General features: G+C 46.1%; 2 protein-coding genes, 1 long non-coding RNA gene and 1 pseudogene across 10 annotated transcripts; 2 read left to right on the forward strand and 2 right to left on the reverse strand.

Annotated features, from left to right (window-relative positions):
• Window positions 1–23,875: 23,875 nt before the first annotated feature.
• Window positions 23,876–24,513, forward strand: LOC124659149 (importin subunit beta-1-like). The gene is made up of 2 exons (XM_047197081.1): window positions 23,876–24,016; window positions 24,105–24,513. Exons 1-2 carry the CDS (start codon window positions 23,955–23,957, stop codon window positions 24,298–24,300), a joined length of 258 nt encoding a protein of 85 aa, XP_047053037.1. The 5' UTR covers window positions 23,876–23,954; the 3' UTR covers window positions 24,301–24,513.
• Window positions 24,514–24,903: 390 nt separating this feature from the next.
• LOC124662259 lies at window positions 24,904–25,948 on the reverse strand (annotated as a pseudogene).
• A 10,302-nt stretch (window positions 25,949–36,250) lies between these two features.
• On the reverse strand, window positions 36,251–45,232 carry LOC124659501. Of its 7 annotated transcripts, none has more exons than XR_006989600.1 (4): window positions 44,765–45,232; window positions 41,017–41,323; window positions 37,635–40,897; window positions 36,251–36,801 (listed from the first exon to the last, which is right to left on the reverse strand). XR_006989600.1 is itself a non-coding variant. In XM_047197373.1 (3 exons), exon 3 carries the CDS (start codon window positions 39,905–39,907, stop codon window positions 38,444–38,446), a length of 1,464 nt encoding a protein of 487 aa, XP_047053329.1. In that variant the 5' UTR covers window positions 39,908–40,892; window positions 41,017–41,323; window positions 44,765–45,232; the 3' UTR covers window positions 37,402–38,443. The 7 variants fall into 7 exon arrangements, 3 of the variants coding, with proteins under 3 accessions (XP_047053329.1, XP_047053327.1, XP_047053328.1); XR_006989603.1 differs by lacking the exon at window positions 36,251–36,801 and having other exon boundaries at window positions 37,402–37,848; window positions 38,001–40,897; XR_006989602.1 differs by lacking the exon at window positions 36,251–36,801 and having other exon boundaries at window positions 37,402–37,863; window positions 38,001–40,897.
• LOC124659502 lies at window positions 40,158–44,398 on the forward strand. Of its 2 annotated transcripts, none has more exons than XR_006989605.1 (3): window positions 40,158–41,405; window positions 41,854–41,963; window positions 42,040–44,398. It is a non-coding gene; the product is annotated as an uncharacterized LOC124659502 (long non-coding RNA). The 2 variants fall into 2 exon arrangements; XR_006989604.1 differs by having other exon boundaries at window positions 40,159–41,405; window positions 41,848–41,963.
• Window positions 45,233–72,089: the final 26,857 nt, after the last annotated feature.

Raw genomic sequence — 72,089 nt, forward strand, 5'->3', positions numbered from 1 at the left:
TAGATGTGTACCATTGTTGTTGTGACACTATGATCCCTTGAAAAATATAGCCATTAAAATAAGATTATCTTTTGCAGTATAACCTTGCTATAAGGATGGCAGGGGTACGGTGAAGAGAGTTGTGCAAAAGAGCAACACTCAAGTTATGTTCCTTTTTTATTTCCATATAGAGCCCTAGAAACAGTTATAGGAGTTGTAGAATATATGACACAAAGTATATTGGGCCGCACATGGCCTTCACCACGTCATTTGATCGATGATTCATCTTCTTGGACTTCCTTCTAAGCTAGATTATCCTCCATTGTTTCCTTGAAACATGGAAAACCAATAAGTTGAAGTTATAATTACTTTTAATACTAACAAATGGGTATACGTTTCCATGTTTTTTTTGTCTACCAAATGCCGAAGAAGAAACATTCTAGAATGTAGCGAAGAAGGTTTAGTTTCAAAAGGGTATGCGCCTGGTGCACGTACAAGAAAAGTGTTCGAAGGCTAAGGATGTGCTCATCATGTTTTCATGATTTATAGTCTACTAAGTGTAATAGAGGAAGGGAAGCAGAACAGAAGAACTTCCAGTACGTAATGATTGGTTTATCTTGTTTCATTGGTTGATTTCGGTATCCACCCTTTGTGATCCATGATTTGAGAAACTTAATATTCGCTACTTGGTACTGAATTCCATGCAATAAAGTAAATCCATGTGCATCGATTTGATGCAGAGGCTAGGCTCTCTATTTCGAAAAAAAAAGTATGTACTGATTTCTGTAGATGGCTACATCAATTCCAAATGGTACGCATGTGGAGCACATGCGGTATAAGTGTTCGAAGAAATCGGATATACTCGCCCCTTACCTCCTCTGGGCCAGGTTAGTGGTCTTGTGCTACACTACCTTTACTCGTGAAAGTGTGATATAACAATCCCTTACCTACTCTGGACCAGGTTAATGGTCTGGTGCTACACTGCCTTTATCCATCAAGAAAGCGTAAGATAGCAATAACAACCATCTTCTAAATCAAGCTGAGAGAACACTGAAATCTACAAAAAAGGAGTGTGGTACAGCAAAGAAACTTCATTATTTTTTGATCCACACACATATGGTAAGACACAGATCATACAGACACCATTTCGAAAAAGAAAACAGATCATACAGACACATAGACTACAAAACAAGGAAACAAACAGTGGAACATGGATTCTTTTGGGATTTAATAAGAACCCTATGATACAAATCCATGTATTATTTTATTCAGCCACAAGAACAACTTCATGTGCTAAATCTTGTCGCAGATACCCCTTATGGGTTTGCTAGCACAAACTTTGAATGGTTCACAGGATGGCAGTATCACATGTATAGCCCTGCATACAAAAAAGAAAAGAAAAGCGTAAGATAGAAGTGAAAATAATATCGCAATAAAATTAAACGATGAATTGTTCACTCCACCAAATGCTTTGAAGTGAACGGATAGGTTAGGGTTTCAATTTTCCACACACGTGTCCGTCACTTTAATGGAATTGCTATTAATAAATACAGTATGGGGCAAGATTAGTTCAGGACTAAATTATCCAAGCCCCCATCCCGTGTTTCGATGGAAACTAGCCAGAAGTAGCAAGGGAGTAGGCACAAGCTGGGTTTTAATTTGGTTCTTCTTTTTACTAAACATTAAAAACAATATGTTCTTACTGGCGTATCTTACAAAATTAAAATGATGAATTGTTCACTCCAACATGAATGGAAAATAGTGCTCCAGTACTCTTAAGCATATCAAAAGGACTCGAGTAAATAGGCCGTTGAAAGTGTTTCAAGCATGCATGCGAATAGTAGGGGTTCACAACTATCAACGTAATTATCACATTCACTACTCGATCGAGTCAGTTTTTCACCATGCTAATGTTATCACGTGCAAACACAGTATGTGCTGAACTCATGTATGAATGCTAGGAACAAAACAAGTGCGAAGTACTAACACTTGTTGCAGGGTAGGATGCACTGATATTGAACTCTCTGTAACTCTCCACATTGGGAATGCCCTGGACTTTTTTATACTTGATGACGCCATGTGCTGAAACAAATTCTCCGGTACCGCCCACAACTGCCATCTGGCCATCATTTTTATCATCATAAAAGTTCCCCATCACTTCAAGTGTGGACTCACTGAACCTATATATGTAAGTTTGCACAGTGGTAAGACATACTGAGTAGTACTAAAAATCAGATAGTACATAGTATAAGTTTTTGCAGTACTATCAGAGAATCGGAGTGCTATTTGATTAAAATCAATACGACGCTATATATGTTACCTGCCATTCTGGAACACGACGCTGAAATAGTTAACATATCTGGCTGGAAAGCCTACAGAAGCCCGCACTAGCTGGCCTTTTGCATGGGCAATGACTGTTGCGTTGGGTTGAATTGCATCAACCACAGCCCAATCAACAATAACATGCATACCAAACCCGCCTGGCTCGTTTGTCTCAGTTGTTACTACCTGGTTGTGTGTTGGTTGACCTTGAACAATCTGGTGCAAGTACAACTGCAGGCTAAGCTCACATTCGCAAGAAGTAGCTGGGCATGAGAGGGAAAGGGAAGAGTAGGGCATGGCTACGAAGAGCAAAAGCAGGGACAGATCAAAGTTAGGAAAGGCCATGGCTCTCGAGTTTATTGGTCTGTAACTTGTGAGGAATATCTTTGTCCTTGTCTCTACTGCGTGGGAGAGATGTGGAGACGAGGGGTCGTATTTATAGTACTCAAAGTATGTATTTTGTTGTTGTTTTGTTTGGGATAGCGGGTCTATATCTGAAGCTGGGATAGTACTGCAATTTTAAAGAGCTCCAGCCGGCGTTTCGAGCTTGCATAGTACTACCAAATATTTCCAGTGATAAAGTTTTGTACTACCTCTGTCCATTTTTTGATGTTAAAAGTTTGTCTAAATTTCGAATCTATCTAGATATTTTTTAGTACATAGATGCATCCAAATTTAGATGAACATTCCGACATCTACAGTGTACCATATGGAGGAGTAGAACAAATACGGGTACACCAATCAATCGTAGCTAGGATACCAGCAACATCATATGTCATTTTGTAATATTTTCTGGCTTTATCATTCTTCTTGACGAAAGTTTGGGAGTAACTGCAGTATGTCATTAATTAGTGCATGCATCGATTAGTCCGAACTATAGACATGATGCATGCATGAATATAAGCATCAATTTTTTTTTTGCGTAAAGATAAGCAACGATTTGGAGTCCTGCCATAATTCGTGTATTTCACCAATATGTGTCAAACCATACGTAGGCAATGCTGGTGTATTTTATCAAATCATCTTTGAGCCCCTTATTCTACTGACCCACGGTGTTATCCGTTCATATATATTTTCGGAGTAGGTGGTTATCCGATCCTAATCTGTATTTCTCTACAGTTCCTGATTACGGATATACTATATGATAATGGCATCTAAAACAGCATCTCAGCATAACTTGTGTGCTGTGCTTGGCTTCATTAAGCCAAGTTCTCCATGTACGTCATGTGGTACCCACTGTACCCGAATTAAAAATACATGAAGACTAACATATGCTGGGATGGTCGTCATTTTTGTTTCTTTTGATTTGCCCAACTAAACTATCGAACAGAAGACTAGCATGGTCTTTGGTATTTGTTTCCTTTATTTGCCAACTAAACTTGGGAACATAAGACTAGCTAGCATAGTAGCATGGTCTTTGCTATTCCTTTCCTTTCATTTGCCCAACTAATCTTCCGAGCAAAAGACTAACAAGGTCGTGGTCATTTTTTTATTCCCAAAATATATCTTTCAAGAAAAATAAACTAATGGATTTGCTAGTTCTTAGCTAGCTGAGAACTTGGTTAATGCTTAGTTAACTGTAAAACCGTTGGATTTTACTTAGTGATTCGTGCAATTTTGTTTTTTTCTACCATGGTGGTGCTCGCGGGCTGCTAACAACATTTTGGGCTGGCCCAGCTAGATAAAAGAGAGGCAGATAAAAATATTAGGACCGGCAAGAATCGAACCATTGAACTCCATACGTGTACAAACCAAAGAGCATCTCCACCAGCAACCCCTAAATAAGCGCCGGCAGGGGCGCCGACACCTTCATTTGGGGAATGCCGGCACTGCATCCTCTATTTGGGGGAGCTGTTCCCACACCGGCGCTCCCAAAACGGCCCCGATAAATGTTTTGATTTAAAAATCATAAATGTATGCATAGAAAATTAAATAAGAAGACTAGTATATCGGTAACTAGGAACTTGGGCCGTCGCCGGAGGCTTGGGCCTAATCTGTATTTCTCTACAGTTCCTAGTTACCGATATACTATATGAAGATGGTATCTAAAACAGCATCTCAGCATAATTTGTGTGTTGTGCAGGCAAGCCAAGTTCACCACGTACGTCATGGCACCCACTATATATACACGAATTCAAAAATACATGAAAACTAGCATATGCTTGTAGTCATTTGTTTCTTTTGATTTGCCCAACTAAACAATCCAACAGAAGACTACCATTGTCTTTGCTATTTGTTCCCTTTATTTGTCCAACTAATCTTGCGAGAGGGTTTTTACGGTATCCTATACTGCAGATAGCAGTATACAACTTCTCACCGATGGGCTAAGATCTCAGCCCATTTGCAACCGAGGTTGCCAACAGACGCCAGCCCTGTGCCTCAGCGATCGTTGTGTGCATCTTGCCGCCACCACCGACATAGCCGGCCCTGCCCTAGCTACAACATCTTTGTTCCTGCTCCCGGCACACTCCGACAATCACCCGCTTGCCACTAGGCAGTCGTCTGCCCGGCTACCTAGCTGTAGCGTACTCATCCGGAAAACCTCATCATAAGTAAATACATACTCTATCTTCAACAAAAAAAAAACTCTGAGATCGACTAAGATTATATTAGCAAGCTGCCTAGTTAAGATTAGCAAGTTCGTTCTATCTATGTGCCGGTTAAGATTAGCAAGTTCATTCTGTCATATCACGCGGAAATGCTTGATTGGCAATTACAACCAAACAAAAAGTCCGCTCTGTCTACTTCACTGCAAATTTCACCCACAACAATCCCCTATGCAGATTCCATTGCCAGTTTCACCAGTGGCAAACCCTGTAATTTGTTTTCTATATGACTCTCAACACCTCTCAACAGAGAGCCCGGTTCCATTACCAGAGAATAACAAAACAAGTAGTCTTACAACTAGAAAGAAAAGGGAAAGAACATAAAAGGTTTTCCTGTGCTGCAACCAGTACGGCAACACAACATCACGAGACCAGACTAGGATCTGAAGACAACCTGGTAACATATGACTAGAGATAGACATCTACTGGAAACCATAAAGGGCAATGACGCAGCAGCAATCTGGCTGGGGAAGGAAGGCCAGCAACATATGTTCGCAGCTTCAGGATACCACTATTCCTCTTTTTCATCATTCAGTACACATCTTCATCACTATCAACTCCTCTGAATCGCAGACTACCCCCCTTCTCGCCATCTCGTGCATCCTGACAACAGCTTGCTCTAATCCGTCAGCTCCGTCAACCACATTGCTTCTGGTTACTGCCTCCTGCCGACCTGCCAAATAACAAAGGAAGACACACATCGGCCCTGGATGGCGATGGTGGTGACGGCGCCGACCTGGTGGCAGGTGGCGGGCGTCAGGTGCCGCTGATCGTGGCACCGCTGTGGTGGTCTTCTCTCTCGCCGGAGGAGATCAGCTAGTTGTGTGGCTAGCCGTGGCGGATCTTGCGATCCGTCGACTAGCTCCCGATGGCGAGGCGCAGCTGCCGGTGAAAGCCGGCCCGAACTTCGGTCATGGCGGATGATGGCGGCGCCTTTCGTCGTTACCTTGTTGAAGGCATTGTCTCTGCAGTCTGCGTTCTTCGCCTGGACTGCTCCAGGGGAAACCCTAGACTCGGGTCTCCCGGATCGGACGATGGCAGCGCGCAACGCCGTTCTCCCTGTTGGGGGTATCGTTTTCGGAGCAGACAACGGATGGCGGTGGTGCTGAGGTGGAGCGGTGTGCTTTTGCTGTGTCGGTCTCGGGACGGATGCAGTGTGATGGACATGCGCAGGATGGTGGAGTCGTCTGGCGCCGTGGCGGCATCGATGGCAGGCCTGGCATGGTCAATGCGATGATCTCTCTTGAAGATGGAGTCGAGGAAGACGGCGGTAGCAACTTCTATGGCGTGTGCGTTGGCGTATGCTGAGAGTCTGCTTGACTGGATCTGCTATTGGGCGGCCTGGGAAGGCATTTGGTTTTTGGATGATATGAGTTGGTGAATTGTCACCCCCTTCATCCCCTCTGTAGGTTTAGCGAGGTGGCTTCGACTTTGATCTTTTGTATTGCTCATGTAATGTGTTGTGAATAATCTAATAAAAAAAGCCGTGTGCATCCCTTGGATGCAGAAGCTGGGGCGATATTCCTCCATTTCGAAAAAAATGTAACATATCAACTCAACATGAGACAATCTGAGCTTCCCTTCAAAGCAACCTCGATTTCGAGTTTCTCACAAAGCCCAGCAAACCCCCGTAATAGTTTTATTTTTGTGTGTTGCCTAGAAGCTGATAGCAGAACTATAAACTGAATGTACAAGTTGATTGAACCCTTGTGCAGATACATTATGAGTTTTCCGTGTGGCAAACACTGTGAATAGTTTTATTTTTTCGTTTTGCCTGATGTTGATAGCAGAACTAGAAACTGAAAAGTGCTAATACAAAGTTCAGGTACATAATATCAATGCTAGTGCTAGCCCTGTTGTCAACATAGATTCAGCAAATAGATGGTTGAAAAATTGGTAGTTGCTTGTTATTTTTTAGCATTTGCATAATGCTGAAGGTTCTTGGTCAGGGATCTGTTCTTGGTTCATATATATAATTAACTCTGAACAAATACAGAGCCGACCAGTATACCAAAAGAGCACACAGAATGGGAACCAAGTCAACTAACCAGCATAGTAGGTACCTTACACTCACAATTGACTGAGCAATGCGATTCAGAAATTGAATTACAGTTCATGATGGTTTCATTTCATCTCCACATATCTACGGATTGAGGCAGAAGCATTACCTTAGTCATATACTCAGATTTCAGCGGCCCGGCCTCATAGCTGCATCACTGACGACATTGGAAACTCTGTGGGGGCACCAGTCTGTCATCCACCAGACCTTTACGCCGCGACAAGACAGACGACCATGAGGCATGGGCAAGCAGTCTGCTCTTTCTCTTCAGGGATGGCGTCCCAAGGCCACTCAACCCAACTTGCGGCGAAGAGGCCATGCTTGAGGTGTGCGTGCAGCTTTTGGGCGACGGAGCATTCCACAACGTCAACATCTCTTCGAGATTCTGGGCGCCTCTACGGCCGCTCCAACGCCGCCGCCACCCCTAGGCAGCCTTGTCGGCCAGGCACGCCGCCTGAGAGGCACTCTTTATCCAACACGTCGCGCTGACGTCTGGTCGCCCAGCCACACACATCTTCATCGCCGTGCTTGCCGTCTACCGTCGGCTCCGCCGCTGCCTCGGCCCGGTGCTCGACCAGCTAGGCCGTGCAGCCACCTGCACCTTCATGGCCGCGCATGGCAGCTACCGCCAGCTCCGCTTCGAATCACCGTCGTCGCTGCTGAAGCCGGACGAAGAGAAAGGCCTATGCGGGCGCGCGGCGGCGGCCGGAACCCTAGCTGGTAGAGGATTTTTCTTTTTTGGTGGTGAAACTTCGAGAACGGTCTGGTAGACCGAGCCCGGTTGGCTACAAGTTTTTGATTATGACCCGGTACACTGGTGGCTCAACTTTCAGCAGTGCAGCCCTATAGAGCCAGGGAGCCCAAGTCCAGCGGTTTTGTTCGATCTGCACGGTTCGATCTAGCCATGGGAGGGTTCTTATTCATTGCAGGGTACGGTAAAAGAGCTCACTTGCGAACAGAAGACTAGCATGGTCTTTGCTATTCCTTTCATTTTATTTGCCCAACTAATCTCCCTAGCAAAAAACTAGCAAGGTTGTGGTCATTTGTTTTCTTTTGATTCACGTAACATATCTTTCAACTAAATAAACAAACGGCAGCTGCCGCCATATTCTTGCGCATGAGCCAGGCCCGACGCTGAGCTGGTGCAACCGGAGCGGCCGCACGGCCCCGGTTGCTAGGGGCCTCACCCAGGTATATTATGTGATAGCTCACGTTCGGAAAGAAAAAAAATCCAATCAAAATCAGCCTACATTTGGAGGCATTATTGCCTTGCCTGTATTTAAGGGCACGTTTGGATGCTGCCTGCACTCACCATACCAAAATTGGCAAGCAGCCTATGAATGCCTTGTTGCCATCGCATCCACATATTATGTGCACTTATCTCCTTATATGCAAACTATATTCAAACTGACTGCTAATGCTGTAAAAGGAGATGAGGAACCAGTTGCACTTCAAGCTGTTGAGTTCTGGAGCACTATTTGTGAGGAAGAGATAGAACTCCAAGAGGAATATGAGGGATCTGATGATGCCAACTCAACTGTAAATTATCGCTTCATTGAAAAGGCTCTCCCTTCACTTGTTCCAATGCTGCTAGAAACTCTGTTAAAGCAAGAGGAAGATCAAGAGCAAGATGATAATGCTTGGAACATTTCCATGAGTGGTGGAACGTGCCTTGGACTTATTGCTAGAACTGTTGGCGATGCAATTGTCTCTCTTGTGATGCCGTTTGTGGAAGCTAACATCACAAAGCCGGATTGGCGTTGTCGTGAGGCGGCCACTTTTGCATTTGGTTCTATCCTTGATGGCCCCTCCCTTGAGAAACTTGCTCCCCTGGTACAAGCTGGACTTGATTTTTTGCTCAACACAATGAATGATCCAAACAGCCAGGTAAAGGACACTACTGCATGGACTCTTGGGCGAGTATTTGAGCTTTTGCATTCTCCATGCAGTACTAATCCAATCATATCAAATGCGAACCTTCCTCGTATCATGACTGTGTTGCTAGAGAGTAGCAAGGATGTTCCAAATGTGGCCGAGAAAGTCTGTGGAGCCATATATTTCCTTGCCCAAGGTTATGAAGATGCAGAGGCGGTCTCATCTTTGCTTACACCTTATCTTCCTAATATTCTAGCTGCTCTCCTTACTGCTGCGGATCGTGGTGATATGACCCATATCAGGCTTCGTTCATCTGCTTATGAAGCACTGAGTGAGATTGTTAGAGTCAGCAACATACCTGAAACTGCAAGCATCATAGGGCAGTTATTACAGGAGATCATGAGGAGATTGAACCTTAGAGCATGTCTAACAGACCCCTTAAAACGCCCAACCCCGTAAAATAACCGCCGATATACGGGGTAGAGCTCTACCCGGCCGTCTAACAGACCCCTTAAAACGCCCAACCCCGTAAATTTTTTACAGTTTTGGCTACGAGGCGGCTCCTCGCCCCTTACAAGTATAGGGTGGGAGGCTGAATACAGGGCGAACCCCTCACCTGTGGCGCGCTGAATTTTCACCAAATTGCAACTGCTTCCGCCATGGAGCCCCGCTGGAGAAACGTGCGACCACCTCCGCCGCGCCGCCGAGCATCCGTGGCTGCCGCGCTGCAGTGCCTGCAGGTCTTCTCGCGGGCGGGGGCGGGTGGGGGCGGCCGTGGCGGGCGAGGGCGGACGTGCAGGCGAGGGCGGTCGTGGCCAAGGCAGTGGCGGGCGGAGGCGGGGGGCGGCGGCCGGCCGGCCGATGGCGGCGGGCGGGGCGGCGGGCGGCGGGCGGCGGCGGGCTGGTGGCGGCGGGCAGGGGCGGCCGTGGTGGGCGGTGGAGACGGTGCCGTGGTGGGCGGTGGAGACGGTGCCGTGGTGGGCGGGGCGGCCTGCCCACGGCCGGTGGCTGGCGGAGGCTGTGGTGGGCGGGGGCGACGGGGGCCGTGGCGGGCGTGCGCGCCGGCGGGCGGCGGCGGGCAGGGGCGGCAGCAGGCCGGTGGCGGCAGGCAGGGGCGGCGGCGGGGGGCAACGGCCGGCCGGTCGGGCGGGGCAGGGGCAGGGGCAGTGCGGCTGGAGGAGGAAGAAGGAGAGGAGGAAGAAGGGGGAAAAAGAAAAAAAAATGATTTGGCATATTCTAGGAATATGCTCTTTTTCAGTTTAGGGATACGGGTTCTGCTAGCTCGTCTGAGTTTTCAGCCGGCGAAAAGTGAATACAGGGCCCTTTACTCGTGTTTTAAGGGGCGAAAATATACGGGGTCTGTTAGACATGCTCTTACATTTGATCGCCAAATATATACATCAGGTGACAAGGAGAAGCAAAGCGATCTGCAGGCTTTGCTGTGTGGGGTATTGCAGGTCATTATCCAGAAACTGAGCAGCTCAGATGCAAAGTCCATAATTGCCCAGACTGCTGATCAGTTGATGTTGCTGTTCCTCCGCGTCTTTGCTTGCCACAGTGCTACTGTACATGAAGAAGCAATGCTTGCCATTGGTGCTCTTGCTTATGCCACTGGTCCAGATTTTGTGAAATACATGCCTGAGTTTTTCAAGTACCTTGAAGCAGGCTTGCAGAATTATGAAGAATACCAAGTATGCTCCATCTCTGTCGGGGTGGTTGGTGATATTTGCCGTGCCCTGGAAGATAAGATTTTGCCCTTCTGCGATGGAATTATGACCGTTCTCCTCAAGGATCTGTCAAACTCACAGCTAAACAGGTCTGTGAAACCTCCAATTTTCTCATGCTTTGGAGACATTGCTCTTGCCATTGGTGAAAATTTTGAGAAATACCTGCCGTATGCTATGCCAATGCTTCAAGGAGCGGCTGAGCTTCTTGTTGTTTTGGATCAAAGTGATGAGGATATGGTTGATTTGTTGGATAATTAGGCACAATTTCCATGATTAATTCCAGAATATAAAACATGATGACAACAACTACTAACATGTGAAACTCGAACATACTAGATGCATTAATCAACATGAGTAGCAGCAGCACAAACAGTAAACCATCCATCGCTAAACAGATCGAGATATGTCGCACGTACCGATCTGGTGGTGGTGGCGGTGGAGGTGTAGCAGATGATGTCGCAGCAGTAACGTTGTTGATGACAACGTTGTTGACGACAGGGACGACGAGTCGAAGTAGACGGCGTTGAAGACGATGGTAGGCAGCACCGCCCGACTTGGACGGAAGGTGACCCGTGATGAAGAGCTTGAGCAGTCGCGCAGAGCGCTTCCCAAAAACCTAATTCGCCCTCTCCCGTACAGGATCGCAAGGACGAGCGGTTCCGGAGACCTGCTCTCCCGTTCGCCGATGCACGTCGGCTCACGGGATGGAGTAGGCTACGATGGCGGCACAAGCAGAGAGAGGTGGAAACCCTAACTCGTGTATTAGATGTATTTCTGCGGTAGCCGGGCAGGAGATTATATAGGCTCGGGAAACCCTAGGCAACGTGGGCCACACCCACGTCGCACGAACGTTTCGAGTCGGTTACAGATGGCCCACGATCCGGGAGCGACCCGAACCGACTAACTGCGACGCGTCCGTCTAGGACTCTGTTCGTTTTCCTGAGCTGCAAAAAGTAAGGAAAGTCTCGGAGAGGCTCAATCCACTCACCACGAGCGCGGCGCGGCGCGTCGTGACGTGACGTGACGTGTCGTGTCGTGTCGAGTCGAGACGAGCCGAGCGAGCGAGGAGGAGGAGGAGCGCGCGTGTAACACTCCTATTCTCACTCACTTACTAGTGGTGGAACAACCCACCTTATAAGGTGGTCTAACTTCCTCCCAACTTTCCATGTGGGACTAAACTTCCCACCTCTTGCCACTCCCTAGTGAGCTGCCACCAACTTGGGCTCAAACTCACAAGGCTGCCACTATGTGGGCTTTGAGATTTATAGGAAAAACTGAAATCTAATTTGGGCCACTAAGTGCAGGCCCAATATTTCAACAATCCCCCACCAGATCTCAAATCCCCATTTAGAGATTTACCAATACTCACTGCTTGTTTATATACCAGTGTTTCAGCGGAGACTGTTAAGTTGAACTTCCGCCTAGAACCTTAAGCTACATCCATTCACACTTGAACAATGGACTAAGCCTTGAATTGCAAGTTTTGCGTGAACAGGGTTTCACTCAAAGTCATGACCAGTACATGGCTGCCAGTAGCCTACCCCTCGGGTGAAGCATATGCGTCATACTTCGTGGTCTCTTCATGAGTTTACTAGAGATCACCCAAATCTCATAGATTGCGACGTTTAACAATCGGACTCATATAGGTGTGTTATTTCAAGAATGCTCTGTAGGACAGCACCTTTGCTAAAATAGCCAACATAAACACATTAAGGCTTGTTGCCAACCTGCCTTACAGCCATTGAGAGTTGTGCATCTTCACATAGAGAGGGTTACATAATACTCTCCTCAATTAAACCACTAGTTTGTTCTTCCCAGGTCCTAATTCACGGGATCTCCGATCACAAAGGTTGGGTTACCACTATGGCGTAACATCAACGGGTCTCAAACCCATCTCCCTCGATGCACTTTCTATCACATTACGTGATAGTCCCTTTGTAAAGGGATCTGCCAGGTTTTTGTCCGTTTGAATATATGTAACAGTTATTACTCCGGAGTTTCGCAATTTCCTGACAGACTTCAAACGTCTCTTGACGTGTCTTGATGACTTCGCATTATCCTTAGAATTGTTCACTTTGACAATTACAGTTTGATTGTGTTATCACCAAGATTTAACCGAGTCAGAGGTGGGCCGCAGTCAAGATGGGCTTAAGGAAATATACGTGGAGAATTATATGAATCGGCCTGTTGGGCTTAATTGCCCGTGTATCTGTAACATATTAGATCGTATTTTAGTTTAGAGATAGAGTCTTATTCGTGCACGGTTTGGTGCACGCCCGCATTAGAGAGTCCGCTGGACTATAAATATGTACCTAGGGTTTATGGAATAAACAACAACTCACGTTCAACCCCAAAAACAAACCAATCTCGGCACATCGCCAACTCCTTCATCTCGAGGGTTTCTATCGGGTAGCGACATGCTGCCTAGATCGCATCTTGCGATCTAGGCAGCACTAAGCCACGTTGTTCATGCGTTGCTCGTACCGAAGCGCTTTTGATGGCGAGCAACGTAGTTATCATTAGATGTGTTAGGGTTAGCATTGTTCTTCGTTTAAGCATGCTTACGTAGTGCAACCCTTGCATATCTAGCCGTCCTCACGCCTATCTCAGGTGTGGGGGCGGCACCCGCTTGATCATTATTTAGTAGATCTGATCCGTTACGATTGCTCCTTGTTCTACAAGGATTAGTTTAATATCTGCAATAGTTTGGCCTTACAATGGGGGGAGGATCCGGTGGCACGTAGGGTGGCGTTCGCAAGTCCTAAACGGGATGTTCCTAGGATCAACTTCGTGTTGGTTTTTGGCCTTGTTTAGGATCGGCTTACGAGCACCGTGCGTGGCCGCAAGGCCCAACCTGGAGTAGGATGATCCGGTTATGCGGTGAAAACCCTAAATCGTCGTAGATCTCATTAGCTTCATCTTGATCAAGCAGGACCACCAAGTATTCGTGCACCCCGTACGGATCATGGGTGGATCGGCTCTTTGAGCCGATTCACGAGATAACTCGAGAGCCGATCGAGGCTCGTATTTAATGTTTACATGTATGCCCTGCAGGAAACTAAGCGAGGCAACTCTCATCACCTTCCCGACCGGGTATAGGTCAGGTGGCACGCCCTGCACTTCGCAACGCCGCGTGTGACCGGAAGAGCATTGCGGGCCGTCGCTCGGAGGGGTCTCGGCCAGCCGCAGCTCTAGGCTCCCCCCGGCTCTACGAGTGTTGACAAGGCCGCTGCCCGCCGGTGGGTTTTGGCGATCAACACATTCCGGCACGCCCGGTGGGACAATCGTCTGCATCAACCACATCGCCATCTACATCCGAGATGGCGGACGGCACGCCGATCACCTACGAGGATCTGCCCGATGACCTCAAGAAGCAATACAACGAGATCAAGGCTACCCTCGAAGCCGACCTCATCGGCTCTTTTCGGAGAACCCGTTCCGGTGGCATCGGATGGAAGGGGTTCTCACCGAAGGTGCACTCGATGGGGTAGATCTCTCCGCCCCGTCGGAGGAACGCACCGGGGTGCTGCGGCGAGGAGATCAACTACTCGGTGGCTCACTCGCTACACCGTCACTCTGAGAACTTGGTCAACGTGCTGGAGCGTGTCGCTCTGCGCGTGATCCAAGAGATCATGAGCCACCAGTACTCGCCGTCAGGACCAGCTCTCGGGACGCATCAAGGAGAGTTGCCATTCCAGTCCCGTCCGCCGCTGCCATTTGCGTTGGCAGCACTCGCTGAAGTGCCGACTACACCGGCATTCCTCGTCTACAGGATCGGTGGCGACCCCGGTGACTACCGGTTCTTAATGGAGGCGCCTAAGGAGATCCCTCATGGATACGCGTGCATGTATGTGCCGGATTGTGGTGACCGGGCACTCACGAACCAGGCCACAACATCGGGGACTCCGGCGAAGACAGGAGGAACGTCGGCGACGAGAGCGGACGTGGCTAACTAAATACGCCACACCGACGAAACTCCCGAGCCCGGCTCCTGCAGGCTGGCTCGGAGCCGGAAAAGCAAACGTGGCAGGCCAAGTACGCCACCCCGGCGAATCTTCGAGTGCAACTCCTACGGCCAGCACGGCGGATCGGATCGGTACCATACCGAGAGACCAGTTCGGCATGATGCCGAAAAGAAGGGCGGTCGGCTATTCCAAGCCGTACCCCGACGATTACGAGATGATCCCGCTGCCACCAAAATATCGGCTCCACGACTTCTCCAAATTCGGTGGATCGGATGGCTCCAGCTCCATCGAGCACGTCGGCCGATATTTGGCTCAACTAGGACCGGCTTCGGTGTCGGATCAGCTACGCGTGAGGCTCTTTTCACAGTCCCTCACGGGATCGGCTTTTGGATGGTACACCTCTCTACCAGCGAACTCCATCCGGTCTTGGAAGCAATTGGAAGAACGAGTTCCATATGCAATACCATTCGAAGCTTCCGAGTCCGGCATTGCCGATCTAGCACAACTACGTCGAAGCGCGGGGAAACGGTGACGGAATACATCCAGGCGCTTCGAGAATCTTAGGAACCGATGTTATTCGGTTCGTATAACCGAAAAGGAAGCGATCGAGTTGGCGGTAGCTGGGCCTTGCAACACAGCTCAAGGACATGGCCTCCCAAGCAGATTATCCCTCGGCCGGCGCACATGGTTCGGAAACTATCGGCATATGAACAACGCCACCCCGACCTCGTACCAAGACAAGTTCAAGCGTGCGGTAGTCATGGTCGATACGGAGGAGGATGAAGTGCCTGCGGGAGGCCAAGAGATAGCAGTGGCCGAGTGGACTCGGGGAGGAACCCCGTGGCCTGCAAATGGGTAAAGCCACCGGGGCCGCCCGGGGGATTTGATTTTGACGTGACCAAGACCGAACAAATCTTCGACCTCCTGCTCAAGGAGAAACAGGTTGACGGTTCCCGAAGGTCTCAAGTTCCCCACGGCGAAAGAGCTAAACGGAAAGCCGTACTGCAAATTCCACAACTCGCTTTCCCATGCCACCAACGACTGCCGGGTGTGGCGTCAGCACATCCAAGCGGCGATAGAGAAGGGGCGGCTAATTTTCAACCAGTACGCCATGAAAGTCGACACCCAACCCTTCCCCGCCGTTAACATGGTAGAAATCACCTACCCTGAAGGTTGCCAGCCGAGTCCCTCGTTCAGCATCAACATGGTAGGACACCGGAAACCACTCGGCAAAGATGGAGATGAGGGCAGCTGCTCTCACAGCAAGGATACGGAAGAGGCCGCTCCACGCGATCGGCTCCGTCATGATGGCAAGCGCTATGTCACAGAGGGAGAGGTGAAGAATATAAGATATCAGCGACCCCTCTCTGATCACCTCCTCAACAAATATGTTAGCCAGTATGACCAACGCCGGCGACCCAATTACGATGATAGGGGAGATCGTTTGGCTAGAGAAGCCAGAAGATATCGTCGGCAGGATCACGATAAGGAGGAGCACGAGCGCTATGCCACGGAAGCATCAAGGGAGCAAGACAACAACGCCAGGCATTGGGACTGCCCCTTCTTCAGACACTGCTGGGATTCAGGAATGAGCCGATTGCCCACAATCGGCAATTGCCCAGAATGCAATCGGAAAAAGAAGGAGGCAGCCAACGTGTCTGTGTTCGAGCGCCTAGGGCCTCTCCCGTCACAAGGCGAACGCGCTGAGTCACCTCGTTGGGCAGACCTTGAAGATTCAGAAGACGAGGGAGAAGTGGAAGAAGACAGGTACCACCGGCCAAGGTGGTGCCCTGACGGACTCAGCCGTTCCCAGAAGCGCGGGGTTCAGCGATTGCGCGGCCCGGAGGAAGCCGAAAGGTTGTACCGGCATACGCTAAGAAAGGCACGACCTGATCTGGCTGCAAAGGTTCAGCGAACCCTGGATGAAGAGGGTCGTCCACGGAAAATGGAGTGGTGCCCTAAACAGAGGAAAGCCGATGATGAGACATCGGCTGGCACAAACATGGTACTCGTCTTGCCGACAGAGCGTAGCGCTCCACGACTCTAAGGAGCACACAAGGTGGACGACAGACAGGCGCATCAAGTCGGAGGTTGGGTTGGTTTCATCCAGCTTGACCAAGTAGCAAGATCAAACCAATGGGCAAACCAGGAGAGGCTGATCCTTGTGATCGGCCCCAAAAAATTTACGAAGGGAACTTACAAAACCTTCAACGAGCAAGCAACGTGGAGGCCGATTCCAGCAATCGGCCAAAATTATCCTCACCTACCTTTCTGCCTGGGTTTAACATGTTATCCAACAGAGCCGATACCATCAATTTTCTTGACAGAATCGGCTCGGGGGGGCACCCAGGTATATGAAAATACGAGGATATGCAACAGAAGCGTCTCATCTTTTGTTGATGGGTATTGGAATATGGGGGCCGATGCACAGGTCGGCCGTAAAAAAAAAAAACACAGCCGATGCAGCAGGCATCGACTTAAGGACATGAAAGCCGATGCATGGCCATCGACTCAAGGGAGATTTCTTCAAGGACAATGTCAGGAGCAGCATGGGCGCGCGGATCAGATCAATGGTCAGATCAATGTCAGGGAGCCTATCTGGCCGGCAGGAACTGAAGAAACTCGGGGGGCAGCTCACCTTGAGGGCTCTCCGTTTTTTGGGAAGCCGATGTGTATTTAAATCGGCTAGCTCGGCATAAGGAGCTCCCTCAGACATGATCGAGCCTAGGTCCATGCAGCTCTTCTTTACCTTGGCTGAGACTCGGGGGCAACGAGCCTCGGTAGATTGCTCGTTGAAGGACCGATGCGTTGTTATCGGCTCATTACGCATTGGCGAAGGGGACGAATCGGCAAGGTCAGTAGAAGGGAGAATCGGCTCAATTAAAAGGAATCGGCAAAATCAAGATTGGGGAAAAGTTCTTCATTGATTAAGAGGAGATTTCTTACATAAGGAGCTAATTGCTCTCAAAAGGGAATACTAGGGGATCCATTGCCCCATCTACTACTACCGGCCCTATTCTAGAGGTCCTATCTATGGGTCATCACCGCCTTCGTCGTCGCCGGCATCGCCACTATCGGCGCTGCTCCCGGCGGGCTCGTCGTCGCTCCAATGGCCGCCGACCGGGCCCTCGTTGTCTTCATCTTCTTCGTCGTCGTCGTCCTCATCGCCTGTCGAAGTCGCTCGATTGCCCGGCCAAGGGCAGAACCGCTTGGCCGGCGGCTCGTCGGAGGAGCCCTCGTCGTCGTCCTCCTCCTCCTCTTCCTCGCTCCTCCTCCTCCCCGGGGGAGGTGTCGCGAGAGAAGCCGTCGTCGTCACTCCCTTCTTCCGTTTCCCCAACAGCGAGGAAGCGGAGGTCGCTCTCCCCGTCCGTCAAGGACTGGTCGTCCTCGGACCGGATGGAGAAGTCATGGTCCGATTCCTCCCCGCCGCAATGGCGCGGCGGGTGTTGGCTGCGTGGACCGCCGCCGCGTCGTACTCCGGCGTCGGCTCACGGGACGTGGAGGATTGGCTAGCAAGATCCGATGGAGCGAGAGGAGGAGGAAGACATGGTGGCTGGGAGGGTTTTTTGGAGTGCTAATGCGGAGGAGATACAAAGGAGGACTGTTCGTAGCGGTTAAATCAAAGGAGGATATAGTGGAAATTCAATGCCACGAGCGAGTTTCCGAGGTAGTGGTGCCTAAAAGAAAAAAAAAACTGCCGGGTCACGCGGAGAAGTTGAGAAGGCAAGGCATCATCATGAGGGATACCGCGACGGTTCCGCCACGACATGACCCGACGAAGGAAAGCAGAGTGATTTTGGAATTACCAATTCCAAAACCAGGGGGGCATGTGTTATCACCAAAATTTAACCGAGTCAGAGGTGGGCCGCAGTCAAGATGGGCTTAAGGAAATATACGTGGAGAATTATATGAATCGGCCTGTTGGGCTTAATTGCCCGTGTATCTGTAACATATTAGATCGTATTTTAGTTTAGAGATAGAGTCTTATTCGTGCACGGTTTGGTGCACGCCCGCATTAGAGAGTCCGCTGGACTATAAATATGTACCTAGGGTTTATGGAATAAACAACAACTCACGTTCAACCCCAAAAACAAACCAATCTCGGCGCATCGCCAACTCCTTCATCTCGAGGGTTTCTATCAGGTAAGCGACATGCTGCCTTGCGATCTAGGCAGCACAAGCCCCACGTTGTTCATGCGTTGCTCGTACTGAAGCGCTTTTGATGGCGAGCAACGTAGTTATCATTAGATGTGTTAGGGTTAGCATTGTTCTTCGTTTAAGCATGCTTACGTAGTGCAACCCTTGCATATCTAGCCGTCCTCACGCCTATCTCAGGTGTGGGGGCGGCACCCGCTTGATCATTATTTAGTAGATCTGATCCGTTACGATTGCTCCTTGTTCTACAAGGATTAGTTTAATATCCGCAATAGTTTGGCCTTACAATGGGGGGAGGATCCGGTGGCACGTAGGGTGGCGTTCGCAAGTCCTAAACGGGATGTTCCTAGGATCAACTTCGTGTTGGTTTTTTGGCCTTGTTTAGGATCGGCTTACGAGCACCGTGCGTGGCCGCAAGGCCCAACCTGGAGTAGGATGATCCGGTTATGCGGTGAAAACCCTAAATCGTCGTAGATCTCATTAGCTTCATCTTGATCAAGCAGGACCACCAAGTATTCGTGCACCCCGTACGGATCATGGGTGGATCGGCTCTTTGAGCCGATTCACGAGATAACCCGAGAGCCGATCGAGGCTCGTATTTAATGTTTACATGTATGCCCTGCAGGAAACTAAGCGAGGCAACTCTCATCACCTTCCTGACCAGGTATAGGTCAGGTGGCACGCCCTTGCACTTCGCAACGCCGCGTGTGACCAGAAGAGCATTGCGGGCCGTCGCTCGGAGGGGTCTCAGCCAGCCGCAGCTCTAGGCTCCCCCCGGCTCTACAGTGTTGACAAGGCCGCTGCCCGCCGGTGGGTTTTGGCAGTCAACAGATTGTCACAATTCAAAAGGATTGCCGGAACAGGTTTTTCAACCACAGGCAAGTCCATCAAGAGCTCACGCAACCATTCTGATTCAACAGTGGTTGTGTCTAAAGCAGTAAGTTCTGCTTCCATAGTTGACCTCGTCAATATGGTTTGCTTGCAAGATCTCCATGATACTCGCGCCACCTCCAAAGGTAAATACATACCCACTTGTGGCGTACAGATCAGCTACATCTGAGATCCAATTCGAATCACTATATCCTTCAAGCACAGCTGGGTGCCCTGAATAGTGAATCTCATAACTCATTGTACCACATAGTTAGCGCATGACCCTATCAAGTGCATGCCAATGATTAGTACCCGGGTTTGACATGAGCCTACTCAACTTGCTAACAGCAAAAGAGATGTCGGGTCTAGTCGCGCTCGCTAAGTACATGAGTGAGCCAACGATCTGAGAATATCTCAATTGATCTATGGCAATCCTTCGGTTCTTGCGTAGTGTCACACTGGGATCATAAGGTGTTGAAGAAGGATTGCTATCAATATAGCCGAACCGGCTCAAGATCTTCTCAACATAATGGGATTGCGTTAGAGTAATCCCACTCTCGTTCTTAATTAGCTTGATGTTCAGAATCACATCAGCTTCTCCCGCATCTTTCATATCAAAGCTCTTTGACAAGAAAGACTTGACCTCGTGTATTACTTTCATGTTTGTACCAAAGATCAGAATATCATCCACATACAAACATAGTATAACACCTTCGCCCCCACCATGGCGATAGTAAACGCACTTGTCAGCCTCATTGACAACAAAGCCTACAGAAGTTAAAGTTCTGTCAAACTTCTCATGCCATTGCTTAGGTGCTTGTTTCAGGCCATATAAAGATTTCAGCAATTTGCACACCTTTCTCTCTGCACCTTTTACTACAAACCCATCAGGCTGATCCATATAGATTTCCTCTTCCAACTCTCCATTAAGGAAAGCTGTCTTTACGTCCATTTGATGAACGATAAGACCATAGGAGGCAGCCATTGATAGTAGTACTCGAATGGTGGTAAGTCTAGCGATAGGTGAATAGGTGTCGAAGTAATCTTCGCCTTCTCTCTCGTGTGTAGCCTTTCGCTACAAGCCGCGCCTTGTACTTTTCAATAGTACCATCAGGTCTTAGCTTCTTCTTGAACACCCATTTGCAGCCTACAGGCTTGCATCCATGGGGTCGTTCTGACAACTCCCAAGTTCCATTAGAAAGAATCGAGTCCATCTCATTATGGACAGCTTCTTTCCAGTCATCTGCATCTGGAGATGCATATGCCTCTCGCAATGGACGTGGGAGTATCATCCACAAGGTACACAATGAAATCATCACCAAAGGATTTTTCAATCCTTCGTCTCTTGCTCCGTTTAGGAGCTTCATTGTCATCCTTCTCAGTAACATTCTCATGTGATTGTTCAAAATACTCATTAGATGTACTAGACTCAAGAATTATCTCAGTAGAAATTCTAGCAATGCTATGCATATCTTTCATAGGAAACATATTCTCAAAAAATGTTGCATCACGAGATTCCATAATAGTATCAACATGCATATCAGGTACCTCGGATTGAACTACTAAAAATCTATATCCTACACTCCGAGGAGCATAACCTAGAAAGATACAATCCACTGTCTTTGGTCCGAGTTTGCGCTTCTTAGTAATTGGAATATTGACTTTCGCCAAACATCCCCATGTGCGCAAATACGAAAGTGATGGTTTTCTCCCAGCACCACTCCTCGTAAGGGGTTTTATCTTTATTCTTGTTAGGAACTCTATTCAGGATATGACATGAAGTCAACAAAGCCTCCCCCCACCATGCCTTTGATAAACCAGCAGTGGCTAACATGGAATTCACCAAGTCAGTCAGCGTGCGGTTTTTCCTCTCGGCAATCCCGTTTGATTGGGGCGAATAGGGAGGCGTCCTCTCATGAATGATACCATGTTCCTCACAGAATTCATCAAAGATTTTAGGAAAATACTCGCCACCACGATCCGACCTAAGACGCTTGATCTTTCTCTCTAGTTGATTTTCAACTTCGGCCTTATAAATTTTAAAGTAGTCTAAAGCTTCATCTTTAGTTCGCAACAAATAAACATAGCAAAATCTAGTCGCATCATCAATCAATGTCATGAAATATCTCTTTCCACCTTTTGTCAACACACCATTCATCTCGCATAGATCAGAATGTATGAGTTCTAGAGGTGCCAAGTTTCTCTCCTCGGCCGCCTTGTGAGGCTTCCGAGGTTGCTTTGATTGCACACAACTATGGCACTTAGAACCTTTGGCAATGGTGAAATTCGGAATTAAACTTAAACTCGGATAGCCGAGACATTAAACCAAAATTAATGTGACATAAACGAGAATGCCAAACACTGGTATCATCACTAACATTGCCACAAATATGGTTCACAGACTTATTGCTGAAATCAGAAAGCGAAAAGCGGAACAACCCTCCGCACTCATAGCCTTTACCAATAAATTGTCCAAACTTGGAAACAACTACTTTATTCGACTCTAAAACAACCTTAAACCCATCTCTGCATAGAAGGGAGCCGCTAACGAGATTCTTGTTCATAGTAGGGACATGCTGCACGATCTTCCCCGAAGTGAACTTCAGATCTACCGTGCCAACACCACGAACGAAGCATGTGATCCATTCCCCATCAAGACGGAAGAATCCCGGGCGACCTGGTAAGAAGTGAACATGGATATGTCAAGCACACACATGAACATTAGCACCTGTATCAATCCACCAACATGGAGATTGAAATACCGAAAGAACAAGTAAAGAGATTACCGTACCCATCGAGCATTGCTAGCGGTCACCGTGTTGACTTGCCTCGCCTTTTTCTTGCGGTCCGCCCTCTCTGGACAGTCCTTAGAAAAGTGGCCAGCCTCTCCACAGCTAAAGCAGCTCAGATCTGCTTTGTTTATCATCTTCTTCTTCTTGAAGGTTGTAGTCTTCATAGGCTTATTGAAGGAGGGCTTGTTATTCCCTTTGTTCTTGCTGTAGGGTTTCTTCCGCACCATGTTGGCGCTAGACCGACCCTCTCCTTTCTCGCAGTTATCCTTAGCCCGAGCTTTCTCCTCAACATCAAGAGATGCTATCAGATTTTCAACTGATATCTCCTGTCTCTTGTGTTTGAGAGTTGTGGCAAAGTCCCTCCATGAAGGGGGCAACTTAGCGATGATGCATCCAGCCACAAACTTGTCAGGTAAGGCACACTTAAGGAGTTCAAGCTCTTTCGCAATGCACTGTATCTCATGAGCTTGTTCGACTACGTAACGGTTGTTTACCATCCTGATGTCATGGAAGCTCTCCATGATGTACAGTTCACTGCTTGCATCGGTTGCACCGAATTTAGCATTCAGTGCATCCCAGAGCTCTTTACCATCTGTTATGTGCATGTACACATCACACAGACGATCAGCAAGAATACTCAGAATGCATCCGACGAAGAGAGTATTGTTTTCCTTGAACTTGTTCTGATCTTGGTCAGATATAGTTCCTTCAGGTAAACCATCAGTAACATCGAATATTTTCATATGAGTAAGCCAGAGCATGGCCTTAACTTGCCACCTCTTAAAGTGCACACCGGTAAACTTATCCGGCCTCAGTGCATCGGAAAAACCAGCCATTGTTAACTCAGGAAATTGCCTACAATTAGGTTTTTGGATTGTTGGATAATTAGGCACAATTTCCATGATTAATTCCAGAATATAAAACATGATGACAACAACTACTAACATGTGAAACTCGAACATACTAGATGCATTAATCAACATGAGTAGCAGCAGCACAAACAGTAAAGCATCCATCGCTAAACAGATCGAGATATATCGCACGTACCGATCTGGTGGTGGTGGCGATGGAGGTGTAGCAGATGATGTCGCAGCAGTAACGTTGTTGATGACAGGGACGACGGGTCAAAGTAGACGGCGTTGAAGACGACAGTAGGCAGCACCGCCCGACTTGGACGGAAGGCGACCCGTGATGAAGAGCTTGAGCAGTCGCGCAGAGCGCTTCCCAAAAACCTAATTCGCCCTCTCCCGTACAAGGCGAGCGAGGAGGAGGAGGAGCGCGCGTGTAACACTTCTATTCTCACTCACTTACTAGTGGTGGAACAACCCACCTTATAAGGTGGTCTAACTTCCTCCCAACTTTCCATGTGGGACTAAACTTCCCACCTCTTGCCACTCCCTAGTGAGCTATCACCAACTTGGGCTCAAACTCACAAGGCTGCCACTATGTGGGCTTTGAGATTTATAGGAAAAACTGAAATCTAATTTGGGCCACTAAGTGCAGGCCCAATATTTCAACATGATTATGGTAACCAGCTCAGACGTGGCATATTCGAGGCATACTCTGGCATACTACAGGGTATCAAGGGCGCAAAGGCTCAGCTGATGATACCATATGCAGGCCATCTATTGCAGTTCACCGAAGCTGTCTACAAAGATAGTAGCAGGTGCATGTCATTTCTGTTCCCTTGTTTATTACATGCATGGGCGATTGGTCCTGTTCCTTAACATCATATGTATGTGCTTCTCTTTCAGGGACGAGAGCGTGACAAAGGCTGCGGTTGCTGTCCTGGGGGATCTTGCAGACACACTTGGCCCCATCTCCAAGGATCTGTTCAAGAGCCACCTCTTCCATGTTGAGTTCTTGAGGGAGTGCCAAGATATGGACGACGAAGTCAGGGATACGGCGTCGTGGACCCAGGGAATGATAAACCAGGCAATAGTTTCTTAGTATGAGAAATTATCTTGCTTTGTCTGGTGTGGGGGATGTTCTGTTTTGTTGCTGCGCCAATGCCCGTTTGGCGCAGATGAACGGAAGGATACCAAAGTATATGTAGTGTCAGTGGTAGGAACCTTGTTGTAGGAGTCTCCTGTGTTGTTTATCTTGAGTCTGTCAAGTCGTTATGCGTCACATTTTCAGTGTGTCAAGTCGGTATGCGTCACATTTGATGGCAATGGGTTATGGGGGTTATGGCATCGGACGTCTTGAACAGCTAAATTTGTTGATGTATTCTTCTACTCTGTGTTCATCCATGCTATCCTGCTTGATGTTACTGTTTTTGCATTATAATGTTCTTATCATGGTTTTGTGGATTGAACTATCTCCGAGCTCTGTTTAATGAAATTTCTGCAGTTTATGAGTTGCACTAATGCAGCAGCAGCTGCACTCAGGTAAACACGTCGTTACAAAATCTGGAGATTTATTTAGTCATCTTTGCAACAAGTAGTAGCACTCTGCTAGAGCAAAGTACGCAATATTTCGAACTGTTTGTATATACATGTGGAGAAGGAACACTTGTGGCAAACAAGCAGCAAGGCAACTGAAGCAAACTCTTCAGACGGCCTCTGTGGAGATGATCTCCAGCTCCGCCCACCACAGCGGCGACACCTTGGGGGTGGCCGCGTCTGGTGGCATGGTGGTGATCTCGCTCAGCTGCCTCGCGACCTGTGTCATCACCGGCCGCCGCCTCGCCTCCCGGTCGGTGCAGGACCGTATCACGCTGTCCAGCCTGCTTCTCCCCTCTGAGGAAGCTCGCCGCCCAGCCCTCGAGCAGGCCGCCGTCCGACGCCGTGAACCTGCCGGACATGATCTCCAGCAGCACCATGCTGTAGCTGTACACCACGTTCTGCAGCCTCGCCATCTCCTTGGTGGTCGACGAGGCCTCGTCGGAGCAGCAGAAGACGTCGGCGATCTCGGCCGCGAAGTCGTCGGTGAGGTAGACGGTGGACGTGTCGAGCATCCCGAGGATCTCCGGCGGGCTCAGCTGGTGCATGTGCTCCAGGCAGTAGGCGATCCCCATCGCCACTCGCAGCGCGTCGGCCAGTCCAGGTGACCGTCTTCCCTCACTGCAGCAAACCACACCATTTGTTAATTAGTTAACCTGCTACGTACAGCTAATGAATGTCTGATGGACGAAACTCCATTTGTTGATCACCATGGAGATGCTCGAAGAGCGTGCCGTTCGGAGCATACTTGAACACCATGCATCATCCTCGTGAATGTACGGCTGCTCTTCCTGGCAGTAGCCGAGCAGGTTCACCAAGTTCTTGTGGTTTACTCTGGACATGCTTGTTATCTGAAAACACATTGGTTATTTCTTGCCACACATACTACGTATATCTTTAGAGTAGATCTCAATTTGTCAGTTTCATTCTAGCTTTGCATCCACCTTTTTCCCGAACCGTGTTTCGCAGTGCTTGGACCACTCCTTGGGGGAGCTCTTGGTCGTGGACACCATCGGGATCTCGATGCCGCTGGACAGCGTCCCCTTGTACATCATGTACTCCGACAGGGAGCCGATGACTGACGTTGCTGAAATCTTCACCGGCACGCCTGCAACCAGCTCCCGGTCACTCCCAAGAAACACAAGGAAAACCATGTGAAAACTTGGCACGGTTTTCAGTGAGGAGTCCAACCTGTGACGAACGCCTTCTGCAGCTGCCCGCAATATTACTAATATATTTGGGAATTCGGTAAATGGAATTGATAAGAAAACTAAGGCTACATTAAACATTCATTTTCAGCTATGTAGATCTATTTGGTTGTTTAGAAATAATATTATTTTTAACAAGATTAGAAGCATTCTTTTTGCAGGTTATCCTTTTGGCTAGACCTATGGTCGTTCCTTCTGCCGACGGATTAGCGGGAGGCTATGAGTAGTGGATGCAACTGGTTGCTGATGGTTGCTTAGGACATCTACAGCTAGGCTGGTAAGCGGCTTACTTTTTTCTTTTTTTTGGTAATGGGCGCTTTATTACTCGTAATAAGCAATTACACCCGACCTCTGCATAGCTAGGAAGGTAAGCAGCTTACTAGTAGATATGTTTCATATGCCATGTTTTATTTTGTCTCATTTCAATGGTTAATATATGTATCGACTCTCTGTGATTGTTCATTTGTAAATTGATTGCTATTTAAACCTTGTAATAAATCTGGATGTGTGCATCGACTGATGCAGAGGGCAGGATACTTATCCTCCATTTCGAAAATAATCATCGTAAGTTCAATTTCAAATTCTAAGACCATATTTATATAATTCTGATGCCATGTTCCCTGTTTGTATAGTTGAAATATATATCTGAAATCGAAATGAGCACTCTCAAATTTTACCATACATCGCTAACCAACAACATACTTTGACATCCTTTGTGGCAAAGCAGATACGTGGGTTTCTCTGAAAGTGATACCTCTAGCAGTGAAGTTGATGCTTTCTCTGAAACATGGACGTCATCAAAAGACTGTTCAACATTACATGGTGTGATCTCTTGGGTTCTTGAAGATAAAGTGGTAGTGACATTTGTCATTCACCAATCAGCACAACGTGCCGATAAACTAGTCGTGACGTGGATAAAACTTTGTAGCTCACACTTCTACGCAGGTGTTAAAACAACCAATGATAACTTGCGAAAGTGTCCCAATCAAACTAACAAAAAGCAACATATAGTATTACATGAAAAAACCAAGCAAAATTTCCTTTCTAATTCTAACTGAAATGAAAAGCATAGGGCAACTACCACCGACAAGCTACCTAGGTGACCATGAAGGAGAGTATATATAAATATAAGATCCGTGTTTAGTCTTAAAGAAAGAACGTTTCAAACGCTATATATAATGGAACCCTCTCCCCTTTCTAAGATTGTCCGTCTGGTAGCACGTCCGCGTAGCAAGGTCGGTAGGTGAAGGAACCGGTGATAGAACGAGCGTGTTGAATGGGACATCCATCGAGCTGTTTTTCGTCGCCGAGATATTGCATCCTTGACGTGTCGAGATGGTACACTACCACCGCAGAGTGAATTATGAGGATGAGTGCATTCTTGTGAGGATGGAATCCCACGATCTCGCAGTAGTCACGCCACGATGGCGGGCCTAGGAGTTCGGCGCCTTCGTCTATGTCGATGAAGTTGTCCTTGTCCTCGTCCCATGAATCTGCATCACCATCACCATCTTCATCCTCATCGCTGTAGAAGGAGTTCCAGGAATATCCACAACCATCTCCGTCCTCCTCCTCATTATCATCGTCATCAACATCACTATGATCATAATAGTCATCATCCTTGGTCAACTTGGTTGGTCCTCCCCTGTTGCCAACAATACCCCATGGTCCCCATTTCACGATCCCCTGTACTGTGAGAGTCTTAATCATATGGCAATGTGGATTGAGGCTAACGTCATATGCCAATGTCCACCATAGCTGACCATATGTGGATTCAGTTAGTATCCATACACGGAGCTGCAACTTGTCTATTATTTCCACGTAGTGTATCCCTCTCTCATAGCTTGCTAGTAAAGATTTCCGAGGTAGCGAGAACATGCTTAATGCAGTGCCAGCTGGTTTTCCAGGTAGCTGCACCATATCATAAGTCCCACACGAGGGGCGTAGAACCATTAGGGTGTCTTTGCGGCAGTGCATGTAGATCGACCCACGCCAATAGACTGATGACCACACCGTTCGATTGTATGTGTTGCCAGGGGTCGCCACGGCATCGTAGAGGTGCCCAGGGGTACATCGTCCAGGCACGAATTCTCGGTTCTCCCACTGCTCGGTGCTCGATGAGTACACAAACGACCGCACGACCTGTGGTTTCTTGAGCTGCTGCGGAACCTCGCCTTGGTTTGGCCTTGCTAGTTCCTCAACGAGGAAGACATCGTAGTGCAGCGACACGGCCGGGTCGAAGGCGAGTGACTCAGCAACGACGTGCGGCCATGGTGCTAGACTTGGTAGGCGAGAGCACCGCCCTGTCGCCGGATTGAGCACACACGTACCATCCCGATGAAGGAGGAGGAGGCCGTTGCATAACTGGTCCACCTCCTCCTCGTCTGGAAAGAAGAGGCGTCGGGAGCCAGGCGGGGCGAAGAAGCAAGTGCTGGACGCGTACCCGAGCTTGCAGAAGAAGATGCCTCCGAGAGGACGCCTTGGGAAGTAGGGCGGGAGTGGGAACGGGAGCAGCGGGGGGTTGAGGTTATGGGCGCTGATGAGGGCGCGCCATGTGCGGCACACGCAGCAGGACCTGGCGAGGGCGCGTCTAGGGAGGCGGCCGAAGATGTCGACGAGGATGTCGGAGGGGAAGCAGATGCCGTTGCCGCTGCTGTCGCCGCTGCCGTCGATGGTGTTCATCGTGATGCAGCTAGCAGCGGCGACGGACGCGACGAGCACCCGTACGTAGGAGGCGACAGATGAAGTCCGGGGGGGAAAGATCGATTTGGAGTTTGCCTTTTCTACGTACGGGGACAACTTAACAGCCACGGCATCTCTAAGTCCGTCAAAAACTCTTCGTCCGTGAGGAAAACCGGTTGTTTGATCGCAATAGGTTTTGCGTCTTACGTGAGAGAAAACGGAGCAGCCTAAAAAAATCGGATGTTGGAGCACCTTCGTACGCAAAGATATAGTCCAGATTGAATCCGTTAGCTCAACTTGTCGTAGCTATTTCAATCTCCGCCGATCCGATCGGCGCAGGGTACGGTTACCTGTATATATACACGTTCGTGAGGTTAATCACGGACATGAGATCGAGGTGACGAGATCGATCAGGACAACAAAATACACGGTTGCCTCATGTATACCTAGTTTATTGGCTCCTCTTCAGATACCTTCACATGGCATGGTAGCACTACTGCTTGACTGAGAAATATGTCTGGCTACTTTTTCTGGGCTACCGTTTAACTAGCTTATGAATCTTCTGTTCCACTAGTGCTAGATGTTTTACATTTTATAACTACTATATTCTCCAAAACACTTCTCTTAGCTAATATTGTAACTGTCTTTATGTGCAAAAAGCCTTCTCATAGTACGTACAACGAGTTGATCATCCAATTTTTTCGCAAAACAAGACTCAGATCCAAATTCCAAACTGACTAAAAGTAATAAAATTCGTACGGAGAAATTTCAGTACGCTCCCTCTCTTCCATCCTCAGAGGGTAGATTTGACTATAAGTTTGACGAAATATTTTTTCAAAGATAATTTGGTGACCCCTCTTTTCGATGGTTGCACATAATAAAGGTTACCAGGGTTGAGGGCCTCGCTGCTAGATAAAGGTGGAAGGCTTGAGTTGGTCCGGGCAACCCTCTCTGCAATGCCAATTTTCGCCATGATGTCCCTCAACCTCCTGGTTAAGACTTTGGTAGCAATCGAAAAGATTATCAGGGGATTCCTTTGGAAGGGAAGAAATGACGTCAAGGGTGGCCACTGCTTAGTGGCGTGGAATAAAGTGTGCACCCCCAAGGAGTGGGGTGGCCTTGGCATCCCCAACCTCAGGATGTCGAACATGGCACTGAGAGCTAGGTGGTTGTGGCTTCAGCGAGTTGATGACGCCAGGCCGTGCAGCGAGTTCAACATTCAGGTACCCACTATGGTGCGACAGATTTTTGAGGGGGCGACCTACTCCGTGATTGGAGACGGAAAGTCCACCTTCTTTTGGACTGATAAGTGGCCGCCAGATGGACGATTGCGTGATATTGCGCCGAATCTGTTTGCGGCGGTGCCAAAGCGCGCCCTTAGGCTGCGGAGGGTGCATGACGGAGTGATGGGAGGGTGGTTAGACGACATCTCCCCGGATCTAGAGACGCCGGCGATCAGGGAGTTGTTCCAAGTGGCAGACCGACTGGCAGATGTTACCCTCTCGGAGGGTGTGGAGGACAACTTTCGTTGGGGCTGGGACAACAACTACTCTTATTATGAACAATATTGTTATCGTGCGATGTTCGGCGCCAGGATAGACATGGCTGGAGCGCTGCAGATCTGTCGTTCTCGAGCCCCACCAAACTGCAGGGTCTTCCTCTGGTTAGCGGCAAGGAACAGACGCTGGACTGCTGACAGGCTGAGTAGACGGGGCCTCCCGCATCCGGCGGCATGCCCATTCTGTGATCAGGTAGAGGAGTCTCTGGACCATCTGCTGATCGGTTGTGTTTTGGCACGAGAGGTTTGGTCCACTTGCCTGCGTTGGTGGGGAAAACTCGGCTGGATGCCGCAAGCAAACACATGCTTTGTTCGCTGGTTACAAGAGAAGTGGGGAGGCCCGGGAAAGGACCGAGATCTCTGGACAGGGATCACGCTTGTCTGCTGGTGTCTGTGGCTCCACCGGAACGATGTGGTTTTCGAGGGCGTGTCCCCCTCGAAAGTTGCGGTGTAGCACGGATCTCCGATGAAGCTGAGCTCTGGAGAGCTGCTAGGTTGTTCAAGGATGCCCTCGCAGTAGTGGATAGGTGGAGATGCCGCGAGTAGCCCCTAGCGTGTGTGTGCTGCCTAGCCGCAGCGTTGGGTTGCACTCCGTGGCACATGTGCCTAGAGTGTGTTGTAACGCTGGCCTTCTGACCTTTTTTTCTATGAAACCGATACGTCTCCCATGACGTATCCTTGAAAAAAAGACAAGCAGCCTAAGTTTTTCTTTTTTCTGAGGGGAGACAGGCAGCTTAATTTACTCCAGTTGGAACCATATCACGTTGATTAAACTTGTCATATTTGCATCTTGATCTGATCTTCAAACATGCAGCTTAAGCTACTACCAACCAACTATTCAGCATCTAAAAATTATGCCCACAATACATAAAAATCATGCCCACAAATATTTCCTACAATGAGTATTATAAATGCAAATTCATTTCAAAACCATTATGTCTTTACAACAATGCCGTTTCTTGATCGAGTTTCCAGCAACATATAGCATGCTCTCACAAGCAAAGCTTACCGTGTCAGAAAACCAGGCAACATAAACTACCAGCAACCAACGGGCAGGGAACGTCACACTTGGGGCTTCAGATACATGCCAACACTGTAAACCTCCTCTCCTATTCTGTCGCTAGGACCGATTCCATCAGCAGCCATGTGCCTGCGTGCGTCTCTGACGCCACTACTGCTGCTTCTCATTGTACTTATGTCATCGACCACACTCAACTCAACACGACAACTATTCTACTCGTCTTCATGGTATCAGAGCGATAGTGCTCTCCCAAACCCTAACCATGACCGAAACTCAACCCTCCTCAGCCGCGGCAACCTCATATTCCTCCCCACACTTCATCAATCCCATTGATACATATCCTAGGACTCCTCTTCAACAACAAACCCGAACAATGCCTCGTGCACCACCAACCCCCAGAACCTCAGATCCTCTCAACTTTGACGGTTTTCTGAATCTCTTCCTGTGATGGCTAACGGCGGCGCGCCGCCGGCCCTTTTTGCTTACCCACCACCTCCCCCACCACGCACCTCTCCTCCATGTCCACATCATTGACTACATCAAATTCCAGATCAACACCACCGGTGTCAATTTCTCCAAATGGCGGCAGACGATTCTTCTCCTCCTCACGATGCACGACGCCCTCGACCACATCACCCCGGGTGCCGCACCTGCTGTGCCCTCCGCGGAGTGGCGTGCCTTCGACATCCATCAGTCATTGTGGTTCATGGCGACACTCAGCGACGAACTGTACCGCCTCGTGCAGAGCTCCACCGGCAACGCCTGCGCCACCTGGACGCGCCTCAACAACTTCTTCCTCAACAACCGTACATCGCGCTACGCCTTCCTGAGCAAGGCCCTCCGCAACACACCCTGCGGCGATCTCTCCGTCTCCGACTACACCAGCAAGATGCAGGCCATTGCGGATGATCTCGCCGCCATCGGCCGTCCTGTTGACGATGCCGATCTCACCATGCATTTCATCGATGGCATCGGAAAAAAGTTCAAGCTGCAGGCGCAGATCCTCAAGAGTGGAGATCTTCCCTCCTTCGGCGATGCCTACTCTCGCTTCCAACTCGTCGAGATCGATGAAGACACGGAGGAGGTGACTGAGAGCGCCCACGCCCTAGCCGTTCACGGCGGCGGCCGTGGGCATCACCACGGCGGTGGCGCAAGCGGCAGTAGCTCCAGCGCTCCCCCGCGCCCTCCAGGTGTCAGCCCCAACTACAAAGGGAAGAATCACATTCCGGGGTTTATCCATCCCAACCAAGCCGCTGGAATCGGTGGATCTCCGCATGCCGGAAGCGGCCGTGGCCGTGGCGATGGGGACTCCTTCGGCGGCCGTGGCAGCAGGGACCAACCATGGCTCGGGTACTTTGCCCCCATGGGCATGCCGTTCCCCGCTCGCTTGCCCTGGATCCCGCCCAACGCCGGCAGTGTCTACGGACCTCGCCCCGGCAACCCTAACCAGGCGTACCAGCTCATGACTGCACCAACACCACAACCTGCCGTGTATCCGCCTGCACCATACGCTCCTCCGTACCGGCTCCAACAACCTGCACCTGCGTACCAGCCTCCATCTTGGGATCAATCTGCGCTCCACCAGGCCCCCAGCTACGGCGCGACGTTTCCAACTCACGATGACTAGATCATGGACTCCGGAGCTACATCACATGTCACCGGCGAGCAAGGTACTCTCACCACCTCTTAGTCCCCATTAGCGCATAATTCTCGACATATTATTGTTGGCAACGAGTGTCGTCTCCCAGTTACTGCCACCGGTTCAGCCCAACTCACTTCCCGCCCCTTTCATCTCCATAATGTCTTGTACTCACCACACCTAGTATCTAACCTCATTAGCACACGTTCTTTTGTTCGTGACAATTCATGTTCCGTTGAATTTGACCCGTTTGGCTTCTCTGTGAAGGATCTCGCCACTCGAACCCCCTAATGAGGTCCAATAGCTCCGGTGAACTCTACCCATTCTTCCACGACAATGGCAGCTCACCGGCGCAAGCTCTCTCCGTCACCACCGACCTCTGGCATAAAAGGCTTGGCCATCCATGCTCCACGACCATGTCCCACCTTCGGCTCGATTTTCTTTCTCATTGTACTCCAAATAAAAACACTGCTGCCTTGTGTGACGCTTGTCAATTAGAAAAACTTTCTCATTCACGCACGACTAGGACTTTTGATTTGATTCACTGTGATTTGCGGACCTCGCCTATAATAAGTTGTTCTGGTTATAAATACTATCTCATCATTTTGGACGATTTTTCACATTACCCCTGGTCCTTTCCCCTACGTGCTAAGTCTGACACATGTGACACTTTGCTTCGCTTTTTTACATATGTTTCGACCCAATATAACACGCCCATCCGCTGCCTCCAAAGTGGCAATGGTGGTGAATTTGTCACCACCTCTCTATGGACATACTTCTCCTCCCATGGTGTCGCCATGCAACTCTCTTGCCCATACACATCTCCAAAGAACGGCCGTGCGGAGCGGATGATCCGTACCACTAACAACGTTGTTCGTACACTTATCTTCCAAGCCACACTACCACCCCAATTTTGGGTCGAAGCTCTCCATAATGCCACTCACTTACTGAACATTCCTTCCTCCCGTGTCATTCACCACATCACCCCTCATTACCTCCTTCACGGCACACACCCCACCTATGACCATCTTCGCGTGTTTGGCTGCTTGTGCTACCCCAATTTGTCCTCCACCATCTCTCACAAATTGTCACCACGCACCACTCGCTGTATTCTCCTCGGCTACCATCGTGAACAGAAGGGCTACAGGTGTTTCGACCTGCAACGGCGCAAAGTCATCACTTCCCGTCACATCGTTTTTGACGAAACTTCTTTTCCATACACATCCGCCACACCTAGCACCCCACTGCCCGTCTCCACACTAGATCCCACCCCTGCCACGGAAATCTCCATCGGATCGCGCTCCCACTCACTAGCCCAGGGGCCACCTACCTCGTACGCACCTGCCTCCACTCCCCTACTGCCACCTCGCCTCCTGGTCCCACCACTACCGCCGCGCCAGCTCCTCCTGCCCGGATCTTTCTCCCCTGCCGCGCCACGGTCCCCATGCACTATCTTCCCCCACCTTCCCCACGTGGCCCCGCCGCATCTCCCTCGAACCCCTCGCCCCCATGCGCTTTCTGCCCACCAGCCAACCCCACCAAATCTCGATCGCCCACTCCCGTTCCGCCACCTTAGCGACCGCCCCCACCTCGCTCCATCCCGGTAGAGCCACCCCAGAATGTTGTAACCGGAAAGTGGATCTACCGCCACAAGCTACATCCCGATGGTTCCCTTGCCAGGTACAAAGCTCGCTGGGTTCTCCGTGGTTTCACTCAGCAAGCAGGTGTGGATTATGGCGAGACTTCCACAATCCGAGTAGTGCTCAGCATTGCCACTTCCAAGTCTTGGCCAATCCATCAACTTGACGTGAAAAATGTGTTCCTCCACGATGAGCTTGCTGAGACAGTCTACTGCACCCAACCATCCGGCTTTGATGATCCAAACCACCCCACTCATGTGTGTCACCTCAACAAATCACTACGGCCTGAAACAAGCGCCTCAGACCGGGTTCCTTCGATTCACCAACTTCCTACATTCCCTTTGCTTTGTTTCCTCCAAAAGCGACACCTCTCTGTTCATCCTTCACACCACCACCGCCACCTCCTATCTCCTTCTGTACGTAGATGATATCATTCTCACCGCGAGCTCCACCACCACCCTTGACCACATCATCACCTCCCTCAATGCTGAATTCGCCATGACCGATCTTGGCGATGTTCACCACTTTCTCGGTGTCAATGTGCTTCGCACAACCCGCGGTCTCTTTCTGTCTCAACAACAGTACGCTCTTGAGCTTATGGAACGCGCCAACATGGTACACTGCAACCCAATTCCCACTCATGTTGACACCAAGTCGAAGCTCTCCGGACAAGACGGTCGCCCAGTCTCGGATCCTTTCTGAATATCGCAGTCTCGCTGGGGCCCACCAGTACCTCACTCTCACCCGGCCCGACCTGTCCTATGCAGTTCAACAGGTTTGCTTGTTTATGCATGATCCCAGGGAGTCCCACCTCCAACTTGTCAAGCGAATACGGAACGTCACACTTAGGGCTTCAGATACATGCTAACACCACTCGCGGGCTCGTTGCTTATTCAGACGCCGATTGGGCAGGGTGTCCGGACACACGGAAGTATACCTACGGTTTCTGCATTTTCCTCGGGAACAACTTGGTGTCTTGGTCCTCCAAGCGACATCATACCGTGTCCAGATCCAGCGCCGAAGCAGAGTACATGGCTGTTGCCAGCTGTGTTGCTGAATCAATTTGGCTGCGTCAGTTGCTGAACGAGATCCATCACCCCATTGCCTCTGTGGTCGTTTACTGCGACAATATCTGTGCTACATACTTGTCCAGCAACCCCGTCCATCACCAGCGCACGAACACATTGAGATCGATCTGCACTTCGTCCGTGACAGAGTGGCGCTCGGCGAGGCTCGGGTTCTCCATGTGCCCACCAACCAGCAGTACGGCCGACATCTTCGCCAAAGGGCTGCCAACAGCGGTGTTTCAAGACTTCAGGTCCAGCCTCAACGTGCTCTCGAGCCCGGTTTAGACTGAAGGGGGGGGGGGGGGTGAACGATATTTTGTAACACTGTAAACCGCCTCTCCTATTCTGTCGCTAGGACCGATTCCATCGGCAGCCATGCGCCTGAGTGCGTCTCTGACGCCACTACTGCTGCTTCTCATTGTACTTATATCATCGACCACACTCAACTCAACACGACAACTATTCTACTCGTCTTCATAAACTACCAGCAACCAACGGGCAGATATACTTACTTACTTTTTTTTTGCGGGGAGGCAGATATACTTACTTCACACAGCGTAATATCAGAAAAGTAACAAGGATTATTCCCGGTTTTCATTGAGCAACAGATGCAACACCTCCCCCAGTGAGCAAATCTTAGAAGTCAGAATGCATAAGAGACAGCTACAAGAATAAAATAAATTAACTAAAAGGGACTCACCACTACAGGACTGAAATTCAACTTATACCTATACAAGGTATGGGACCAAGGTTGTTTCACAAATCAAACCAACGCTAGCACAGATTCGGGCCCAAGGGCACTACATGGTTAATCACAATATATACACATCCGTCAGTGACCTCGCCCGCTCGCACAGCGCTCGCGACATATGTTACAAAAGACTTTCAAAAAATAAGGGCACAGATAAGTTACAAACACAATCGCCGCTTCCAATGGGGAGCGGGCACACTGAACAGGATAAGGTTAGCTTCACCTACATTACACCGTCATCGTGGCGGGTATCTAACAGCAGTTGCACACACGTCAGTCAGGGTACCGACGTACCGTCAGATGAGGCTACAGGGGTGGGGGGGGAGCTGGGGTCTTCAGCTTTGGGACCTTGAAACTGGAGTGGAAGAGTACCTGCTGAGGTGCAGGTGACGACGCAGGTTTCAGGTGCATCCTCGAGGAGCAACGTCGAAGACCCACACCCTGCATGCATCGATGGCATTCTGGCGGCGCTTGTTAACATCAGTTAAATAAAACTAAAAGAAACTCAGAGCCAAGTGAAGATCTTCAGGCAAACAAAGGTATAGAAGACAATCAAGTAAAGGCACAATTAAAATTTTCGCTAGTTAAAGAAAAGCAGAATGGCGCGCCTTCAATGCTCTGGTATGCATATGATCCTTGCAATTCACATTAACCATTTATGTGTGAGCAAAATGCTTGCTGAAACCTTTGTCTGCTAGTGGAGACTAATCAGGTTTCATCTAAGAGAGCAAAGGATATGCAGGAACTAAGGAGTGATCCCTAACAATAACAAGAGGTGTCAAAGAAAAGCACTATCGATAGATAGGATATCACGCAACTACCGCGCACACGCAATGGATATGTTTAACTTTTACCTTCAAAACAGCAATACGATACGTGGAAATCAAGGAGACATCAATTACAGCAACAGAATGACATTTCCCTAAATATCATTCAGAACAGTTAACTACAAAGCCACTTAGAAATAAGCTATGCTACTCAATAGAGCAAGAGGACACCTTAGAAATACTCCAAACCCAAGGACAGCAGAGGATCAAAGGGTTGTTCAAATACTGCAGAAGGATGAGCCAATAGATGTAAACAAATTAAAAGGGGTTTTACACTAGTATTATGCTAGATTACTGACTAAATTACATAAAAGTACCACAGTCAGGGCTAGAGTTAACAGGTTGGTGCCGGTTTTGATATTTTTTTTAACTACTAGTTCTGGGGCAGGGTGTTACATATACCGCCAATAGTGGTGTAATGATGCTTTGACAGTGTTTCTGACGTACTCATGGAAAATGATGATGTGGCAGCTCACACATGGAAAATTCGTTAATGTGGAGGTGGCTCCCATCTGTTGGTTTGGTCTTCTTCCCCTCTTCCTCTGTATTTCTCTCGTCTCTGTCCAGCAGCTCGAGATAGATCATGGGGCTGACCACGAAGTGTATGCAGACAGAGGGGAAACGAGGCGGGGCTCAACACCAAGCTAGCTCGTATGTGATTCTGATGCCATGTTCCCTGTTTGTATTAGTTGAAATATATATCTGAAATTGAAATGAGCACTCTCGAATTTTACCATACATCGCTAACCAACAACATACTTTGACATCCTTTGTGGCAAAGCAGATAATGTGGGTTTCTCTGATAGGTGATACCTGTCGCAGTGAAGTTGATGATTTCTCTGATACATGGACGTCATCAAAAGACTGTTCAACATTACATGGTGTGATCTCTTGGGTTCTTGAAGATAAAGTAGTAGTGACAGTTGTCATTCACCTGTCAGCACAACATGCCGATAAACTAGTCGTGACGTGGATAAAATTTTGTAGCTCACACTTTTACGCAGGTGTTGAAACAGACAATGATAACTTGCAAAAGTGACCCAATCAAACTAACAAAAAGCAACATATAGTATTACATGACAAAACCAAGCAAAATTTCCTTTCTAATTCTAACTGAAATGAAAAGCATAGGGCAACTACCACCGACAAGCTACCTAGGTGACCATGAAGGAGAGTATATATAAATATATGATCCGTGTTTAATCTTAAAGAAAGAACGTTTCAAACGCTATATATAATGGAACCCTCTCCCCTTTCTAAGACTGTCCGTCTGGTAGCACGTCCGCGTAGCAAGGTCGGTAGGTGAAGGCACCGGTGACAGAACGAGCATGTTGAATGGGACATCCGTCGAGCTGTTGTTCGTGGCCGAGATATTGCATCCTTGACGTATCGAGATGGTACACTACCACCGCAGAGTGAATTATGAGGATGAGTGCGTTCTTGTGAGGATGGAATCCCACGATCTCGCAGTAGTCACGCCACGATGGCGGGCCTAGGAGTTCGGCGCCTTCGTCTATGTCGATGAAGTTGTCCTTGTCCTCGTCCCATGAATCTGCATCACCATCACCATCTTCATCCTCATCGCTGTAGAAGGAGTTCCAGGAATATCCACAACCATCTCCGTCCTCCTCCTCATAATCAGCGTCATCAACATCACTATGATCATAATAGTCATCATCCTTGGTCAACTTGGTTGGTCCTCCCCTGTTGCCAACAATACCCCATGGTCCCCCTCTTACCATCCCCGGTACCATGAGAGTCTTAATCATATGGCAATGTGAATTGAGGCCAACGTCATATGCCAATGTCCACCATAGCTGGCCATATGTGGATTCATTTAGTGTCCATACACGGAGCTGCAACTTGTCTATTCTTTCCACGTAGTGTATCCCTCTCTCATAGCTTGCTAGTACAGATTTCCAAGGTAGCGAGATCATGTCTGATGGATTGCCTGGTTTTCCAGGTAGCTGCACCATATCATAAGTCCCGCACGAGGGGCGTAGAACCATTAGGGTGTCATTGCGGCAGTGCATGTAGATCGACCCACGCCAATAGACTGATGACCACACCGTTGGACTGTATGTGTTGCCAGGGGTCGCCACGGCATCGTAGAGGTGCCCAGGGGCACATCGCCCAGGCACGAATTCTCGGTTCTCCCACCGCTCGGTGCTTGATGAGTACACAAACGACCGCACCACCTGTGGTTTCTTGAGCTGCTGCGGAACCTCGCCTTGGTTTGGTCTTGCTGCTAGTTCCTCAAGGAGGAAGACATCGTAGTGCAGCGACACGGCCGGGTCGAAGGCGAGTGACTCAGCGACGATGCGTGTCTGCGGCGGTAGACTTGGTAGGCGAGAGCACCGTCCCGTCGCCGGGTTGAGCACACACGTACCATCCCGATAAAGGAGGAGGAGGCCGTTGCATGACTGGTCCACCTCCTCCTCGTATGGAAAGAAGAGGCGTCGGGAGCCAGGCGGGGCGAAGAAGCAAGTTTTGGACGCGTACCCGGTCTTGCAGAAGAAGATGCCTCCGAGAGGACGCCTTGGGAAGTAGGGCGGAAGCGGGAGCGGGAGCAGCGGGGGGTTGAGGTTATGGGCGCTGATGAGGGCGCGCCATGTGCGGCACACGCAGCAGGACCTGGCGAGGGCGCGTCTAGGGAGGCGGCCGAAGATGTCGACGAGAACGTCAGAGGGGAAGAAGCTGATGCCGTCGCCGGTGTTCATCGTGATGTAGCGACGACGGACGCGCCGAGATCGAGCGGAAGATGCAGTCGGCCGGGAGCTGGATCGATCGATCGATTTGAGTTTGCCTTTTCTACATGGACAACTTAGCCGCGCCACGGCAAGCTGACCCCTTATGCCGTGATGGTAGCGTTTTGTAAACTGTTCATCACCCGTTTTATCTAATCAGGCATAGAGACACGTACGTCCGGTTTTCTTCCTGCACATGCGGAAGCCTATTTCGTTTTCCCTTCTTTTCTTCCTCTTATATAATTCCTATTTACTGGGAGCAGCCGGGATCCATCCGGTGATCCTTCTTTTCCGGGACGGTTGCTGCTTTTCCCTTTCTTGCTGGCCAATTTTCTACTCCCTATCGCCCCTCTGCCATGACCCGCCTCGGAGACATGCTTCGATGTCCGGTTTCGACGGAGGCAGGAGAGATCACGCTGCAAGCTTCGTCCAGAGGAGCTGCAGGCGGCCGAGGATGTATGGCGCCGGCGTTGCTTGGCCGGCGACGTACGTAGGGGCGGTGGGGAACAGCGTCCCGCGTCGAGGTCGGCCGGAGCTTCGCCAGGGCAAGCTGCTGGGAAGGTGCAGCCGGCATGGTTGATGATGTCCGCGCTGAGAGGCGGGAGCACAGAGCCCCATGCCACTCTTCAAAGGTTCGGCGCTGCCTGGCGATGTTGCTTGGGTGGCGAGGTAGGGCCGTAGGGGCGGAGGGGTACGGCGGTCACGTCGAGGTCGGCCGGAGCTTCGCCGGGGAAAGTTGCTGGCAAGGTACAGCCGCCCCAAGCCGCTATTTGGAGGTTTGGCGCTGCCTGGCTCCTCCGCGGCGCTGGCTCGACCTCCTAGCGCCGCTGTGGTCCATCTTCTCTTGGTGGCACAAATCCCCTTCCTTTCCCCTTGGTCCATCGCCACGCCATAGACGCATATCTGCCCAGGCTGCTCCTACTGAATGTGATTCTCTTAACTTAGCATGAGTGGATCTCTGTCCTGGGAAATTTGTGTGTTGTTGTGTAAAGAAATTTCATGAAGCATGAACTCTTTCAGTGCAAAAAGACAAGGACTAATTCTCTGAAAAATAGCTTTTTAATGAGCGATTGATTCCTGACCTGCAGGCTGCGCGTTGGTTGAGATGCAACATGTCGAGGACTACCCATTAGGTGGAGCTTTAGAAGGCGTGCTTGTTCCTGCAGACCTTGAGCGTGCTGATGGCGATACTCTCAGCGACGCCACGCTCCTCTTCTCCAAAAGCTCATGCACGCTCTTCTAAGGAAGCCTTGCTCCTCCTCGGCATATTGGATGCCGGCGATGTGACTTGCCGCAGCCCCCCGTTCACCGCTGCTTCTCATCCTGTTTATTTGATTTCATTGATCCTTCAAATTTGTATACGTCTGATGACTGCTTGCTGTACTTTAGCTGCAAAGAAGTTGGAGAAAGCATCAGTATGGAGCACCACTAGAAAAGCTCAAGTTGTTAATTTCTCCTCAGCAGCAGTAAGGTAATAGCCACCAATGATATAAATATGTAATACTATAGAGTGGAATTACAGATGCTTTCATATAAATAAAAAAATAGCAGAAAATACAAATCTGGTTTTGTTGTATTTAACCACTCTCAATCACGTGGGAGAATTCAAAGAATTAATTATTTAAGATTTTCCATAGGCGCACCGCAGAGTTAAAGATTGTTGTATTTAAGCCACCAAGTCATACAAAGTACTTTTTTGAAGCCACAAAGTATTTAAACTAATGTTGTCATGCTGACCATGTCAACATAAAAAGCAAGCCATAATTAGTAGTAGGAAGATCCCTATAGTTAATGATGCATAGAATACATGCCTTTAGGATTCTATAATAAATTTGTTTGCAAGTTAGTATCTGGATGGAGGGTTGATCTTGCAGTTAGTCTGAATAAGTGCATAATATTCTACAATTTTCTAGAAACAGGAGACAAGGAAGATCCAGTTGGAGTGCGTTACAAAATAAGCTTCACAACTTCAAGAGAAAGAAAGGTGTCTTGATAAAGGTTTGACAATCTGCTACCTTGAATTTAGAGGGTAAGCTTAAGAAAAAGGTTCAGTTTTAGCATTGTTCATTCCATTCCCTTCTAAGTACAGGCCTGTCCTTTTCCAGGTTAATTTTTGAAATCTTCACACAAATGAGAGAGGCAACAGAGGAATTTGTGTGGACTACAAATCAGCAGACGACTTCTTCTTTTACTCCATATGTGGATTACACTATTTTCAACTTTTCATGCATAACTTTTATGGAGCTAGAGTCGCTATTTTAGAGATTTTAATATAGATCTATTTTGTAGACAACCTGGGCGAAAACGGTACAAGCCATATGTTTGACTTGACACTAAAACCTATCGTATTGATGCAGGCAATCTACTTGCCTTGATAGTAAAATCTTCGCAGTTTGCTTGGCCCAAACCTTCCATAATCTTACTTTTCTGCAAATTGACAAGGTTAAACATATGAGAAGTACAGTGAATCACTAATGCTAAGCTTGGTTGCACAAGATATGAGAAGCTTAGCGCTGTGTTAGGACTGGGTGTTGAATATGAGAAGTACATGATGCAAGTACAGTTTTATTTTTGCTGAACAGAAACACTTGGGAAGAGCGAATTAGTTAAATACAGAAGGAACAAGTAGGACTTTATATTCGAATCGTATTGTAAGCATTGTGAGGTGATTTTTTCATAGCATGTGGTACGTTACTGGAGAAAGAAAATAGTGCCTCTACAGTACATTGGATTATTCTTATATTGATTCCATTATTCAAAGTCATAACATCATGGTAATCCTTTAGGCAAGTTCTCACCTTTTGTTTGATAACATTTTTCCTTCTAAGTAGTTAAATAATTATCTGAGTCTTCTAACGGTTGAAATACATGGTTCTTCCTGTAGATCATGTGAGATATAACTTATCTTAGTAAATGCAAACCTAAGTGAACATACTCTACTACCCAGGTTACTTTTGAAATACTCTGCTCTTTGCAGTTTAAGTGACATGTTATTCCAGGGAGAAATGGTGCCTAGCTGCTATACCCCTATACATAACACTCCTAAAAGAGTCATCAAGTTCCTGTGTCCACATAAGAATGTCAGAAACTCAGTATTGATGATACTGACTACAATATGCTAATGCAGGTGAAAGGCTAGCAATGTCTGAGTAGTGAGTCCTACCAGCAACTGCACCACGAAGCGGCGCATCCGGCAATTAACAATGCTACCACCCAGCAAGACACGACAATCCCCGCAAGAGCAATTGTGACGGTTCAGTGCAGTACAATCCCTGTAAGAGAGTCCTATAACCCGAACATTGGTATTTTGGAGAATTGTTTGGTTACAAACATGTACCACATGCCTCACATGGTATAACTGCAAAGGAGAAGTGCTGGGCGAATCAGTGCACGGTGTAAAATCTTATATACATAGCACTCCTAAAAGAGTCATCAAGGTGTAAAATCTTATATGTGATTAAGTATGGTCAATGCAACTTCATGTTTTTTCTTGAAAAAGTTCTTCTCTCGCTGGGCTGCTTCCAAGTTTTAGTATATTTAGTTCCCCTTTTCAGATTGAGAAGTTGAGATATGAGAATCCACTAGCTAGGAGATTGAGCTTTGATCATTGCCTATGAATAACCCTTCCATACCTTCAAATCCGTCCAGGCATTCATTAAACTAAGTAAGCAGATATTATTTATTTCCCACTGAAAGTACTGTTTAGAGTGTTTCCACTCATTAGTCGTGAGATTCATGTTTAATCTCAAGTATTTTCTTCATGTTGCATTTTTTCTTACTTTTTTTTGTTAGAAAATACAACATCATAGTAAAAAAATTGAGAACTTGCATGACTTTGACTCATTCTCTTTATTATAGTGAGACCTGACAAGGTTAGGTTGCACGTGCAGCTGTCCGAATTAGAACACAAGTTAGATAACAAATTAGAGCTGCAATTTTAATTAACAAGATGTCTTGCTCAGTGCAGGTTTGTATTGCCATTTTAATTACCAACAGTCTTGTATTAATTTCTATTTTTATTAACATGTGTCTTGCTCAATGCAGGGACAGTCTTCTGGTAACTAATATCACATTGGTGCTTTGGTTCGGATTGGGAGACACATCATCTCACAGATATAACTCAGCTCTCAGCATGTGGGGTGAACCAAATTCTCAGTGAATTGGATTTTTCCATTCGAAGGGAATCGTACAAGGTCGGCAGTACCCCCCTATAAATACTCCGCCAGTATGAAAAGTTCTTAATGTTAGTTGAGTACCCGGCTCGGCGGCTCCCCAATTGATTGACCCGATGGTAGCTGACAAAATGTTTATTCTTCAGCTGGAGTATATTATAAATTGTACTTTCTCTGATCTTTGGTAGCAGTTCATGTTATAGAAGGGTGAAATTAATCCTGTAAAATTTTGTAACCTGATGCTATAATTATTTCGATTCAGCTATGGTGCGTAAATTTATCAATTTTTATGATTTTGATTATTTCAATTCACTGGATGATTTCAAATGTGTTTTTTTTATATTTCAGTTTGCAACACAAACATGCATATAGATATTTGAGTTTTACACCGGGCGCAACCAAGTAACCAACTACTCTGTGGGTGATAATTTACTAAATCAGCACTAGAGTCTGCTGCCTTTACTTGATTTCACATGTCATCACTGTGTGAATAACACACAAATTTGGTTGTGGAGAATCAAAGTCTATTAATAGCGGAATAGAGGAATTAAGTTAATCTGCCGCTGCTTTCAATAACAATGAACTACAGTATTGTAAAATAAACAAATTTACGAGATGAATCAAGCATTAATCACGAACAAGGTGGGCGAGGAATTACCATTCCATTCGCGAGAGAGGTTGGAAGGAGCATCGATCATCCACTCCGGAAGGCAGAGGCATCTCATACATGGGCGCTCCGGTCCGGTTCGCTCCAACCTGCCGGAGCAGGGCATCCTTGCAGTGGAAGCAGGTGGCTGGCTTGGTGAAGTAAGTGAACGCGCTGTGGTCGAGGCCGTGGATCCAATGGAGACGAGGTCTGCACCTTCTGCCTCCTGCTACCGCCTGGCCTTCGGTGACGACGAGCGGCGGGGAACAGCTGGGGCGTGCCGCCGGCGCGAGCTAATTGGCGGCAGCGTTGAGGCCAGCTGCGGTTAGGGGGAAGCCGCCGAGGTCAGCGGCGGAGAGGCATGGGCGCGAGCTGGTCGTCGGTGTTGGGAAGAAAGGCGAATGGACTGTTGAGGGAGATAAGACTGCTGAAACACTGTGGGAGAGCGACGTGTGGGTGTTTTCGTTAGTACAGGCTCTGCGATTTCACGGCTGCGTTGGCACTTGGCAGGGAGTCCCTCTTCTGTTGTTTCGTTCTGAACGATGAGGCATCCGGGAGGCCACTTTCCAAAAAAAAAAAAGATGGCGTCCGGCAGGTAAATCGACACCATCTTCCAGCAACTGATTGGTCAACATAGAACTAGCTAGCTTGTGCCAAGATGATTTGCTGATTTTGAAGGAGCTCAAATCAATTAAGTATTTTTTTCCTAATACTTGTCTTTTTAATAAACTTTGATTCTTTAGTTGAATAATATGTTAAAATTGCATCGTCAAAATTCATTTGCTTCCGTCGGCAAGCCATCGTAAATGGCTAGACTAGCTCCTTGACAAATTTGCTCCGTTTTTTTAAGACAAAATCGGGGTTGCAAGGTGGGATACGGTGCAAATATGGCCGGACTTTGGACAGCTCAGCGGAATTTCATCGGAGTGCAGTACCGGTCCGGTGATTTTTAAGCTAACTTTTTGTCCCCCAAAGTTTGGCGGTTTATCTTAATACCGACCCAAAAACTACAGATATGATGTTCAAGAGACTCCTTTTACGATCTCATATGCATCGTCTTTTCCTTCGAGCCAAAACGGTAAACTCTACGATTTTGCCTGCTTTGCGAATCTGCCAGCGATGTTCCAACATGGCTGCTATGTCAGATTAGAAGGTTTAATTAGTTACGTATTTTTCTTTTTCTCCTGTATTATTCAATTTGTTTGCTTACAAGCTGGCATTATTTGTTTGTTTTAGGTGCATCTCTCTCACACTCTTCACTTCACTACAACAGATATCTAGCGTTGCTGATGGTTATTTTATGAGAGAATTCCTTATATGACACTAGTTTTAAATTTGATGCCTTATATGACACTATCAACTTTTTGCTTTCTCATATGACTTGTTGTATAAAATTTATGCCTTACATGACACTACTGTCGGTTCCGTTAATTTATTCCGTCACTTTTTACTCAGCTGGACCAAAATACCCTGGAGGCGCAGCCGACGGCGGACGTGGAGACGCCGATGCGGGCTGGTCGGCTTGGGCAGATTGGCAACAAGGGTGAGTGCTTTGATTTGTAGTCTCCAGATGCAATTTATGCTGAAATTTAGTAGCAACAACCCAAATCAAACATAGCATTTCTCTGTGATTTGTAGGATGGATCCAGAAAACATAATGCAGATGTTGATTGCATATTGTGATCCCTCCAAACCAAATGAGCCTATCACCGAGGATTCGACGGATGTTCAACCAGACAACAATACAAAAGAGGCCGGTGATAGTTATCTTTGCAACCCAATCCCGGAGAATGAGCATGTTGGTATTGATGAGGAGAAGATGTATTTGGAGAATGAGAAAGACAAAACCAATGTTCCCGAGGATGGGAGCGAGGATGGGAGCGAGGACGGGAGCGAGGATGAGAGCGAGGAGGAGCCTGAATTAGAGGAGGAGTTGCATGAGCCAGATCATGCCCCAAATACAGAGTATGACCAGCAAGACCCTCCAATGAGTGTAGGATCCACATATCCCAATATGGATGTGTTTAGGTTGGCTCTTTCTCAGCATGCAGTCAAATGTGACTTTGAGTATAACACAGAGAAGAGCACACAACGTAGGTTAAGGGCCTATTGTAAAAGAAGAGATGAAGATGATTGCCCATGGAGGATACATGCTTCTACAACAGCTGATAGACGTACTGTAATGGTAATTGTCTAACCTTACTTATTTCTGAATATATCTTGCATAAATGTTGAGGAGATTTTACTTACTTGTATTCCTGTTTTGTAGGTGAAAAAAAACCCTTTTGACCATGATTGTTCTAGTACAAAAAGGAAAAAGAAAGTGAAGAATGCAACTAAGTTCTGGATATGTGAGAAGGTGAAAGATTGGCTCATTGAGGATGCAACTCTAGGAGCAATGGAATTGCGGCAAAAGCTGAAAGAACACTACAAGATCAAAATCCACTACAAGAGAGTTTATATGGGTAAGCTGCTAGCCTTGAAGCAACTATACGGTGATTGGGATAGTAGTTTCAACAACTTGTATAAGTTTAAAGCACAAGTTGAAAGTTGCTGCCCTAATAGCATAGTGCAGATTGACCATCATACCATAAATGGTAAAATAAGGTTTAGAAGAATTTTTGTTGCTCTCAAACCTTGCATAGATGGCTTTCTTAGTGGCTGTAGGCCATATTTGGCTGTGGATAGCACCTTTATGACAGGCAGATTCAAGGGGCAATTGGCAAGTGCTAATGCAGTGGATGGCCATAATTGGATGTATCCAGTTTGTTTTGGAGTTTTTGACTCTGAAACAAACGAAAATTGGATCTGGTTCATGCAATTGCTAAGATAGGCCATAGGATCACCAACAGGTTTAGCCATATGCACAGATGGTAGCCAAGCAGTGATGACAGGGGTAAAAGAAGTGTTCCCGGAAGCAGAACATAGAGAATGTATGTTCCACTTGGTGAGCAACTTCAAGAAGAAGTTTAGTGGAAAAGTATTTGATGATCACCTATGGGCAGCTGCTTACTCATGGAACCCATATATATTTGACAAGAATTGGGCTGCCATGGAGGCAGTAAAGCCAGCCGCAACAACATATATTAGGAAGTGGCACAATAGGTTGTGGTCTAGGAGTCAGTTCTCGACCATATGCAAGGTCGACTATGTAACCAATAACTTGGCGGAGTGCTTTAACAATTGGATCAAGCACCACAAGTCATTGAACTTGGACGATTTCTTCGATAAGGCGAGGCAGATGATTATGATCTTGTGGAATGGTAGGAGAAAAGTAGCAAAGAAATTAGATGGATTGATTCTACCCCACATAATGAAGAAGCTAAATGCACTGACTAGAGCATTCAACTTGGAGGTGGTAGAATGCTCAGAAGAAGTGGCTGAAGTGGTTGCATTAGGAGGCAGCGGTTTTAGGTTTGTCGTTAACTTGCAAGATCGAACATGTTCATGTCGACAATGGCAAGTTTGTGGTCTTCCTTGCAAACATGCTCTTGCATTCATCACGTCACTTAGCGATGCTCACATAAAGAATTACGTTGACTTGTATTATTCCACTGAAAAATTTAGAGCAGCTTATTCCAACCTGATCCCTGCTATGCCTGACAAGAGTCAATGGCCTGAATCTGACCATGGACTTTTCATGCATCCACCACTACTTAAAGCTACGAGTGGCGGACCCAAAGCCGAGAGATATAAAGGTTGTAGTGACAAGAAAAGAAAAAAGGGCAAGCACTTATGTCCGATTTGTAAGGATTATGGGCATCATTGGCACAACTGTAAGAAGGGTAACTCTGATGACATTGCTGCAATGTTGGCTATTAGTTAATATAGATTACTTTTCTTGCTTCTCTTATTATTTACTTTGCATCTACATGTGTTAACTACTTTTCCTATTGCTCATGTAGAGAACCCCCAAAGAAGAGGGCAAAGACTAGCAAAACTTCCCTATCCATTGTGCCTTATGAGGATGGAGCACCAACAAGGATGCTTTTTCCACCACCAAGGTTAGCACTTATAAATTTCTGCCAATGAATATAAAAACTTAGTTTATGTTCTAATTTGTTTCTTTCTCATCATAGCCAAAACTTGGAAACTACAACTAAGAAAAAGAGAGAACATGACAACACTGAATCTGTAGGTTCAAAGAGGTACTTTTATGTACTACATTGTGTATTACATTGTTGCTGACATAAACTTGTTGCAACTCTAAATTTACTACCTTACTAGCCCAGCAATGGGCACAAGGAGCAGAAAGTTTAACCCTCCTAGCCCTGCTATTAGCACAAGAAGTAAAAGAAGGCTCAGCTTGTATTTTTCATATGCTTCTATGCCCTTACATTGATGATGTAATGGTTATTTTGGAGTTCGTGTGATATGAGGGTTGTTTTGGAAGTCTTTTAGCCTGACATATGTGAACTATTTGTGACTTATGTGTGAACCTGGTTGCTTATGTCACTTGTTGAGAATTGTTCAATCGATTATATATATATATATATATATATATATATATATATATATATATGTAAACGTGTGGGGATATGGCATCAAAATACAGGGGAGGTTTTGCCGAATTTTTTAATTATTGTTTCAGTTATAATCAGTTATAATTAGTTATTGTCACATGAATTTTTGTCACACATTGCACCAGGGGCAGAACTGACTTTGTATGTGGAGAGTTGACACCGTTAGCTCAAAAAATACACTAGATTGTCATATGAGGCATAAGTTTTACACAAGTGGCCATAGAAGGAAGCAAAAGGTTGAGAGTGTCACATAAGGCATCATATTTTAGAACTAGTGTCATGTAAGGAATTCTCTCTTATTTTATTTAGAGGTGAACTATGATTGAATGATTTGATTATAGATTGATTTAAGGATAGGGTCAATGAGAACCATGCTGCTTGAATTTGGTTATGAGTTATTCATTGATCTATATGATCATTTTTTAATTTTTTGATACTTTAGGCTTCACAAGATTCAACATTTTCTAAGCATTATTAGCATAGATTTGGGAAGGATTATGCTCTGGAATCTAATAATTCTATGCAATATGTAAGCTCACATATCATTTAGTTATGGTTTACTTACAAGACGCAAGGTCTGGCATTTTGTAAAGAAGTTATTTAAAGCGGTATGTGATACGTCTCCAACGTATCTATAATTTCTTATGTTCCATGCTAGTTTTATGACAATACCTACATGTTTTGTTCACACTTTATGATGTTTTGATGCATTTTCCGGCACTAACCTATTAACAAGATGCCGAAGCGCCAGTTCCTGTTTTCTGCTGTTTTTGGTTTCAGAAATGCTACACAGGAAATATTCTCGGAATTGGACGAAACAAAAGCCCACGGTCTTATTTTCCACGGAGCCTTCCAAAAGTCCGAAGAGGAGACGAAGAGGGGCGACGAGGCGGCCACCCCATAGGGCGGCGCGGCCCCACCCCTGGGCGCCGCCATATGGTGTGGGCCCCTCGGGCACCCCCTGCGCTGCCCCTTCGCCTACTTAATCCCTCCGTCGCGAAAACCCTAGTACCGAGAGCCACGATACGAGAAAAGTTACTCGTGACGCCGCCGCCGCCAATCCCATCTCGGGGATTCGGGAGATCGCCTCCGGCACCCTGCCGGAGAGGGGAATCATCACCGGAGGGCTCTACATCATCATGCCCGCCTCCGGAATGATGCGTGAGTAGTTCATCCTTGGACTATGGGTCCATAGCAGTAGCTAGATGGTTGTCTTCTCCTCTTGTGCTATCATGTTTAGATCTTGTGAGCTGCCTATCATGATCAAGATCGTCTATTTGTAATGCTACATGTTGTGTTTGGTGGGATCCGATGAATATTGAATACTATGTCAAGTTGATTATTGATCTATCATATATGTGTGTTTATGTTCTTGCATGCTCTCCGTTGCTAGTAGAGGCTCTGGCCAAGTTGATACTTGTGACTCCAAGAGGGAGTATTTATGCTCGATAGTGGGTTCATGCCTCCATTGAATGCGGGACGGTGACATAAAGTTCTAAGGTTGTGGATGTCTTGTTGCCACTAGGGATAAAACATCAATGCTTTGTCTAAGGATATTTGTGTTGATTACATTACGCACCATACTTAATGCAATTGTACTGTTGTTTGCAACTTAATACTTGGAGGGGTGCGGATGCTAACCTCGAAGGTGGACTTTTTAGGCATAGATGCATGCTGGATGGCGGTCTATGTTCTTTGTCGTAAAGCCCTGATTAAATCTCATAGTAGTCATCATGATATGTATATGAATCTCTATTCTGTCAATTGCCCACCTGTAATTTGTTCACCCAGCATGTTATTTATCTTATTAGAGAGACACCACTAGTGAACTGTGGACCCCGTTCCTTTCTTTTACATCTGAAATACAATCTACTGCAATCTCTGTTCTCTATTGTACTTCGCAAACAAACATCATTCTCCACACCATACGTTTAATCATTTGTTTTCAGCAAGCCGGTGAGATTGACAACCTCACCGTTAAGTTGGGGCAAAGTATTTTGATTGTGTTGTGCAGGTTCCACGTTGGCGTCGGAATCACTGGTGTTGCGCCGCACTACACTCCTCCACCAACAACCTTCACGTGGCCTTCATCTCCTACTGGTTCGATAAACCCTGGTTTCTTTCCGAGGGAAAACTTGCTGTTGTGCTCATCATACCTTCCTCTTGGGGTTCCCAAAGGATGTGTGCTTTACCGTCACAAGGAAGTTGTTGCCTACACGCACAACAACTCTTTTTCTGGCACCGTTGCCGGGGAGATCAAGACACGCTGCAAGGGGAGTCTCTCACATCCAATCTCTTTAATTCTTTATATCAAAAACACAAAAAAAATAGTTACTAGTTTTACTTTACTTAGTTTGCTTTACTTGTTTTTATTACTGTTAAAATGAATACTACTGAAAATACTAAGTTGTGTGATTTCACTAGCACAAATAATAATAATTTTATATGTACTCCTATTGCTCCACCTGCTACTACAGCAGAATTTTATGAAATTAAACCTGCTTTACTGAATCTTTTTATGAGAGAGCAATTTTCCGGTGTTAGTACTTGATGATGCTCGCTGCCCATCTTAATAATTTTGTTGAACTTTGTGAAAAGCAAAAGTATAAGGATATAGATGGTGATATTATAAAACTGAAATTGTTTCCTTTCTCCTTAAGAGGAAGAGCTAAAGATTGGTTGCTATCTTTGCCTAAGAATAGTATTGATTCATGGACTAAATGTAAAGATGCTTTTATTGGTAAATATTATCCTCCTGCTAAGATTATATCTTTGAGAAGTAGCATTATGAATTTTAAGCAATTGAATAATGAACATGTTGCCCAAGCATGGGAAAGAATGAAATCTTTGGTGAAGAATTGCCCTACCCATGGACTAACTGCTTGGATGATCATCCAAACCTTTTATGTAGGATTGAATTTTTCCTCGAGGAACCTATTGGATTCAGCTGCTGGAGGTACTTTTATGTCCATCACTTTGGGTGCTGCAACAAAACTTCTTGATGATATGATGATCAATTACTCTGAGTGGCATACTGAAAGAACTCCTCAAGGTAAGAAGGTAAATTCTGTTGAAGAAACCTCTTCTTTGAGTGATAAGATTGATGTTATTATGTCTATGCTTGTTAATGGTAGATCTCATGTTGATCCTAATAATGTTCCTTTAGCTTCATTGGTTGCTCAAGAAGAGCATGTTGATGTGAATTTCATTAAGAATAATAATTTCAACAACAATGCTTATAGGAATAATTATGGTAACGAAAACTATAGGCCATATCCTTCTAATAATGATAGTGGTTATGGTAATTCCTATGGTGATTCTTACAACAATAATAAGAGTGTACCCTCTGGTCTTAAAGTCATGCTTAAAGAATTTATTAGTACACAAACTGCTTTTAATAAATCTGTTGAGGAAAAGCTTGGTAAAATTAATGTTCTTGCTTCTAAGGTTGATAGTCTTGCTCTTGATGTTGATCTTTTGAAATTAAAAGTTATGCCTGATGAAGTTAAAGATACTAAATTTGCTAAAACAAATACTATCCAAGTTCGAATTAATGACAATATTAGAATGATGGCTGAATTGCATGCTAGGTGGGAAAGAGAAGAAAAAGAAAAACTTGCTAAAGAGAATAATGCAGCTAAAGTTTGGACTATTACCACCACTAGTAATGTTGATGCTTCACATGTTGCTAAACCTCCTACTATCAATGGTAAAATAATTGGTGTTGGCAATGTATCTAACTCTAGTACAAAGCGTGCAAAATTGCCTGAAACTGCTGAAACTGTTTGTGATAAAAGTGCTGAAATTTTTCAGAATGCTGTAGATCATAATGGTTTAGATTTTGATAGTTGTCATATTTCTGAAGTTATTAAGTTCTTACAAAAACTTGCTAGAAGTCCTATTGTTAGTGCTATAAATTTAGCTTTTACAAACCATATTACAAATTCTCTCATTAAAGTTAGGGAAGAGAAATTAAAACTTGAATCTTCTATTCCTAGAAAGTTGGAAGATGGTTGGGAGCCCATCATTAAGATGAAAGTCAATGCTTTTGATTGTAATGCTTTATGTGATCTTGGTGCAAGTATTTCTGTTATGCCTAAGAAAATTTATGATATGCTTGACTTGCTACCGTTGAAAAATTGTTATTTGGATGTTAATCTTGCTGATAATTCTATAAAAAAACCTTTGGGGAGAATTGATAATGTTCACATTACGGTTAACAATAACCTTGTCCCCGTTGATTTTGTTGTCTTGGATATTGAATGCAATGCATCTTGTCCTATTGTCTTGGGAAGACCCTTTCTTCGAACTGTTGGTGCTATTATTGATATGAAAGAAGGAAATATTAAGTATCAATTCCCTCTCAAGAAAGGTATGGAACACTTCCCTAGAAAGAGAATGAAGATTCCTTTTGATTCTATTATTAGAACAAATTATGATGTTGATGCTTCATCTCTTGATGTTACTTGATTTGCACTTTCCGCGCCTAGCTGAAAGGCGTTAAAGAAAAGCGCTTATGGGAGACAACCCATTATTTTATTTCTGCAATTTTTATTATATATTTGAGTCAAGGTGCTTGTTACTACTGAAGCAGTACCTTTGTATCTTTATTTTCATGCATTGTTGTGCCAAGAAAAGTCTCTAATAGAATGTTGATACTAGATTTGGATTTCTGCGCAGAAACAGATTTTCTGTCTATCACGAATTCGCGTTTTGCTCTCTGTAGAAGAATCAAAAAAATCAGCGAAAAATCATGCATGATCCTTAGGTATGTACGCAACTTTCATTAGTTTTGAGTTTTTCCATCTGAGCAAGTTAAGTGCCTCAGAAAAATTCGTCTTTACAGACTGTTCTGTTTTGCATTTTATCACATTGCTTTTTTTACTGTGTTGAGTGGATTTCTTTGTTCCATTAACTTCCAGTAGCCTTGGGTAATGTCCAGAAGTGTTAAGAATGATTGTGTCCTCTCTTAACATGTGAATTTTTTATTATGCACTAACCCTCTAATGAGTTTGCTTTAAGTTTGGTGTGGAGGAAGTTTTCAAGGGTCAAGAGAAGAGGATGATATAATATGATCAAGAAGAGTGAAAAGCTTAAGCTTGGGGATGTCCCCGTGGTTCATCCCTGCATATTTTAAGAAGACTCAAGCATTTAAGCTTGGGGATGCCCAAGGCATCCCCTTCTTCATCGACAACTTATCAGGTCACTTCTAGTGAAACTATATTTTTATTCCGTCACATCTTATGTTCTTTACTTGGAGCGTCTATTTGCTTTTATTTTTGTTTTGGTTTGAATAAATTTGGATCCCAACAATCCTTGTATTGGAGAGAGACACGCTCCGCTTTTTCATTTGAAAACTTGTGTTCTTAGTTTTGCTTTAATGTTCATGGCGAAGGCTGAAAACTGCTTCGTTGATTGCTATTTGGTTGGAATCAGAAAATGCTTCATATGGTCTTGAATAATTTGATACTTGGCAATTGTTTTGAGCTCTCATAGATCATGTTTAAGCTCTTGCATCATGTAGTTTAAATCTATTAGTGGATAACTACCGTAGAGCTTGTTGAAATTTGGTTTGCATGATTGGTCTCTCTAAGGTCTAGATATTTTCCGGTAAAGGTGTTTGAACAACAAGGAAGACAATGTAGAGGCTTATAATGCTTGCAATATGTTCTTGTGTAAGTTTTGCTGTACCTGTTCATACTTGTGTTTGCTTCAAACAACCTTGCTAGCCAAAGCCTTGTACTGAGAGGAAATGCTTCTCGTGCATCCAAACACCTTGAGCCAAAACCTATGCCATTTGTGTCCACCATAACTACCTATATGTGGTATTTTTCTGCCATTCCAAAGTAAATTGCTTGCGTGGTACCTTTAAAATTTCATTCCTTTGTCTTTTACAATACATAGCTCATGGGAAAATAGCTTAAAAACTATTGTGGTGATGAATATGTTGCTATGTATCTTAGTTCTTATAAGTTGCTTGTTGAGCGGTAACCATGTTTCTGGGGACGCCATCAACTTTTTACACCTTTGTTGAATATCATGTGAGTTGCTATGCATGTTCGTCTTGTCTGAAGTAAGGGTGATTTATCATGATTAAATGGTTTGAGTATGCATATTGTTAGAGAAGAACATTGGGCCGCCAACCAAAGCCATGTATCATGGTGGAAGTTTTCAGTTTGGACATTAATCCTCAATCTCTTATGAGAATATTATCAGTTGTTGAATGCTTAAGCATTAAAGAGGAGTCCATTATCTGTTTTCTATGTTGTCCCGGTATGGATGTCCTCAAGTTGAGATCTATCGGAACCGAGAAATAAAATGCGATCTATCTCCTAGGACCTTTGTACGGGTGGCATAGAGGTACCCCTTTGTGACACTTGGTTGAAACATATGTAATGCAATGATAATCCATGGAAATCCGAGCTAATTAGGACAAGGTGCGAGCACTATTGGTATTCGATGCATGAGGCTTGCAACTTATAGGAAGTTTTATGCATAACACATATGAATTATTACTACCGTTGACAAAATTGTTTCTATGTTTTGAAAATAAAAAGCTCTAGCACATGAGTAATCCATGCTTCCCTCTGCGAAGGGCCTTTCTTTTACTTTATGTTGAGTCAGTTTACCTACTTCTTTCTATCTTAGAAGCAAACACTTGTGTTAACCGTGTGCATTAATTCTTACATGTTTACTTATTGCACTTATTATATTACTTTATGTTGACAATTATCCATGAGATATACATGTTACAAGTTGAAAGCAATTGCTGAAACTTAATCATCCTTTGTGTTGCTTCGAAACCTCTTACTTTGAATCTATTGCTTTATGAGTTAGCTCTTATGCAAGTCTTTTTGATGCTTGTCTTGAAAGTACTATTCATGAAAAAAATTGCTATATGATTCAGTTGTTTAGTCATTATCTTTTTGTTAGCAATCTATTGCTTCGGATCACTTCATTCATCTCATATGCTTTACAATAATGTTGATCAAGATTGTGTTGTAGCATGTCACTTCAGAAATTATTGTTTTTATCGTTTACCTACTCGAGGGCGAGTAGGAACTAAGCTTGGGGATGCTTGATACGTCTCCAATGTATCTATAATTTCTTATGTTTCATGCTAGTTTTATGACAATACCTACATGTTTTGTTCACACTTTATGATGTTTTGATGCATTTTCCAGGCACTAACCTATTAACAAGATGCCGAAGCGCCGGTTCTCGTTTTCTGCTGTTTTTGGTTTCAGAAATCCTACACGGAAATATTCTCGGAATTGGACGAAACAAAAGCCCACGGTCTTATTTTCCACGGAGCCTTCCAGAAGTCCGAAGAGGAGACGAAGAGGGGCGACGAGGCGGCCACCCCATAGGGCGGCGCGGCCCCACCCCTGGGCGCGCCGCCATATGGTGTGGGCCCCTCGGGCACCCCCTGCGCTGCCCCTTCGCCTACTTAATCCCTCCGTCGCGAAAACCCTAGTACCGAGAGCCACGATACGAGAAAAGTTACTGTGACGCCGCCGCCGCCAATCCCATCTCGGGGGATTCAGGAGATCGCCTCCGGCACCCTGCCGGAGAGGGGAATCATCACCGGAGGGCTCTACATCACCATGCCCGCCTCCGGAATGATGCGTGAGTAGTTCATCCTTGGACTATGGGTCCATAGCAGTAGCTAGATGATTGTCTTCTCCTCTTGTGCTATCATGTTTAGATCTTGTGAGCTACCTATCATGATCAAGATCGTATATTTGTAATGCTACATGTTGTGTTTGGTGGGATCCGATGAATATGGAATAGTATGTCAAGTTGATTATTGATCTATCATATATGTGTGTTTATGTTCTTGCATGCTCTCCGTTGCTAGTAGATGCTCTGGCCAAGTTAATACTTGTGACTCCAAGAGGGAGTATTTATGCTCGATAGTGGGTTCATGCCTCCATTGAATCTGGGACAGTGACAGAAAGTTCTAAGGTTGTGGATGTGCTGTTGCCACTAGAGATAAAACATCAATGTTTTGTCTAAGGATATTTGTGTTGATTACATTACGCACCATACTTAATGCAATTGTCTGTTGTTTACAACTTAATACTGGAGGGGTGCGGATGCTAACCTGAAGGTGGACTTTTTAGGCATAGATGCATGCTGGATGGCGGTCTATGTTCTTTGTCGTAATGCCCGGATTAAATCTCATAGTAGTCATCATGATATATGTATGCGCATCTCTATTTGTCAATTGCCCAACTGTAATTTGTTCACCCAACATGCTATTTATCTTATTGGAGAGACACCACTAGTGAACTGTGGACCCCGGTCCATTCTTTTACATCTGAAATACAATCAACTGCAATCTCTGTTCTCTGTTGTTTTCTACAAGCAAACATCATTCTCCACACCATACGTTTAATCATTTGTTTACAGCAAGCCGGTGAGATTGACAACCTCACTGTTAAGTTGGGGCAAAGTATTTTGGTTGTGTTGTGCAGGTTCCACGTTGGCGCCGGAATCACTAGTGTTGTGCCGCACTACACTCCTCCACCAACAACCTTCACGTGGCCTTCATCTCCTACTGGTTCGATAAACCTTGGTTTCTTCCTGAGGGAAAACATACTGCTGTGCTCATCATACCTTCCTCTTGGGGTTCCCAACGGACGTGTGCTTTACCATCACAAGGAAGTTGTTGCCTACACGCACAGCAGTATGTAAGTACATACGTAATGATAATGAACATGTTTTTAAGCAGTAAACACCCTATTTTTACTCTATGGGGAGAACATGCCGATAGCTTTTGTCCAGAAGCCCTTTATTTTGCCTCTAATGAACACAACGTGGGTGTGCTATTTGTAGGAATGACCGTTGCCCAGTTTTGTGGTATCTGAATTTCAAATGGTCACAAACACAACTTATATTGATTGATCTTAGTATTTATGTGTCATCTCGCTACTTATAGTATCAGGGGAATCTTGGCTTTCAAAAGCACTTCTATAGCATGTTGGCACGTCAACATACCAATTTCTGAGATGGACATTCTACTTTAGAGGTAAAGAATATATTATATACTCCAGCTTAGTTGTTCCCAGATAAAATTTGCATCTCAATCTCTGCAAGTATAGCATACAGCCTATTTAATCTGCAAACTCTGATATAGTTTGCATACTTCGATTTGTTTTAGTCTCCGCATCATTGTGTAGCAATGCCCGGGTAGTACAAAGAAGGAACCAATTGAAACAACTCTTTATGCTCTGCCCATAGAGCCCATAGAGACTCTTGTGGTAAATACTTCAATATAGTATTAATGCCTACATAAAATCAGCACAACTATGACCTACAGGGGCAACGACAGAAACTGAAAATAGAGGTCACAGTTCACGGTGATTTTGTTCATGTAAGTGTTGTTCGAAGAGACAATTTCAGATGGAAATACTAATAGATGTCCTAGCTGTTCAAGAACAGAAGTACCACATAGATAAACACACGTTCTATTCATGTTGCATATATTCGTACAGAATTACAGATATGAACTGTCCATGCAGGTATAGGCTTTCAGTCATGTTGAACCGAACAACAGAAACAAGAAAGTGTTTGGCCAATTCATGTTCCTCGGCGACAACATGATTGCTTTCACAAGCAAAGATGCAATTCTTCTTGTGGAACCACTAAAGGGTGGGCCGACTTTCTCCCTTCTGCAATTACCAATACACTAGGCAAATGATGTGTTGTCGTCGCCGAAGTCACAGGAAGTTCTCGATGCCGAAAATGTAATTCCCTTTAACATCTCAAAAAACGAATGATCAACACCACAAGGCCAACAGAACCATCCTCCAGTCACTTTTTACCCTCCCATGTAAAAGCCTATCCTAACCCATGTATCTTCTCTCATGTATTATCCTTTATTGTACTTGCTCCTAAGTGTAACTTCGTCTCGCACAGGATCCTTATGTAAACAAACCAAGTCCTCTATGATATAAATAAATCCGCCACAAGCAGCAGTCATAAACTTATCTATGCTTTGTCTATCATATCACCATCAGCGTTCCTCTTCAAACGATAAAAGTCATCAACAGTAAAATCTTCCTCCCGCTTCCGAGTCTCACTGAAAGGAAAACCTTAACCGCACGCCACGGAGTCTCGTTCATCGACGTACGTAGTACACTAGTACGTAAACGAGTAAAAAAAAGACTCGATCTAAATTCCAATTTTTTTGTGACTAAAAGTAAGGACATCTTCAACACTGAGACCCAAACCGGACATGCCGGGCCGTCCGGATGAGGCCGTTTGGTTGGCCACGTCGACACACGGAAATAACCGACACTCGGTTTGGATCGCGCAGGGCGCCTAACTCGCGGACGCAGCCCAAAATAAAAAGACCGCAAAGAGAAACCAAAAAAGAAAACATTTTAATTTAAACTTAAGTTCATTAAACTTATGCCCTATTTTGGGGAAATTTATACAAAAGAAAGTCCTATATGGGCTTTGACTAAAAAAAGTAAACCCTAAACTAGGGTTTGGGATGCCGTGGCTGCCGGCGTGCCGCCTAGTCCCAATAGAACTTGTCACCCTCATCATCGGCCTCCTGGCCGTCGGCGTCGACGACGGCGGGCGGGGACGCGCTGTTTCGGCTTGAGACACCGGAACGCATCGGGGACTCTGGCCAGGGTGACCACTGGACCCTTTCCCAGGCAGACTGCAAGTTCGGAGGGCTAGCCGGCGTGCGCATGCGTGCCAGCCACGCCACCCCGTCTCCCGCTGCTCCGCCGCAGCGGCCTGTAGCTCCGCCTCGTGCTTGAGGCGGAGGTGGCGCTCCTCCTCCTCCTGTCCGTGCGCCATGGCAAGAAATGACCAGGCGTCGGCATCCTCCTTGGCCTTCATGGCCTCCTCCTCCAGTGCGGAGGCACGCAACACCTCAGCGAGATGCGGCCATTTGGCCAGCTCCTCGAGGTCATTGACCTCGAGGGACGCCGCGAGCGTGGCGCGCAGCTCCAAGCCGGCCTCCTCGTCGGGTTGCGCCCGCGTGGCCCCGGCGGAGCAGCGGGCTCGTCGATGTAGAGCCCACTGGGGCAGCGGGATTCCCTCCTCGCCGATGCTGCCGGCGTGAGAGGCTCCACGCGAAGCCTCGCCGTCACCACGCTTGAGGCGAACAAGGTGCGCCGGCGCGCATCGTGCTCCACCTCGAACCAAAGGTCCCAGTAGGGACTCTTTGGGTTGTAGGCGGGGTCCTCCTGGAGGTCCGCCGGGAGCTAGGCGGGCGCGGCCCGTGGCCGGGATCGGGATCGGTGGCACGAAACACGATCTATGCTCAGGAGGTGCACGTCACCCCACGACATTGGGGAGCCGGCCTCCCAGAAGATCTGCGCCACCGCCACGGTGACGTAGATCCTCTCCCGTTGGGGCGCAGGCAGCGCCATCGTGAATGGCGCCGGCGTGACTTGCCGGTTGCTGCCGACCTCGTGGTCGTTGGCGCTCGGTTCGAACTCCTGCTTGAGGGCCATGGCGACGGAAGCTTGAGCGCGTGCGTGCGGAGGGGAGTGGGGACTGGAGTGGATAGGGATAGTCCCCCTCACAGTCCATATTTAATAGGATGTGCGGGCACCGATAGGTGGGCCCTGGGATGCGAGAAGGTGGACGCGGGAGGACGCCGCGTGCCTTCCGCGGCCACGCAAACCTGGCCCAGATTTGGGCCGGCTTTGCGTCGTCCCGACGCCAAGGCTATCTGGTTTTGGGATGCGTCGCGATATTGGGCCACGTTTTTGTCCAGCGCGACTCGTCCGTACGTGCGGACGCGGGATGGGTCGTCCCGTTTGGAGATGCCCTAATATACGAAGAAATTTCAGAACACTCCCTCTTGCATCCTCAGAGGGTAGATTGACTATAAGTTTGACGAAATATTTTTTCCAAAGATAATTTGGTGACCTCTCTTTTCGATGGTTGCATAATAATACTATGCATGTTCCTTCAAATTAAGTAAGATACACGGTAGATCTGTATGTTTTTCATCTTGAGCGCTCCAGTTTAGCTCAGCGCTTCCTTCCGTCTTTTAAGAATTCTTTTCATAGGCATATCACGTGAAAATCCACTTGAACATTTAAATATTATATATTTGGTACTTTAACTGTCAAATGATTTTTTTTTGTTGACATCCTTTGTGGCAAAGCACATGCGTTGGTTTCTAATTAATGTCACAGAGCTACGCCTGCATGCTTGTTTCTCTGAAAGTGGTACATGTCACAATGAAGTTGATGATTTCTGCTATGGTGGGAAAACGAGTTCATCTCTGATACATGGACTCTCTGATACATGGACGTCTTCAAAGACCGTCCAACATCACATAGTGTGATCTGTTGGATTCTTGAAGATAAACTAATCGTGACAGTTGTCATTCATCTGTCAGCAAAACATGTCGATAAACTAGTTGTGACGTGTTTAAAACTTTTGTAGCTCACACTTTTACGCACGTGTTGAAACCACCAATGATAACTTGAAAAAAAGTGGCTCAATCAAACTGACGAAAAGCAATATATAGTATTACATGAAAAAACCTAGCATTTTTTCTTTTCTAAGTAAATTGAAAAACATAGGGACTCGAACATCGACAAACTACCTAGGTAATAACCATAAAGGAGAGTATATGAAAAAATTGAGAGCCGTGTATAAGTCTTAAAGACGAAGAACGTTTCAAGTGCTATATAATGGAACCCTCTCTCGGTTCTAAGATTATTCGCCTGGTAGCACGTCCGTGTAGCAAGGTCTGTAGGTGAAGGAACCGTTGACACAAGAAGCATGTGTATTGGGATTTCTCATGAGCTGGTTGTCCTCGCCGAGATATTGCATCCTTGATGTGTCGAGATGGTACACTACCACCGCAAAGTCAATTATGAGGATGAGTGCGTTCTTGTGAGGATGGAATCCCACGATCCTGCAATAGTTACCCCACGATGGCGGGCCCAGGAGTTCAGCGCCTCCATCTATGTCGATGAAGTTGTCCGTGTCCGAGTTCCATGAATATGCATCGTTATCTTCATGCTCCTGGTCGTACGAGCTCCAGGAATATCCACCCTCCTCCTGCACCGCATCATCCACCTCCTCCTCCTCCTCCTCCTCCTCCTCATCATCATCATCATCATCATCATTGTAATCATCATAATAGTCACCATCATAATCATCATCCTTGGGTGGTCCTCCCCTGCTGCCAACAATACCCCATGTCACCATATGTTGTATTGTACGAGGCTTAATCATATGGCCGTGCGGATTGAGGCTAACGTCATATGCCAATGTCCACCATAGCTGACCATACGTGGATTCAGTTAGCATCCATACACGGAGCTGCAACTTGTCTATCGCCACGTAGTGTATCCCTCTCTCATAGCTTGCTAATACGGATTTCCAAGGTAGCGTGAAGCAGCTTGACGGACTTCCAGGTTCCCCAGGTAGCTGGACCATATCATAAGTCCCACACGAGGGGTGCAGAACCATGAGGGTGTCTTTGTGGCAATGCATGTAGATCGACCCACGCCAATAGTCCGACGACCACACCGTTGGATCGTACTTCCGAGGGGTTGCCACGGCATTGTAGAGGTGCCCAGGGGCACATCGCCCAGGCACGAATTCTCGGTTCTCCCACCGCCCAGTGCTCGATGAGTACACAAATGACCGCACCACGTGTGGTTTCTTGAGCTGCTGCGGAACCTCGCCTTGGTTTGGTCTTGCTGCTAGTTCCTCAAGGTGGTACACATCGTAGTGCAGCGACACGGCCGGGTCGAATGCGAGTGACATGGCGGCGGCGCGCTGTGGCGGCGTTAGGCTTGGTAGGAGAGAGCACCGTCCTGTCGCCGGGTTGAGCACGCACGTATAAATCAGATCATCTAGGAGGAGGAGGCCGTTGCATGACTGGAGCACCTCAGCCTCGTGCGGAAAGAAGAGGCGTTCGGAGCCCGGCGGGGCGAAGAAGGAAGTGTTGGACGCGAACCCGTCCTTGCTGAAGAAGATGCCCCCGAAAGCACGCCTTGGGAAGTAGTGCGGGAGCCGGAGCGGAAGCAGCGGGGGGTTGAGGTTATGGGCGCTGACGAGGTCGCGCCATGTGCGGCACACGCAGCAGGACCTGGCGAGGGCGCGTCTAGGGAGGCGGCGGAGGATGTCGACGAGGACGTCGGAGGGGAAGCAGATGCCGTTGCCGCTGCTGTCGCCGCTGCCGTCGCCGGTGTTCATCGTGATGTAGCGACGAGCCGACGCGCCGAGCGACCTTGGTTCACGCAGGAGGCGAAAGATGCAGTCCGGGGGGCATCGGTCGATTTGGAGTTTGCCTTTTCTATGTACGGGAACAACTTAACAGCCACGGCATCTAATTAAAAGGCAAACCTTAACCGCCACGGAGTCTCTTTCACCAACGTGTTTTTGGGCTGAGCATCGCGTCGGGCTTGGAGGGACACACGTACTAGTACATACGTACAGGAGTTGAATAGCAAACTTTATTCGCAAAAAAAAAAAGCAAACTTGACTCAATCCATTTTTTCGCAAAAAAAAAAGAGACTCAATCCAAAACCCAAACTAATTAATTAAAAGTAATATTAATTTCAAAGATTTGTGGTGACCTCTCTTTTTGGAAGCTTGCATAATAATAATATGCACGCTCCTTCAAATTAAGTAAAATACATGGTAGATATGTACGTTATACATCTTTAGCGATTCCAGTTTAGCTTAGCCCTTCCTTTCCCTATTTTAGAAATTTTTCATGTGATAGGCATATCACATGAAAATCGAATTTAATGTTTAAATATTATATATTTGGTCCTTTAAGTATCAAATAATATTTTATGTGCGTATGTGTTACAAATGGTTCAAATGTAGTTTGTCAAAAGTACTCTCTTGATTAATAATAAACATAGTGAATTCCACTTTTTACCATATTTATGACATATATTATCGCATTTAGTGGAACTTTTATCAAAATATTTCATTTAGAAGACTTTGATCACGGTTTTACCCCAATTTGGCATTGTGCTTGTCATTGTTAGCTAGAACATTCATGGTACGTCGATGCGGCATCCAAAATATATAATATCGGAGGGCATCAAAGATGATTATGTCTATACTTATTTTATCCACATGTTCCGTTTCACACCGTCCTGTTAATATATTTGCCCCCCGGTCATTAGAAAACGAGGGTCCAATGCTTCTTAAACAAGTAGTCTACAAGAATATTCACCAAGCGGGGAAATTTGTGTCATAAATGTGTAACTAGAGGGTAAATAATTCACTCGATATAATAAATAGATCATTACGTATCAAAATACATACATGCATGGTGCATGCCATATTCATACGTACGCTTCTAACAAATTTCACATCAGTTGAGGAAGTACTCAAACGATATAAAAGTTCACATCATTTCTGATAATTAATTTTACATCTAATTAGTACTAATTAACATCTTTGTCATATTAGAATGCCGGTGTTTTAAACAGTTTATGCAAGGAGCTCAACTGGGTACCGTGGAAGAAAATGGGTATTGTGGGTCGCTCTCTAGTGTCTCATGAGGCCACGCCCCTCCACCCACAAACCCTTGCTGGTGTACCATTGTTGCTGTGACACTATGATCCCTTGAAAATGATAGCCATTAAAATAAGATTGTCTTTTGCAATTTAACCCGAATATAGTAAAAATGCTAGCTATAAGGATGGCAAAATAAGCCTGGTGACTGGGTGTATACGTGAGCACGCATCCATTGGTTGACACGTGTTACATCTAGCAATCCACTGTTAGCATCATTGTTGGGTTAGCAAACCACATCAGCACTAACAACACTTTCACATCACGTAGGACCCACCTTTTTGAATTCAAATAGTGGGCCAGATGCACTTTCAAATCACGTAGGACCCACGCCAAGCACGCTTAGCGATGGATAAGACAACGTCAAGGCAACATATCCAATTGACGAGAACCGGATCTCAACGCAGATCGTGTGGCATCTAGAGGGTGCTCACGTATACACCTAGTCACCAAATCCCCTCTCATAAGGATGGTAGGGTGCACAGAGTTGGGCAAAAGAGCAACACTCAAGTTGTGTTCCTTTTCATTTCCATAGAGCCCTAGAAACAGTAGTAGGAGTTGTAGGATATATGACACAAAGTATATTGGGCCACACATGGCCTTCCTTCGCCACACCATTTGCTCGATGAGCCATCTTCTTAGACTTCCTTCTAAGCTAGATTATCATCCTCCACCGTTTCCTTGAAACATGGACAGCCAATAAGTCGAAGATATAATTACTTTTAAGTACTAACATATGTGTATATGTTTCCATGTAGTTTTTGTCTACCAAATGTCGAAGAAGAAACATTCTGGAATTCAGCGGAGAAGGTTTAGTTTCCAAAGGGTATGCGCCCGGTGAGCGTACAAGATAAGTGTTTGAAGGCTAGGGATTCGCTCATCATCTTTTCATGATTTATAGTCTGCTAAGTGTAATAGAGGAAGGCAAGCAGAACAGAAGCACTTCCACTACGTAATGATTTGTTTATCTTGTTTCATTGGTTGATTTTCGTATCCACCCTTTCTGATCCATGAGTTCTGAAACTTAATACTCGCTACTTGGTGCTGAATTCTATGCAATAAAGTAATCCATGTGCATCTATTCGATACAGAGGCTAGGCTCTGCCTCCATTTCGGGAAAAAAAGTATGTAATGATTTCTTTAAATGGCTAAATCAGTTCCAAATGGTACGCATGTGGAGCACCTGTAGTATAAGTGTTCGAAGAAATCAGATATGCTCGCCCATTACCTCCTCTGGGCCAGGTTAATGGTCTTGTGCTACACTGCCTTTGTGCGTCATGAAAGTGTAAGATAACAATCCCTTACCTCCTCTGGGTATGTTAATGGTCTGGTGCTACACTGCCTTTATCAGTCATGAAAGCGTAAGATAACAATAACAACCATCATCTAAATCAAGCTGAGAGAACACTGAAATCAGTACAAAAAAGGAGTGTGCTACAACAAGGAAACTTCATTATTTTTTGATCCACACACATATGGTAAGATACAAATTATACAAACACATAGACTACAAAACAAGGAACAAACAGTGGAACATGGATTCTTTTGAGATTTAATAAGAAACCTATGATACAAATCCATATATTATTTTATTTAGCCACAAGAACAACTTCATGTACTAAATCTTGTCGCAGATACCCATTATGGGTTTGCTAGCACAAACTTTGAATGGCTCATAGGATGGCAGTGTCACATGTATAGCCCTGCATATAAAAAAACAAAAACAAAAAGCGTAAGATAGAAGTGAAAATAATATCGTAATAAAATTAGACGATGATTTTTTCACACCAAATGCTTTGAAGTGAAAGCTCCTATATGAACTACTAGGGAGATCATAGCGGAGAAGTCGAGACCTAACAAAATAAGTAAACCAGAAGTGTCGCAAAACAGATGGGTTAGGGTTTTAATTCGCCACACATGTGTCCGCCACTTTAATGGAGTTGCTAGTAATAAATATAGATTAGTCCAAGATTAATTTATCCAAGCCCCCCTGCCGTGGTTAGATGGGAACTAGCCAGATGTAGCAAGGGAGTAGGCACAACCTGGGTTTTAATTTGGTTCTTCTTTTTACTAAACATTAAAAACAATATGTTCTCACTTTTGTATCTTAACAAATTAAAATGATGAATTGTTTACTCCAACATGAAATGGAAAATAGTAATCCATTACTCTTAAGCATATGAAAAGGACTCGAGTAAATAGGACAGTTGAAAGTGTTCCAAGCATGTGAATAGTAGGAGTTCACAACTATCAGCGTAATTATCACATTCACTACTCGATCGAGTCATTTTTTCACCATGCTAATGTTAGCACATGCAAACACAGTATGTGCTGAACTCATGTATGAATGCTAGGAACAAAACAAGTGTGAAGTACTAACTCTTGTTGCGGGGTAGGATGCACTGATATTGAACTCTCTGTAACTCTCCACATTGGGAATGCCCTGAACTTTTTTGTACTTGATGACGCCATGTGCTGAAACAAATTCTCCGGTACCACCCACAACTGCCATCTGGCCATCATTTTTATCATCATAAAAGTTCCCCATAACTTCAAGTGTGGACTCACTGAACCTATATATGTAGGTATGCACAATGTTAACGTGGTAAGAAATACTGATCAGTACTAAAAATCAGAGATCGGGGTGCTATTTGCTTAAAACCAATACGACGCTATATATATTACCTGCCATTCTGGAATACCACGCTGAAATAGTTAACATATCTGGCTGGAAAGCCTACAGATGCCCGCACTAGCTGGCCTTTTGCATGGGCAATGACTGTTGCGTTGGGTTGAACTGCATCAACCACAGCCCAATCAACAACAACATGCATACCAAACCCGCCTGGCTCGTTTGTCTCACTTGTTACTACCTGGTTGTGTGTTGGTTGACCTTGAACAATCTGGTGCAAGTACAACTGCATGCTAAGCTCACATTCGCAAGAAGTAGCTGGGCATGAGAGGGAAAGGGAAGAGTAGGGCATGGTCAGGAAGAGCAAAAGCAGGGACATTGCAAAGCTAGGAAAGGCCATGGCTCGAGTCGTTTGCTATGTACTCTACTTGGATATCTCTATCCTTGTTTCTGCTGTGTGGGAGAGAGGTGTAGATGAGGGGTTGTATTTATAGTGCTCAAAGACTGTCTTTTCTGTGTGTTTGTTAATTTGGGTTCACGGGTCCTTGAAGCTGGCATAGTACTACATTTTTTAAAAGCTCCAGCACGCCTTTCGAGCTTGCATAGTCCTACCAAATATTTTCAGTGATAAAGTTTTGTACTACAGCGTAGCATATGGAGGAGTAGAAGTGTAGAAAAAATATGTGTACAAAAATCAATCCCATGATACCAGCAAAGGCATATGTCATTTTGTAATATTTCCTGCCGTTATCATTCTTCTTGACGAAAGTTAGGGAGTAGCTGCAGTATGTCATTAATTAGTGTATCCATCGATTAGTCCAAACTAGACATGATGCATGCCTGAAGATAAGCAACGATTATTGATTTATTTATTTTTCTGCGAAAAGATAAGCAACGATTTGGAGTCCTTCCATAATTCCTGTATTTATTACCATTGTGTCGAGCCAAAATGGATACGCAAGTGCTGGTGTATTTTATCGAATCGTATTTGAGCCTCTTAGAGCATCTCTAGCGGTGAATTTTCGTTTTTTGAAGGATCTAAACAAGAAGAGGTTTTCTTAGAGGGCGTGAATCCGGTAGCTTCTACTTCTGTTCTGTTGTCTCACTTATGAGGAGCTGGTATTTCCTGATCAAGAGTGTAGTGAGCATAAGTATTGTATTGTTCGGTATTTTCTTTTCAGGTGTGGTGTGTAGAGATATCTCATGTATCAAGTGAAGGTGTGGTGTGTAGAGATATCTCATGTATTGCCTTTATGAATAATACTTATGTATTGCCTCTTCTTCTTGTTGTAGAAGAATGATGATGTATTGCAAAGACCTATTGTTGTTTTATTTCTTTGTGTCCCTTTATGACAAAGACTTTGAGATTGTCGATTAATAAGTTCTACGGAATTCGCAGAATCTGAAAACAATGAGTTCAGTCTCCCGAATTTTAGGGTTTTATTGATTTTAGGTGTGGCGCAGAATAGAAATCGAATTGACGAACTGAAAAAATGAAATCAAACGTCGCGTGAAATTTTAGTCGATGAACTTGCGAAATGTGAAAAGTTCGATGCTCCGATCAAGCTACATACGAACTTAATTTACATATAAATCATAAATTAAGTACTTATCCTCCTCCACGCGCCTACTTTGACCAAAATTTGTCCCCGAGATAGTGATCGGGGCCTCTACGCGCGGTGGAGGATGGCTAGGCGACGATGACGGATGCGAGCTCGATCACCGTCACCTCCTCCGTATAGTCCCCGCTGGGGAGCCGTCCTCGTCGTCGCTGCTGTCGGGCAGCGGCGCAAGCGGCGGGCGGCACGAGCCACTGGACAAATGCGCGCCGTACGCATTGCGCGTCGACCTGCGCGTCCACCTGCAAGCCGGCTGCTTGCGGGCTCCCTAGGAGCGCACCCACTTCGCGGGCTCCGCCTCCGAGCGCAAAAATCATGGACGAGGCAGCGAGCCTCCGCCGCCGATACGGACGCCTCCTCTACCACATCTTGCTGCGTGAGCCATGGGGAACGGAGCGAAGGTCGCGAGGGAGCGGCGGGAATTCCTCGCCGGAGTGGGAGGGTTTTTCGCGGCGGAAGGGAGTAGAGTTTCGAAACCGAACTCCTCTCCCCGACCTGATTAAATAGGGGCCGCGCATGGAGTTTCTCGGGCCTCCGAGAAAATTTTCGGGCGGACCGCCGATTCTAGCTCTACTCTCCGCGACTTTCGGCCCGAACGCGTAAATCCGCCGGAAAAGTTTAGTTCCTACGGTATTTACAAGCTCTGTTAGAGTTACTCTTACTCGACTGACCCACGTACGGTATTATCCATTCATATTTTTTCGGGGAGTAGGTGGCTCTCCGATCCAATTATCTATTTCTCTATAGTTTCTGATTACCGATATACTATATGAAAATGGCATCTAAAACAGCATCTCAGCATAACTTGTGTGTTGTGCAGGCATTAAGCCAAGCTTGCCATATACGCCATGTGGTACCCGCTGTACCAAATTAAAAATACATGAAGACTAAAATACACTGGGATGGTCGTCATCTTTGTTTCTTTTGATTTGCCCAACTAAACATGGTCTTTGGTATCTGTTCCCTTTATTTGCCAACTAAACTTGGGAACAGAAGACTAGCATGGTCTTTGCTATTCCTTTCCTTTCATTTGCCCAACTAATCTTCCGAGCAAAAGACTAACAAGGTTGTGGTCTTTTTTTTTTTTTTGATTCCCACAACATATCTTTCAAGAAAAATAAACTAAGGGATTTGCTAGTTCTTAGCTAGCTGAGAACTTGGTTACTGCTCAATTAACTGTACAACGGTTGGATTTTAGTTGCTGATTCGTGCAAAAAAAAAATTCTACCATGTTGGTGCTCGCGGGCTGCTAACAGCATTTTGGCCTGGCCCGGCTACGATAATAGAGAGGTAGATAAAAATATTAGGACCGGCAAGAATCGAACCATTGAACTCCATACATGCACAAACCTAACTACCAGCGCGCCAAAGGTGCAACCGCATGAGATGTTGTCGAGAAAGGAATTGGTCTTGGCGATTGGGCAAAATAATTGGGCTCCGTAGGTCTTTCTTTTTCTTTGGGAAGTAGAGATATGTGTATATGTTTTCATGTTTTTTTTTGTCTACCAAATGTCGAAGAAGAAACATTTTGGAATCTAGCGGAGAAGGTTTAGTTTCCAAAGGGTACACGCCTGGTGCGCGTACAAGATAAGTGTTCAAAGGCTAAGGATTTGTTCATCATGTTTTCATGATTTATAGTCTACTAAGTGTAATAGAGGAAGGAAAGCAGAACATAAGCACTTCCAATACGTAATGATTTTGTTTATCTTGCACCTTTGTGATCCGTGAGTTGTGAAACTTAGTATTTGCCACTTGGTACTGAATTCTATGCAATAAAGTAAATCCACATGCATCGATTTGATGCAGTGCCTCCATTTCGAAAGAAAAAAAAGTACATAATGATTTCTGTAGATGGCTACATCAGTTCCAGATGGTACGCATGTGGAGCACATGCGGTATAAGTGTTCGAAGAAATCGGATATGCTCATCCATTACCTCCTCTGGGCCAGGTTAATGGTCTCGTGCTACACTGCCTTTATTCGTCATGAAAGTGTAATATAACAATCTATTACCTCCTCTGGGCCAGGTTAATGGTCTAGTGCTACACTGCCTTTTATGCGCCATGAAAGTGTAAGATAACAATCCCTTACCTCCTCTGGGCCAGGTTAATGGTCTCGTGCTACACTGTCTTTATCCGTCATGAAAGCGTAAGATAACAATAACAACCATCTTCCAAATCAAGCTAAGAGAACACTGAAATCAGTACAAAAAAGGAGTGTGGTACAACAAAGAAACTTCGTTATTTTTTAATCCACACACATATGGTAAGACACAAATCATACAGACACATAGACTACAAAACAAGGAACAAATAGTGGAACATGGATTCTTTTGGGATTTATAAGAACCCTATGATACAAATCCACACATTATTTTATTCAGCCACAAAAAAAACTATCAGCGTAATTATTACATTCACTACTCGATCGAGTCATTTTTTCACCATGCTAATGTTAGCACATGCAAACACAGTATGTGCTGAACTCATGTATGAATGCTAGGAACAAAACAAGTGCGAAGTACTAACACTTGTTGCGGGGTAGGATGCACTGATATTGAACTCTCTATAACTCTCCACATTGGGAATTCCCTGGACTTTTTTTATACTTGATGATGCCATGTGCTGAAACAAATTCTCCGGTACCACCCACAACTACCATCTGGCCATCATTTTTATCATCATAAAAGTTCCCCATCACTTCAAGGGTGGACTCACAGAACCTATATATGTAGGTATGCACAAATTTATCGTGGTAAGAAATACTGAGCAGTACTAAAAATCAAACACCACGCTGAAATAGTTAACATATCTGGCTGGAAAGCCTACAGAAGCCCGCACAAGCTGGCCTTTTGCATGGGCAATGACTGTTGCGTTGGGTTAAATTGCATCAACCACAGCCCAATCAACAACAACATGCATACCAAACCCGCCTGGCTCGTTTGTCTCACTTGTTACTACCTGGTTGTGTGTTGGTTGACCTTGAACAATCTGGTGCAAGTACAACTGCAGGCTAATCTCACAT

This window comes from Lolium rigidum, chromosome 6 (assembly GCF_022539505.1).
Source record: "Lolium rigidum isolate FL_2022 chromosome 6, APGP_CSIRO_Lrig_0.1, whole genome shotgun sequence".
In the NCBI taxonomy this organism is placed as follows: Eukaryota; Viridiplantae; Streptophyta; class Magnoliopsida; order Poales; family Poaceae; genus Lolium; species Lolium rigidum.

Coding starts and splice junctions, on each gene's coding strand:
- LOC124659149 (XM_047197081.1), top strand. CDS start 23,955: ATGATACCATATGCAGGCCATCTATTGCAGTTCACCGAAGCTGTCTAC. Junction 24,017..24,104: donor GTCTACAAAGATAGTAGCAG/GTGCATGTCATT, acceptor CTTCTCTTTCAG/GGACGAGAGCGTGACAAAGG.
- LOC124659501 (XM_047197373.1), bottom strand. CDS start 39,907: ATGAACACCGGCGACGGCATCAGCTTCTTCCCCTCTGACGTTCTCGTC.